The sequence below is a fragment of the Physeter macrocephalus genome, chromosome 18, assembly GCF_002837175.3.
Source record: "Physeter macrocephalus isolate SW-GA chromosome 18, ASM283717v5, whole genome shotgun sequence".
Classification (NCBI taxonomy): domain Eukaryota; kingdom Metazoa; phylum Chordata; class Mammalia; order Artiodactyla; family Physeteridae; genus Physeter; species Physeter macrocephalus.
In genome coordinates, this window is record NC_041231.1 from 97,401,988 (window position 1) to 97,473,927 (window position 71,940).

The window sequence follows — 71,940 nt, forward strand, 5'->3', positions numbered from 1 at the left end:
AGAATGCCGGCTGATGTCAACTCCCAGGGCCAGGGGATGGGACCCAGGTGTGGAAGAGCCCCTGCCGACCGTGTCCACGGTGGCTGTGTGAGCCGAGGTCTGACTCCTCTGCTCCCCCTGTGTGCCCTGCCCCCAGCCCACTAGTTCTACCACGGAGCTTATGTAAGAAAAATTCAACAGCTCAATATTTTGTTAAGCCTCTGAGAAATTGTAGCATGTTGGCTATGACAGAGAGTGTTAGCTGAACTCATACTCAGGGAATTTCTAGTCTTTCATGCGCTGCTGGCCGCCACTTCCACCTTGGGCATACCCCGCCGTGAGGAAAAGTCAGGAGACCTCTCATTGGTCTCAGCTGTTCATTCCTTTTCAAACTTGCTGAAGCTTGTGAGTAGAAATGCTTGATACCCTTGAGTTTCATTTCTGCCTCTCCCTGAACCAAAGGCTGGTTCTTTCCAACCCGGGCCTAAGATAAACTTGCTTTTTGACTGCCGTTTGCTGTTCTCTACGTAAGTGACGAACGTTAATTAAGTCCCTGTTGTCTGTCTAGCCCTGGGCCGGGACTAAGAGAAATAGCAAAGAATCCAGTTTTTCTTCTCAAATTTTATAAATTAAATAGAGAATCAAGAGATCCATATAGAAATCAACTAGAGGATAATATGATGCCATATGTAAACATATTCTCTAGGAATTCAGCAAAGGGAAAGATTCACGTGGACTGTGCTTGGTCGGAGAAGCTCTTAGCAGATGGAAGGATTCCATGTGGCCTAGAAGGGAGTCTGGGTACCAGAGTGACGTGAAGCCTCCTACGCCCTGCTTAGCACAAAAAGAACCCATCCTCTTCTCTCTGGAGCAAGGGACTTAGGTTTGGCCAAGCAAAGCTGAGGAATTTTTTTTTTTTTTTTTTTTTTTTTTTGCAGTACGCAGGCCTCTCACCGTCGTGGCCTCTCCCGTTGCGGAGCACAGGCTCCGGACGCGCAGGCTCAGCGGCCATGGCTCACGGGCCCAGCCGCTCCGCGGCACGTGGGATCTTCCCGGACCGGGGCACGAACCCGTTGCCCCCGCATCGGCAGGCGGACTCTCAACCACTGCGCCACCAGGGGAGCCCAAAGCTGAGGATTTGAGGTGACTGGAGAAGGCCAGAGGGGTGGGGAAAATGACAGGTATTTACACTCTGTTCTCACTGGGTTCCTCCTGGGAGAGGAATGCAGGATGGAGAGAGAAGAGCCTGAGGGTTGGTTTCCCTTGTTCTAGGCCTTGGAGGGGACATAACCCCTCTGGGGGTCTCTGTCCATAGCACACACTCCCCTCTACCAGTGGTGTGCTGCAGTCAACTCGTATTGGCTTGAGAGGGTTGATGGATAACATTTTCAGGAATGTTGTAGCCAGCTGTTAAGCCCATCTATCAGGATTATAAATTAAACAGTGTAAGTCTTATATAAACTTACAATTTAACAAACTATATTAAAACAAAGATAATCAAAACTGAAACTCATCACTTCCCTGGTATTTGCTACATTTTTCTATTATCTATGCTTTGCAGGTTACTTAAAACTGTTGTAGCTGTTTGGTGGTCTTATGGGCTGAATTATGTCCCCCCAAATTTGTATGTGATGTTCTAATCCCCCAGTCTCAGAATGTGACCTTATATGGAAGTAGGGTTTTGCAGATGTAATTAGTTAAGATGAGGTCATTAGGGTGGTCCCTTCATCCAATACGCCTGATGTCCTTATAAAAATGGAAAATTTGGACACAGGCATACGTACAGAGAGAACACCATGTGAATATGGAGAGATCAGGGCAATGCTGCAGAAGCCAAGAAATGCCAAAGATGGCCAGCAAATCCCCAGAAGGTAGGAAAGAGGCCTGGAACTGATTACCCTTCCCAGCCCTTGGAAGGGTCCAACCCTACCGACACCTTGGTCTGAGACTTCCAGCCTGCAGAACTCTGAGAGAATAAGTTTCTGTCATTGAAGGCGCCCCATCTGCGGTGCTCTGTGAGATAGCCCCAGGAAGCGAGTCCGGGTGGACACACTGTACTATGTAAGGATGTGCCACTCCCCCTCCCCCAGCTCCTCATTCTTTGACTTCATTTTGAGAGCTTGAAATCTACCAGAGTAGGCTGATTTGCAAACAAACCCCACAAATAAGGGTTTGATTCATCATTCCTTGGTTGTCTAGACGAGGGGTAGGTAAAGTACAGCCTGTGGGCCAAAGCTGGGCCCCCTCCTGTTTTTGTAAAAGTTTTATTGGAACGTGGCTGTGCTCGCTCCTTTTCGTATTGTCCGTGGCTGCTTTCACACTAAAAGGGCAAAGGGGCTCACGAAGTTGGCAATATTATCTGTCCCTTTAGAGGAAAAGTCTGCTGACCTTTGGCCTACAGTTAAGAAAGTGATGTGGACAATGTTAAAAACGCAGATAAAACTTTAACGTGTGCCTCTGTGTAGCCATTGCATTGTGATAGCACAGAAAATTGGAAAAAAATATGCTTCCAGTATTTGAAAACTATTCTCTGATTCTGCAGAGAAGTTGCTCCTATCATGGACAAATGAGTGAAGTTCTGACACAGATCTTTGTCGTTTTGCTCTCCTCTTGTCCAGCATATGCGTCAGAAATATCCTTGTTCGGCAGTGACAACTTTAGGGTTGGCAACAGACATGAGAGTTTGTGGAAAATCAGTGGAAGCATCTGTGAGAATCAGTTGGCTATAGGGAATTTGTTTGTGTGTGTTTATAACAGACCTATGTATGTATACATATGCACATACCTATGTCCCCTGGAAAGCCTGTTGTTGAACATGTACCAGCACGCCATGCCCCCAACCTCCACGCAACACTCACAGCTGAGTAGAGGCCACCCAGTTTGTGGGTTTGTTGGGGTATGACTTTGGCCTTGGCTTGGTTTCACTACTGTGTAGACTTGGCTGGTCTAGAAGAGCTCTGTTGGTGGGAGCGGTTGCGGTCGCAAAGCTCAGGGGCACCAAGGAGCTTGGCCAAAAAAAAGCTAAAATCTGCTCTGGGCGAGGGAACGGCGAGGGCCAAGCATTCCCGGCTGAAGTGGACCTGCTGGCCCACTGATGGAGGGGCTCAAAAGCAAATCCAAGTTCGGACTTGCTCCCACCAGCAGTAGAGGTCCTTATGCAAGGGAGTGACAGGGTGAACGTGCTGATTTAAGAAGACGTATCTGGTGACAACATGAGGGACACATGGGGCAGAAGACCAGCTGGGGGCTATTGCAATCCGTGCCTTAGAAAAAGCCTCGGAACATGATGGCTCTGCCCGAGGCATGTGTCCTGGCATTTGAAAGGAAGGCTGGCCAAAGGTTAAGAAATGGGATCCTTGCTTGTTTGTGGAAGTCTCAGTGGACCCCCAGAGCCTGCAAAACAGAAGACTAGAAAAGCAGTTCTGAAAAGCTTTTCCAAACGGCTGTCATGTGGCTTTCTACCATCCCTCTGTTGCTTTCTGGATGTTTAGTAGAAAGGAAGAAATCGTTTTGCAGTCACTTTTGCTCAACCAGAAACAGATATGCATGGAGGGTCTCACTTTAAAACCGAGACTGTGCATTTGCAGTAAGTTGGGAAGGCTAGGGGCTCCCTGGAGACTCTATGAGGGGGGTGCTCCCAAAGCACCTTGGGTTCACCCCTCGCAGAGCCCTGCAACCTCTGCCCGGCCCTCCTGTCCTGTGAGGGCAGATGCTGAGGCCGTTTCCCACAGCGTAGCAAAGACCCAGTAGCTGCCCGTGACTTTGGGAACCTGTCACCACCCCCCTCACCCCAGCAAGGAAGTGACTTCAACCCGCATCTGTTCAGAGCCCCTTCCCCATTGGAGCATCGATCCCTTGCCTCTTCCTTCTGGGCCCAGGTTGGCTGAAGGCAGGAAGGGTTTAAGGTGCTCTGCTTTGATGCTCTGGCACGAAGCCACCAGACCTCAGTTTGCTTCCTGCCTGCTGAGTTGGGTCTGGTACTGGTTACTGGGCTTGTGCTTCCTCCTGATGCCAGATGGAACAGGTCTGTCCCCGGCGGCCCTACTCCGTGCTCCAGACCCCGGAGAACTGGGGTTTGGGTTTGTTCATGCCGGTCTCTCTGTGGCTTGCAGAAACGGATTCCTGCCCCTGGTCCCTAGCCCACAGCCTTGGTTACCTGCTGACAGATGGTCAGATAAGGGCCTAGCTGCATGCCTTCCCACATCTCCCAGTGTGGCCTGTTGCTAGATTTTCCCTTTCTTCCCGCTGAATTGAACTTCAAGTAGGCGGTGGAAAAGACAATGACTTTGAAATCCACCAGATGGGGGCTCAAACATATGATTTGTCACAAAGTAGCTGTGTGGTCTTGGGCAAATTAGTTAACCTCTCTGAGCCACAGTTTCTTAATCTGTACAAAGGAGATAAGACACCAGCTTGTTCTAAGGATTAAAAGAGAGAGTTTAGGTGGAGGGTCTGTTATTGAATATTATGCTCTCAGGTCCACTCACCCAGATGTTCAAATGCAGATTCTGGTTCAGTCACTCTGGGGCTGGGCCTGAGATCCTGCCTGTTTAACCAACTCCCAGGTGATGCGGACACTGCTGGGCCCCAGACCACCCTTCGAAGAGCAGGACATGACACTGACTCCCTTCTAAGCACCTGCAGCCTCTCATACCTTCCTTATCCCAGAAGGAGGCCCTTACTTCAGGCCAGAGACCCCTGGTCTGCCCTGCCCGCCTCTCTGTCCTGCCCTGACAGGAGATCTGTCCCCAACTTTCATAGCCCAGGAGACTAACAACAAGGAGAAACCCTTTTGCAGAGGAAGAAAGGAAGCTCGGCTGTGTGTGGTAGTGAATTTAAAATAGGGACGGGGAACGGGACAGACGCAGGGACAGGTGTTGCCAGGAGCAGGTATGTGAGGGTTGCTACATCTATTTGGAATGACTAAAGAACTTTAACAGTCTTTTGAAATTTGTGATGAATGAGCCCTAGAGAGCTGGGCTGTGGAAAAATAAATTGGAGGGCCGTCAAGGCTCTGTCCCTGAGCTGATAAAAAGTATGGAAAATTGCAGGAAGGAAGGCAAAAAACAATGGGGGTGCGTATGTGTATTTGTCATCTAATTGGTTTTGATTCCCAGAAATGCCCCTTTTCTTCTCCTCCTTGGTTTTTTTCCTCGCTGAATGCTTTTGTGTGAAACCTTTGGTTGCATGCGTCTCCTTGATCCAGGCGTCCGAACGCCGTCCTTCCCCAGCCCTTCACGTAGGCTGTAGTTAACCCGCTGATTAAGGGGCAACCGGGGTTTCTCCAAGCCATCCAGCCGGACTGTGAGGCTCTCCCCGGGGGGCGGACACGCAGTGGCTGCCTGATTCACCCAGCAGCTCATACCTGGGACTCCAGTGCTGTGGGCGCTTCTGGTAGGAGGGGTGGGGACCAATGGGGAGTCCCTCAGCGTTTGTCAACGGCCTTGACAGTGATGCAGCTACCAAAACCAGCACCTCCACAGCGGATCTGGCTGCTCTAGGTGTATTCCGTCTCCTTCAAGGAGGCCTCGTGAATGCAGAGCCTGCGTGGTTTCCTCTTCATTCTGTTCGCTGAGGCTCTGGTTTAGAGCGGGCGGGCGAGTGGGTGGGGAATTACCAATCTCCCATCTCCCCGTACCAGGACACACCCTGCCAGGACAGTGACAGAGCTTTTCGACTGTTCTTTAGTTCCTGTTCTCCTTTTAGGAAGCTGGCAGTGGTCCAAAGGGAGCTGGACCAGAAGAGTTTATTTCCCGTTCTCTGTGTGGCCCTGTTTTGCCTTAAGAGGGTCTTCGTACAGGGATTGGTGCTTTGGTGTCCAAATGGACAGACTTTGCCCTTCCCCAGAGGCTTCTCCTGTCCTCAGCTTAGGCCTGCCTGCTGGAAACTCCCTGACGTAGAGCAGCTTCCTGCCGTTCCACATCCTGAAGCACGTCTGTCTCCTGAATGTCTGTTACTAACTACACTTCTCTCTGCTTTCCAGCCTAGTCCCTCATACACGTGTAAGATCTCAAAGACTAGGATAAATTGTCCTTGAGGGCAGGAACCATGACTGATCTATCTTTATATGATTTTCTTCGATAGTGTTCGAAAATACCTACTCTTTGGGTGATTGGAAAATTGGTGTACTTTAAAGCCATATCTGTCTATTAAGCCAGTCTCACTTAGACCTGGAATTGATACTCTTGCGCTTCTTTGTCCTGTCCCAGCTACTATGGACTACTGAATCTTTCTGTGCAGTTGTGATGAGCAGATACACCACTTGCTGTACCACACAGATCCTGAGGAAAATAATGCCAGGCCGTTTTAAAGTCAAAAGCCCAATAGTGTAGTATTTGGAAATACATGGTTTTTTGCAAACGCTGAGACTAGAAAAGTAAGCTGGAATGCTAAACACTTGCTTTCAAATTCTTTAGACATTATAATGGATATTTCTTATTCTTCTTGCTTTGGAAACAGTTCTCTGCAGATCTTGAAAAGAGCCCTCTCTGATCCTGGCAGTGGACTCGGGCCACTGTGGCCTTTGAATGTGGGGAGAGTCATCCTGCCTGGGTCTGGGACCTGTTCTGTTCCTGGTCATCGGTAGCGGGGGGAGGGGACCAGGGGCCGGAAGTGTGGGCCTCCTGTAGAGCGGTGAAAAAAAAAAATCAATGACTGGCAGAGAAAAAAAAAATGTGTGGGGGGCTTCCCTGGTGGCGCAGTGGTTGAGAGTCCGCCTGCCGATGCAGGGGACGCGGGTTCGCGCCCCGGTCCGGGAAGATCCCACGTGCCGCGGAGCGGCTGGGCCCGTGAGCCATTGGCCGCTGGGCCTGCGCGTCCGGAGCCTGTGCTCCGCAACGGGAGAGGCCACGACAGCGAGAGGTCCGCGTGCCGCAAAAAAAAAAAAATGTGTGGGGAGGGAGAGCAGTATGAATCAGAAATGCAAAAGCATCTCTAATTCACTGCTTCTTCCTCCCTCCCGTTCCCAGGCCAGCTCCCACACAGCATCGTCACCAAGAGTGGGTCTGAATCGCTTTAACTGGTGAGACCCCAGCTCCGGCGCGGCCGTAAATCGTGGGGCCGGAGGTGCAGCCCTGGGGCTTAAAGGGATTCCCCTGTGTCGCGAGCCTGCCAAGCAAACCAGCGGGGCAGCGGTCTCTGCAGCCTGTGCCGGGGACCCTGACGTTGTCCTGCGCTCTGTCGGCTACAAAGGTTTCATATCACGTGATGGCTTTTGTGACGCCAGGAATCCCTAACTCAGGGCAGTTGGCTGACCTTCTGGAGGAAAGAATGGCTTCTCCGGCCTGCCCGCTCCTCCTCCCCGTCCTGGCAAACTTTGCTTCTCCTCGTGGAGTTTAGGCAGCGGATTGAATCGGTGGCTCTGTTTGCTTCCATGTGACCTTTCTGTCGCAGTGCTTCCTTCCTTAGCTCCTCCCTCAGTGCCTCTCAGACCCTCATTTTAAACAAATCTCTGGTCCAAGCGACTCTGGACAGGGCGACCCCTTGGATCAGCTGGCTCCGTCGCCACATCTCCCAGTGTGGGCTACTGCTGGATTTCCTTTTTCTCGGGGTGGACGTATGTGCAAGCATGGCTGTTGTTTAAATTGTTGGACTCCAAAATCGTTAATTAACATGTTCCCCACCCCCGTCCCTGAAAGGAAAAGAATTGTTTTTTCCTCTTTGAATTTGCCGGCTCTTGGCCGCGCAGCCCATTTTACTAAGTTTAAATGCATCTGTTTTGTGAGGAACAGAGGACGCGGAGGCATTTTGCTGGTGGTAACTGAAAGGCGCAGCCCCTTTGTGGGCCCCGGCGTCGTCCTGGGGTTCGTGGCTCCCGTTGCAGGAGTGTGGATTTTTGTTTCTCATGCTGGGGTTTTGCAGTAATGCTGCTTTAGGGTCAGGGGTCTGCGTTCCACGGGTGTGTGACAGTGAGAGCCCTCTAGGCTCATGTAGACCCAGCACCTACTCTGCTCATGTGCTCTGTGCTGAGAACAGAAACATGAATGGCATGCTATGTTTGAGAAGCTCTCGGAGCAGGGAGGCAGAAACTTATGTAAACTGCGGAGTGTCATGTAAGGTGATAAGTAGGGGCGGGCCTGGGTCTGTTTGTAACATGAATGTTTCCAGGCCCTGCCAGCCTGTGGGTACAGATGAGGTCAAAGTCACTGGCGGAACTCGAATTTCACTGGCCTCTGCCCCTCCCCCAGAGCGTAGACCCTCACCAGTTACGTCTGGGAGTCCCTCCTCCTCTCCTCCTTTTTATTTGGGGCCCTCGTGACCTCACCTACACCTCTGCCAGAGTTTCCTAACTGGCTTCACTGCCTCTGGCCTCTGCCCCGCTCCATTCTGTACCCAGAGTTACTTCAATAAATGACCCTCCTTGGATGGGGACCTGCCGGAATTGGCGTTCTACAGGATTCCTCCTGCTGGTTAGCAAGGTCCCAGGATATCATTAAAATCACATTGCTAGTTATTGGTCTATTAAATGTTTTTACAAATATGGTTTTTACTTTACCCATTTTCAGACAGAATTTGAAACAGTTTCCATTCATCTTTCAAGTTAGTCCCAACCCCTCAGTCTCAAGGGAAATGGCCGTTTAGAAGCAACGTCTTTATTTGTTCCACCTGGATATCTATGAAATTGGAAAGGATTAGAACTCTTATGGAGATATTGATCCTTTACCAAATTTCAGAAAGAAAGATTGGAATTAGGCCAACAGCCATAACTTTATTCACCATGGGCTTTAAGGACTCTATCTGAAACGGATTTTCTGAAGAAGGTACCCTGCCCTGGTGCATGGTGTGTAGGTATAGATGGAAGCCACTAGACAAACAGAGCAGTGAGTACAGGACATCAGGGTGTTAATTAGGCAGAGTATGAATCAGACTGTGACGTAAGAAATCAGGAAGCTGAGACTTCCTCAAAGGGTTGGCTTTTAGCATTGACCAGTGCAAAAAACTACAATAAGAACATTTAAAAAATGTTTTGCTAAGACCAGAAAAGAGCCGTAAGGACTTCTTATGCATTAAATTAACACTTAGGAAGATTTTATCAGAATGCGTTGTTTTCATTCTGAAGGGAAGAATGAACTTCAGGAGGCTCTTTTTTAGTATATGTTCCACAAGATATGGGGATTCAGGTGGGAGATACTGGTGGCCTAGGTCTGGAGGGGACTTTGCCTGAGGACCGGGAAGATATTTCTCCTGAGTCGATTACTGTCAAACCAAGAGGACACTGATGTAGGGGAGGAAAATGTTTTCCTCGACCCTCTTAGGGTCCCTGGCTGGGTCTGAATATTAAACTGACAAAGAGAAATTAATAAGGGAGAAGCATACAAATTTATTTACGTAAGTTTTATGCGATACAGGAGTCTTTGTAAGGAAATGAAGACTCGAAGAAACAATTAGAACCGTGTGTTCTTATGCCAGGTTTGATGACAAGTGGACAGTCGTGGAGAAGTGTTATAGGACAAAGGGTATGAGGTAAGGGTAGTAAACTGGGGAAATTCAGCCAGGCCTATGTTTTCAGAGTCTTCTCGGTGTCCCTCTGTTTTAGAGATAAGGATGCTCCTCTCCTCCAGGTATGGGGGGCGGGCACCTCTCGCATGAGGGTTTTATGACCTGCTTCAGGGGAGAAAGGCAGGGGGGTGTCAGAGTAATCTCCCTGCTTCTGCTGTTTTCTCAAACTCCTTCAGCTTAAAATATTCACTCTGCCGAGGTGCCATATTTTGGGGTAGCGCATTCTGAACCCCACCACTGAGGAGGTTACGCAGAGAGGGAAGCCAGGATCTGGGTAAGGGAGGCAGGCACCTCCATTCTCATTATCAGAAAATGTCATCGTTTTATCCCTACAGCACTTTGTTGTAAGGTCAAGACATTGTAGAAAGAGATCCAGGCAGGCTGGATTAGACAAGGAAATCTCCACAAGGGGAAAAGAAATTGCCCTTGTGTTTGAAGGATGGGCAGGTGTCAGCCAGCCAGGGGCAAAGCACATTCTCGGTGGGAATGAGTGAAGTGGGGTGGACATGGAACAGCGGGGTCGGGGCCTTGCTCTTGGAGAAGGGATGTGTTGGGAACAGGAGCCTACGTTTCTAGGAGGGTAGGGCTTTATCACTAGGGCCATGAGAGCCAGGGAAAGAAGCTTAAGTTTAACGCTTCAGGGAGCTGGAAGCCATGGAAACAAGAATGAGACAGATTTGGAGAGGAAACCCCGGGTTTGAGGGTGTTGTAATTTGAGACGTGAGGGCTTAGGCCTAAGCGAATGTGGTCCCGGTGGGAAGGACGACATGCAAAGGACAATTTACAGAGAAAAAGTACTGAGACTTGGAGACTGATTGTTATGGGAAGGGAAAGAAAGTGTTAAACATGACAGCAGGGTTGGGGCCCATGGAGACCCAGGTACCAACGATGAGAGGAGGAGCTGGATGCGAAGAAGGCTGATGAGTTTTGCTTTGGCTGTTTGAGTTTAAGAAAATGTTGAGAAACCCACGTGGGACTCAACAGCAGGCTGCTTCCTGAAGCCTTGGAGACAGAGATCTACTCCGAGGAGAAGACTGAACCTGTGAGCGTGGAAAAATGTTCTCTTAAAGGAGTGTGAGGAAAGAAGAGCAGGAGTCCGAGTTGGGGCCTGGGACTGGACGTTGAAGAGGAACCTACGAAGCCAACAAATGTTCCCAGGCAACGCTCGTCCTGTGCGATGCCTTGCTGCCTGTTGCTCGGGGTGTGGCATCCCCCCCTACCGGGAAGGACAGTGGCAGCCCCAGTGCCACTGAGACAAGCCATGCAGGACTGGAAGCCGAAGAGATGAGGGTGATTTGCTGCATTATTTGACCTACACATTTTGGTGTCTAGTTCAGGGCGTGATTTTAAACATGGCGCCCTCTGTCAAGCTTAAGGTCCATATTATCAATTGCCTAAGCCGGTGCTTAGAAAAGGACTCTGTAATTAGGGTTGCCAGATCTAGCAAATAAAAATAGAGGATGCCCCAGTTACGTTTGAATTTCAGATAAACAATAGAAAAAGTTTTAGTATAAGTATGTTCCCAACGTTGTATGGTATGTACATACGTACAAGAAAATGGTCGCTGTTGATCTGAAATTCAGATTTAACTAGGTATCCTGTATTTTTTTTAAAAACTTTTTATTTATTTATTTTTTAAGTTTTTGGCTGTGTTGGGTCTTCGTTGCTGCACGCGGGCTTTCTCTAGTTGTGTCGAGCGGGGGCTGCTCTTCGTCGCGGTGCGTGGGCTTCTCGGTGTGGTGACTTCCCTTGTTGCGGGGCACGTGCTCTAGGTGTGCAGGCTTCAGTAGTTGTGGCGCAGGGGCTTAGTTGCTCCGTGGCATGTGGGATCTTCCCGGACCAGGGCTTGAACCCGTAGGTATCCTGTATTTTATCTGGCAGTTCTGTCCTCTGAGGAATTGTCTGACTTCAGCACCAAGGGGACCATCTTCACTCCTTTTCTTAGCTGAGAGGCTCCATCCTCAAAACACAGTTCATTCTCTTTCCTCCTTCCCTCCCATTGAATCAGACGATGGATGTAATTCAGAGCCAACCAGGGGTTGTTCCACACTCATCACGTCCCTGACAGGACACAAGGCATTTTCACACATACGGTATTGGCAACTTTTTCCGGGGATACAGCACTTGGAAATCTGGTGTTTTTGGAAAAATATCCTGAACTTGAAATCGTTTTACCAGCAAGCTAGATGAGATGATGGTATTTGCAGGTGTGCAATGAAATACTGCCATAGAAAAACACACGTATCCAAAACAGAGCCATTATGTTTTCAGGTCATTCCACTGATAATTTATTGAGAGATTAATTTTTGTTCTCCCTGTTGTATTTTCACCTCCCCCATACTGCAAAACCAAGCCTTTGTGTTATGAGGCCGAAGCACGTTTTATTGGTACCCAGAAGACAATCCTACCCAATGCTTTGTTTTAAAGACCCTTTGAGAAGTGCTGAACTGGGTAGTCCAGGAGAAGAAGGGGGTGAAGGAAGGTATTTGCATTTGAGGAGTTGCAGTGGCTCAGTGTTGGTGCGTGGGGAGTGGGAAGTTCCATAAAACTAAGAGGAAACTTTGGGGGTTTCCAAGCATGGAAGGGCCTGGGCCCCTCTCATGCCCAGTGCCTCCTAAGGACTGTGGCTGATTGCTATAGAGCAATGGTTAGGGGTGGGTCTCACCTAGCCATGGGTAAGTCTGTGGACACAGTGACTGTAAGAGGGCATCTCCCAAGTCCTTTCAGAATAGATTCTCCAGACCTTGTCAGGCAACCAGTGGTAGTCTCTCTTCTTGACTAAACTATAGTCAAGCTCCTCTAAGCCAGCTAGACTTTGACCTTGGGCTTTAGTGTCTATCCTTGTTGGGCCTGCATTGCCCAGTTCTAGCAAGAATCCTGTTAGGACAGTTTAGAGAGAACCCTCACCCTTAATACCTGATCATCTTCCATATCTCATCAAACGCCTCATCCTCCATCCTTGGTATCTGATCATCCTGGTTTGTCTTCAGCAAGAATCCTATCAAGTTGGTTTAGCCAGAATCCCCTCTTATACCTGATGTCTCCTCTTAGTAAGTTTCCATCTGCCTCCACACCCCTCCTTCTTCTTGGCTATAACCGCCCCCCCCCCACTTTTCCTTATTGAATGCAGTTGTCTCCTGAATAAAGTTTTCCTTGTCGTTTTCAACAAGTGTCAGAATAAGTTTGGACACCAGTTCGTGACAGCAGCAGGAAGAGAAGGTCTGTTGGTCGTGATGGCAGCCGCCCCAGCTCAGCTTCCTGGCACCTCCCTCCCTCCCCTTCCTCCCTCCTCCCGGTCCTGGTACCACGCGGAACTCATGATGCTACAGAGGCGGCGAAGAAGCCCCAGTAACAACTGAGACTGCATTTCCCACCAGCCAGGCAGGTGGGAACCAGAAACAGTAAATTTGATTCAGAAGGAGAAAAAAAATCCGATTATTCTTGCTTCTTGAATTGCAGAGTAACATTAATTTTCCCTTCCTGCTTGTTCTTTTAGTCTAAGAGGTCACAAAAACTACAAGTTTAAGTAAAATCTGAAGAAAACCCTGAAGAATAGTCTACCCATTACCTTAATGCTGCTCTCCCTACTCCTATATCAGAGTTATGAAAATATCACCATTTAAACAGTTTTTAGCAGCTGAACGTCTCAGTTAGCTCAGGGTCACAGGGATGCAGTTAGAAAAACTGGATGTTATCTCATCATGGAAGGCTGTGCACAGGATGCTGACATTTAAAAACCCCATGTCCAGTGTAACACAATGACATTATTTATAGACCATCAGGGATCTCAGACAAAAGTGATACATAGGGAGAAATACAAAGAAGGAAGGGGCAAGCCATAGAAATCTGAGGCTGAATGGAGAAGGAAACCCCCAGCCAAATCTGAGACACATCAAGCTTTTGTCAGTTCCTGTGATTAGCAGGAAGTTGAGATGACTCACTGCATCCTGTCACCCTTGCTCTGTGCTCCCATTTATACCCTCCCAGGGTTTTAAAGCCCTGATTTGTGTAGAAAATGACACAATTTGTCGAAGAATGACTGTGGTCTGTTTTTCATAAGCACAAAATGGTTGTACATCTCAACATCTAAAGCTGACTGAGTCACCCCAGAATGGCCTTGCCTTGGAGGCTGGTGCCACGTGGCAGGAGGGCACCCAGGGCGACCTTTGAAGGGCTTCTTCATGTCTCCTTGGGGACACCTGGATGGGGAGGGAGTGGGGGGACCTCGACCTCCAAGTCTTGCCCTGCATGTGGAGAGAGAGAGAGAGAGAGAGAGAGCGCGAGGGAGAGAGCGAGAATCCCCCAACAGAATACGGATAAGATCAGCAAGGGAAATTCTACTTTGTTTTCTCTTTTGCTCTCCTAATTGCCACGTCCTGGGGTTATTCCTTTCTTAGATGGGCCTCTGCTTCACTCTCACCACAAACTATTATGATTTAAAAATTAAAGTGAGTTATCTTGGCTCATCCATTTCCTTTTAATAGGATGGCCTATGGTAATCAATAGAGGAAATGTGGGAAAGTTAACGAATGTATGGTCCTGTTTGAGAGTATTGAATTAAGTGATATGTGTGCAAGGTGGAAAGATGAGATCATTTAGAAATGAGTTCTTTTTTTTTTAAAGTCTTTGGTCATTATCACTTGCATTTAGAAAACCAATTTGAAAAAAAATCAATCTGAACTGGATTTTTTTCCCCTTAAATCTTTATCACTCCGTAGGTGACAGGATGCTATGGAGATAAAACTCAGAACTGGCTTTTAAAAGGAAAAGAAAAGGAAGGTATGATCTGTTGGCTAAATTTATGGAAACAACCACACAAAAAAACCATTATTCACCTGGCATGGAACGTAGCTTTATATATTTTCTCTTTTCTGTCCACCTGACATTTGTCTAATGGCTAGAAACGTTTAATGATGACGAGTTCTGGTGAAATACCACAGGTGAATAAAGAGAGAATTTTGGCTGAGTTTAAGGGGCTTTCCTGGGAGATGATGTATTTTGTGGCCCAACACTTAGCCCGCAGATCTGATTTCTTTGAAAACAAGCCCTAAGTTTGGAACTTTCCATGCTTAGAGTCCACATCACTTTCAAGAAAGCCTAGAGGATGTAGCTGAGTGAAAACAGTACTCATTATGAATGGTTACTGCTGTTCTTTCTCACTAGGAAGACTGGGCACGTCAAGGATCAAATGACCTTTTTATGCAGTGGTGATGTTTCTCCGCGTCTCAGCCTTTTCATCAGAATGACTGTGGCTGAACCAGGGGGAGGAAAGCTTTTGTGGAAAACATTGGCAGCATCGTGATTGGCGTCCAGTCATCTCGGAAGTCTTTACGTAACTTCCCGCAGTCATGTCAGAGGGCGTGGGGGTAGACGTGCCTCTAACTCTTCTCTTTGGATTGTGCAAGGAAGCAAGTCAGCTTTAGCAGTTTCCAAAGAGCTGGAATTCATATCCCCGAGTATGGTCCCCGAGTCTACTTTCCCCATCCTTGACTGCACCCCTACAAAGAAAGTGCCTTCTGTCCTGTATTAGAGCTAACTCTCAGATATGCACGTGAAATGACGCAGAGGTGTCACCGCAAACCTCAGAGATGGATGCTCAAGAGACAGGCGTGCGATCGGTTCCTTCAAACGTCTGTTTGCCCCCAAAGTGTTCTAGGCCTTGCTGTACAGAAGTCCTTTGGTTTTCTAATTTAGATGTGGTAAATGGTGGCAACAAGGAAGAGCTTCTCCCCTCTCAGTTTCCTAGGTGGTTTTAACCGTGAGACTCCCTGGAGTTTTACATCAGTGCTCGTTGAATCCTAAAAGCAGTTGCCTCAGGCATGGCAATTTTGCCTGCTTTGTTCCTATTGTCTCTGGTAGCCTGCAGAAGGAAGAAAAACCTCCCAGATCTACTGTATTTTATTGATTTGTACCTGGTCTTGTTCCAGAATTGTTGTGAGAGGCACACATGATTAACTGTGTCACTGACTGCTGCGTTACTTACTCTAAGTCTTTTTTTTTACTGCAATTTCATTGACGACCTTGGCATAGCCAAAGATTAATGAAGATGGATCCAAGTCCTTACTACTAAGCAAAGAGCCTCCAAGCACAAGATAATGGACTGGCGAGTTATCTTCATAACCACAGGAAGTCCATTTCAAATAAGAGATGTCAAATGAGGCAGTTGTATGCTAGATAGAGCAGATCACTAGTGCTCTCTAAAGGTGCTGGACTTCCTTGCCGTGTTATTTATTGATGAATATTGGGGAACTAGACATGACAAGAAGAAAAGAAGGGTGTGAAGCCAATCACATGGCCAGTGCATTTGGCCAGCTGAGCTGGCCAACTTCAAGCTATCCCAGGCCTTGAGAATGGTATAAAGGGGGTATAAAGGGACGGGCAATTCCAGGGCTGCACCCACTCATTGGGGGCTCTGCCGGCGGTCCTCTGAGGACGACCCTCACCCCAGATCACACCAAGCTATTCTAGTCTTGATGGCCAGTTTTCTAGGTATCCACAAAGATGGCTGCAACCTGTGACTACAAAGGCTGTGTGACTATCAGGGAAGTTTAAGGCTGGGTGGTACTTTTCTTTTTTTTTCTTTTTTCCCATATTGTGACTCAACCTCCCTTTTTCTAAACACTTACTTCATTTTCCTTTCATAATTTATCCAATCTCTTTCACAAAAATTGATTTGGGTTGCAAGAGAGGAGTATTTTGGAATTTTCCTGCTCTGCCTTGTAGTTCTCTTTAATCATTTGTGCCTAAAAGATGGGTTTTTTTTTTTTGTTTTTTTTTTTTTCTTTGAAGAGTACAGAGTGAAGAAGCAGTAACTGGTCAAGAGGAAATGTCACTGAAACACAAAGATCCCTAATTGTTTGTTTGTTTTTTTGCCAACACTCTAAGAAGAATTTTCCCACAGAGCTACAGTACCATAAATAGACAGAGAGCAGATAAGGGTCCTCAGCAGTTTCTGTCACTAGACAGCCTTGGTGGTCACTGTATTTCTTTCTCCAGAATGCTTGACTCATTTACCAACCTCATTCCTGGTGACGTGTGTGCTGGAAAAAGCTGCCAAGTGTTAGTACTAGTTGGGGTGATGGGCCAGCTCCCTGTGGGCGGCAGTTATTTACAGTACAGGGGACACCATTGAACTAACATGAACAAGGTCCACAGAAGGATCCCAGGAAGGAGCCAGTCAGCAGATGGCAAAATAGACTCAGGGTCCCACTTTCCATAGGGTTCTCCCAATAGCCAGAGGAGCTGTGCCCAGGGCATCATACACACACATGCACACACGTCACCTTCTGTTACCTTCACCTCTGTCTGCCCAGCGGTAACTTTTGACTGTGATTTTCTTCCCCTCCCTGGCTTCTGCAGGAAGCAGCTTAGTTTTTAGAAAAACCCGGAAAAGCACCATCACATTGGGCTTCAACTAGCCTCTTGCTTTTTCTTGATTCTCTCTGTTCTTGCCCACAAGCCACACATCTCAGGCCTCAATCCAGGGTGGTAAATGTATTTTGCAGGAGTTTCTGTGTATCTAGGGTACAGCTCTTCTTTTATCATTCTTCACCTTTTCTTTCATCATTTTTCGCTTTTTCTTTGGTCTGCTTTCGTGTCCATAGTGGTGTCTCAGCTGACAAGGTGGACTCTTCAAGTAAGAAGTTGCATTTCTCCCTTCTCCTCTTAGATGTGTGGAGGTCTGGACTAATTAGACTATTGAGGAAGTGATGGGTAAAATTCTCCCACATCTTTCTTCCCGGAGAGGTAGCTTTAGAGGAGGCAGGTTTGTTGTGTTTTAAACAGTATCTTTACACATGTGTAAGAAAACATATTTTGCTGACTATTTTTCACCATATGAACAGGTGGTCTTGCTGTGCAGGCACTTCCTCAAATCTTTAATTGTTGATTACACATGAAAATGTCTTCGTTTTCATGTGTAATTGATGCAGACAGAGTGGCAGCACTTGTAAGGTGGGATGGCAAGAGAGAACTGAGATGTTCTGGGATGAAAAAGTGTGCTGAGAGCTTGGGGGAAGGAGAAGAGAATGAAGGCTCAGAAGTGGTTTTGAGCCAGATCTGGAAGGGCTTAAAGCCAGCAAGGAGTGTGGGCTTTTTCTTGCAGGCTAAAGGGGAGCCCCTGAAAGATTTTAAACAGGGCACAGGTTCACATTTAAGAAAGATAGTTATGGCAATGCTGTGAAGAATGGCTGTGAGGGGCACAGATGGTGGGCAAGGAGTCTAATTAGGAGGCTATTGAAGAAATTTACCGGAGAAGTGATGAGGGTCTGAACCAAGTATATTAGGAGATGAATTTGAAAGATGTTAAGAAAGTAGAAAAGGTGGCACGGATTTCTGTCTTGCCTTACTAATAGCCATTCTACCCTTCTCTTTATGGCTAATGAGATATGAACCAAATGAAGTGCCTTAATTCTCTTCCTTCTTCATCTTTCTTTCTGCCTAGAACTTGGGAATAGCCATCTTGTAACCACGATGTGCTCTTAAAGATGGGAGCCTTGTGAAAAGTATGGCAGAGAAGAAAGACAGGAGTCCAGGGCCCTGATGACATGGTGGACCCAACGTACCAGCTTTGGATGGTCTGAATCTCATGCTATATAAGAAAAATAAATAAATCTTTTCTTGTTTAAGCCACCGTGGTTTCCATCCATTTCCATCCAGTGGCCAAAAGCAATTCCTAACTGAGACAAATGTTGATAAATTGGGGGTAGGGGGTGAGCGGAGGGGTTGGAGGACGAACTCTAATTTGTTGCTGGCAGATGGGGTAGATGATGGCGCTAGTTGCAAAGGTAAGGAATGGAAGGGGAATTTAGGGACCAGCATGCATTTCTCTTTGTGTGCATTGAGTTTGAGGGATCTCTACGATGGCCAGTCTATGTCCAGGAAATAATGGGATGTAGACCTTGACTAGTAGAGACATATATATCTGGAAGTCATCACTTTACAGATAACAGTTGATGTCATGGAAGTGTTTTAGGTCACCCAGGGAGAGCATAAGAGAAAAGGGCCAAGGACAGGGCCCAAGGAGCCCACCTCTTGAGATTAATATGCCCATGAGCTGGACAGTGAAGGAGCATACAGAAACTAAGGGAAGGGGCCAGGAGAGAGTGGTACCATGGAAATCAAGAATGTTCAGAGGACAGAGTGGTTACTAAAGACACACTACTTCGAAAAACAGAGGAGAGGGAATTCCCCGGTGGTCCAGTGGTTAGGACTCTGGACTTTCACTGCCGAGGGCCCAAGTTCAATCCCTGATCGGGGAACTAAGATCCTGCAAGCCGCGCAGTGCAGCCAAAAAAAAAAAAGAAAAAAGAAAGAAAGAAAACAGACAAGAGGGTTCAGGAAGGAAAATGGCCAGAGGATTCCTTCCTTCTACAAAAAGGCTGTTCTCAGAATGATCTTTCCACAGAAGGTGGCCACAGGGGCCATTTGTGTCATGACACCACAGCACTTGTGATTCTTTTGTAGTCTTGCACTACCCTATTTATTTCATTAAAAAAAAAACCACAAAAAACACCATTCCGTCCTCCACCAATTGATCTATCTCCCCAGATATGTCAAATGATGTATTTTATTTAAGATCAAAGTGAATCCCAAATATTCATTTTAAGTTATTTCTTCATAAAGAGTTTTGGGGGATCCCCTGTAGCACACCGAGGTGAAACACAACTGAGATTGGATTCTGTACTCTGTTAATTAAATATATCACTAGAGAGTCTCTATGAAGGGTTCTGCTGTAAGAGAAAAAATTGGTTTTTAAAGAAGGTTAAAAATAAAGGAAGACAAGGCAGAGGGCAAGAATGCTTTGGTTTGCCCTGCACGTGTGGCAATGGCACCGAAAGAACATACCTACCCTCCACTGGTGGCATCCAGACTCTCATGGATGCTTTGGTCTTTGCTGGATTCTGAGCTGAAGTACCATGGGCTAGTTCAGTCTTTGGTCTCTTAAGTCAATTAGTGCAATGTATAAGGTGGTTTTCCTGAACTTTTAATTTATTTTCTTAAACTGAGAAGTGAGGAGTATGTCTTCTGGGGAATGGCCTCAGATTGCATCAGCCAAGAGCTCTGAGGACCAGCTCTCTCCCTGGTCCAGGTCTCTCAAGATTGCTCAGAGAACTTGTGCAGCTTCTTGCTCCGAATGACCAAAATAGTTGTTTTCACCTTTAAAGGGCAGTTGTGAGGTGAACTCATTGCTTTTAGCTTTTCTAATAGTGCTTTCCCTAAGGAAGGAGTCATAGTGCTCATCTGGAATATTTTAATTGGAAAGATATCTTACTTGATCTCCCCGAGAAGGACCCCAGACACCACTTTGGAAAGGAGTGCCTTGTCACTTAAGAGTTGTGGCTCTTCCTTGGCCCATTAGCCAGCTCTGGGAGAACCAGCAGCAACAAGAGTGTTAAAGATCACTCTGGGGCTTCCCTGGTGGCGCAGTGGTTGCGAGTCCGCCTGCCGGTGCACGGGACACGGGTTCGTGCCCCGGTCCGGGTGGATGCCACGTGCCGCGGAGCGGCTGGGCCCGTGAGCCATGGCCGCTGAGCCTGCGCGTCCGGAGCCTGTGCTCCGCAACGGGAGAGGCCACAGCAGTGAGAGGCCTGCGTAGTGCAAAAAAAAAAAAAAAAAAAAAAAGATCACTCTGGACATTTACTGGGAACTTCTTGAGTGTAAAGTTTCTCTTCAAGATGCCACACAGTGACTCAGTAACGATATGACACCTGCTCTCAAACTGCCTAAACAATCAGGGAAGCCACTGTAGTTTGAACTCATCACTCTTAGGCTAAATAGCTATAAGCATATGCATATATAAGTACATAACGCATCATATGTATAGAGATACTATAAAACTTTGCTTATCTGGCGGTCACTTCTTCAGCCAGCTCAGCTCTCCTGAAAAAAGCTGAGGTTCTCTGAGTAGACACATTGATGCTTAAAAAAAAAAAAGTTATGATTCTACAGTTCATGCATGTTACTTGCATTGTTCCAAATTCGTTTCTCCTTATTTTGGATATATTCTAGATAGCATTTCCAGAGCATGCAGGATTAGAATTGTGGAGATGGGCTGTCCCAAGCAATGGCTATAGACCACCTACAAGGAGAAGTGATATTCCAGGACCTGACGTTAAAGCAGTAGATCTCAAACTTGTCTGACACACATCTGCATCACCTGGGCATCTTTAGTAATTTCTAAACCCAGGCCACACCCAAGATGGAAAAATCACAATCTTCAGAGGTGGGTACACGGGCATTGGTACTTTCGGAAGCTACCTAGGTGATTCCAACGTGCAGACAAGGTTGGGAGTCACTGCACTGATGGTTAAGGAAGAGCAATGGGAGTTTAATTTTGTGGCATCCTGGGGCTGTTTCATGTAGGAGTAGTTGTCCTTCACATTTCTATAAGCTGCCTGTGTCTTCCTTGGGGCGCATGGCAGTGAGACAGTGTCCTGGGCAGGGAGCAGGGATATGCTTTTCTTTCCTGGTTAGCGGCAGTCCTGAGAGGTGTCACTGTATTACAAACATGACCGACATGAAAGGTGCCTTTTATGTCTTGTGGGGTTTGTCCCCAAGGATGGTCTGGAAATGGGAAAGATGGGAACTTGAGGGCCTTCAAGATGGGGCACGTTGTAGTCACCACTTGGATGACAGCCTTCAGAGGTGTTCCCTCTCGGCTAGTACAGCCTCGTCTCCAAGAGGCTATCACCACTTTCTGCCAGTGATTCTGGAGGACAGTGGACACTCCCACTAGCCAGAGGGTATCCCACACGGATGCCCCCCATCTCTTTGGGGCATCCTTTTTCACTTTCCCCAACTTCTCCCTTTTATGTTTTCCTGTCTCCTTGTCTAGGATTTCCTGGTTCCAGACTCTGCTCCCTGGGACTTGGAATCCTTCTTTATGGAACTGGGGAGGACTCTGTCTCAATTTTTCAATTCTTGGGTCCTACGTATTTTACACCTTAAGGCATTTGTTAAGTGGCCACCACTTATCTGCTCTTTCAAGCTTCTGCTGTCATAGCAGAGGGTGGGGTGAGCCCTTGCTCCCCTGCACAGAGGTGGGAGGGGCAGAGAAGTGGGGGAAACAGTAAGGGCCGGGACTTCTCTCCTGGTGGCAGGCCTTTTTTTTGCAACAAAATATTTAATATTTTTAATATGTGTTAGACGCGTAAAGTTACATTTTTATACAAAAATCAGTATAATGAAGGAGAAAATACCGTACGAAAACCTTGTCAGCTCCCCCAACCTTTATACAACAAAGACTGGAGTCACTATCTACAGAACCATAAGGTCTTTCCATTTAGGGTTTCTGTCTGTAAACTCTGTTTCCTTAAACGCTTTTTTAAAAAAATCACTTTTATTTTATTTATTTTTTGGCTGCGTTGGGTCTTTGTTGCTGTGCATGGGCTTTCTCTAGTTGTGGCGAATGGCGGCTACTCTTTGTTGCAGTGCACGAGCTTCTCGTCGCGGTGGCTTCTCTTGTTGCGGAGCACGGGCTCTAGGTGCGCGGGCTTCAGTAGTTGCAGCACAGAGGCTCAGCAGTTGTGGCTCGCGGGCTCTAGAGCGCAGGCTCAGTAGTTGTGATGCACGGGCTTAGTTGCTCCGCGGCATGTGGGGTCTTCCCGGACCAGGGATCAAACCCGTGTCCCCTGCGTTGGCAGGTGGATTCTTAACCACTGTGCCACCGGGGAAGTCCCCCTCAAACGCTTTTTAAAAGCACTGTGTAGTAGTTCTGATCTAGAACTCCTGTGTTGGGAGAATGAAGAAGGCAAATGGGAGGGGAGGAGTCTTAGTTTGCTCTGCCACAAGACACTGCTCAACAAATGATCTTACTAGAAACTGTCTATACTGTAACGCGAACTTGTAAGACAGCAAGCTATGAATTTTATGTTCCATATATTGCATTGTTATTAAGGCAAAACTCCCTACAAATGGATTGGATAACAGCCTGGAAAGAGATACACAAAAATGTTAGCAGCAGTTGCCTTTTGGATGGTTTGACCATGGGTGATTAGAAAAATCATTTTCAGTGTTCACAGGGAACATATTATTTTTCTAATAAAAAAAGAAAAGCTATTCTTTTAAAACAGGGTGTCCAATATGATGCACCCAAAACGACATAAAATATTTCAGATTTTATTCATTCCTTACTGTTTAAAAAGGCAGGGAAGAGGATCATCTACTTCAGCAAGATCTATCAAACAAGGCAGTGGGGGTAGTTAAGATGTAAATTTTCCACCCCCTAAAAGAGGCCCAGGTTTGTTTCTTGGCCTGTGTAATGAATGCTTTCTCTTTGTCTACTTTCCTTTATTTAAAATCTCCGTTATGGAGCACAGTGCTTGGCACATAAAAAGTAAGAGCTCAGTAAATATTGGTTCAGTTGAATGAATGGAATAAAATCTTGATACTTACAGGTAGAGTTGTTTTTTTTTTTTTTTTTCCTGGCTGCGCTGCGCAGCTTGTGGGATCTTAGTTCCCTGACAAGGGATTAAACCCAGGCTCTGGCAGTGAAAGTGTGGAGTCCTAACTACTGGACCACCAGGGAATTCCCCAGGCAGAGCTTTTGGTTAACTTTGGTTATTTTGGTCCCCCCTAAATAATTATGACAAATGAAATGATTTCTGTAACAACACCAACAAAATTAACAGACCAATTCTCTAGCCAAAGGACGTACGTTGAGTTCATACTCAGAAAATAAAGGGAAGCTTCATGGACTGATTAGGATTGAGCATGGTTTTGAAGAAATCAGTAGAAATTTTATAGAAGGAACAGGGATGTTCCAGGCACGTGGATGAGCTTTTGCCAAGATCTGATGACTGGAGAAAGGTGAGCCTAGAGGGTGGCCAGGTTGTTGACTGGAGCAGATGGTGTGGGCAGGAAGGAGCCTGGCAGGGATCACTGTCAGATAGAATGGGCTTAGCTGGTGAGAAACCGTAAACAAGGATATTAGATTTCCTTCTGATGTTTGTAAATGCAGTTGAATGAATGGAATAAAAATCTTGATACTTACAGGTAGAGTTGTTTTTTTTTTTTTTTTCCTGGCTGCGCTGCGCAGCTTGTGGGATCTTAGTTCCCTGACAAGGGATTAAACCCAGGCTCTGGCAGTGAAAGTGTGGAGTCCTAACTACTGGACCACCAGGGAATTCCCCAGGCAGAGCTTTTGGTTAACTTTGGTTATTTTGGTCCCCCCTAAATAATTATGACAAATGAAATGATTTCTGTAACAACACCAACAAAATTAACAGACCAATTCTCTAGCCAAAGGACGTACGTTGAGTTCATACTCAGAAAATAAAGGGAAGCTTCATGGACTGATTAGGATTGAGCATGGTTTTGAAGAAATCAGTAGAAATTTTATAGAAGGAACAGGGATGTTCCAGGCACGTGGATGAGCTTTTGCCAAGATCTGATGACTGGAGAAAGGTGAGCCTAGAGGGTGGCCAGGTTGTTGACTGGAGCAGATGGTGTGAGCAGGAAGGAGCCTGGCAGGGATCACTGTCAGATAGAATGGGCTTAGCTGGTGAGAAACCGTAAACAAGGATATTAGATTTCCTTCTGATGTTTGTAAATGCAGAGCTTTTGCAAGGTTTTGTCGGAAGGTGTTCCTGCAGACACGCCGGCTCTCTCGTCCTTCACTCTACGGCAAAGGAGGAGACACTTCCTGCAGAGAGGGATGTGGGGGGAAGCTGGTCCTCTGCTGAGCAATCGTCCCCATCCTTCTCTCTGTCACCCAGTTTTCCAGGGAGCCTTAGAAGAGTGAATGTTATAGGACAAGCACAGATGAGAAAACTGCTCCCTCTGAATGTGCAGCATGGCCTTGAGCATCTAGGAGGAGGAAGAATGTGATCCTCTCCATGATACACTGAAGGGGGTCTCCCTCCTCCTTATCTCCCAGCCCCCTCACTCCCCACTGTAATGTCCTCCATTGACCTCTTCTTTGTTCCAGATGCCCGTTGCCTGTCTGGCTCTCCTGCACTGTCCCATTTCTCTCTCATGCCTCACTGATTTCTCAGCTGACTGCTCTTACAGTGTTCCCACAGCTTCCTCTACGGCTCATGTAGCAATAGACTTGGCAGCCCTGCTTTCTCTCCTGAGCTCAGGCTTTTATTTCCAGGCACTTGCTGGATACATCCTACAAGATATCTTTCAGGCAGCTCTACCATAACGTATCCCAGACTAAACTCATTTCCTTCTCCCCCCAGACCTGTTCCTCTTTTGTTTCCAGTCTCAGTTATGGCCTCACCATTCAAATAGAACACCTATTTGCTCTGGACTCCCTACCACCCACCTCCTGTGTCTAGTCAATCACCACATCTTGATCATTCTACCTGTGAAATGTCTGCTGAATCTCTTTACTTTTCTTTATCATCCGTGTGCTAATTTTGTTCTATCGCCTCTTTCTACTGGACCAGTTGGTTAACTCTTAACTGGCCCTCTCGCCTTCGATCTCTCTCTCTCTCCACCCCCCCCCCCCCACCGCTCACATATATCCTCCTTATTTTCAGCCAGAGTGATCTTTCTGAAACAAATTGGATCATGGCAGTTTTGCTCAAAAAGCATTAAAGGCTCTCCATGGCCTAAAAATCAAGCATGAGCTCCTGAGTGTGGCTGGCAAAAACTTCTCAATCTAACCCAGGGCACCTTCTCAGCCTCATCTTACAGCACCTGTGACCCTGTCTCCCTCCTTGCCCAGATCTCTAGACACACAGAAATATTTTCCAGGCCCCAAATACAACCTGATTCCATTCTCTACTTTTGCAACTGTTTTTTTTTGTTTGTTTTTGTTTTTTTCCTGATACAGCCTTCCCTTGTGCCGATCTAAAGACACCTTATGCAGAATAACATTCTGTACAGGCTGATGTGCCCTACCCATCCTTCCTGGCCCGGCTCAAGGCACCTTCCCTGTGAAGGTCCTTTTTCCACGCTTCAATTAGAGTTTGTATAAGGATGATTTATTTATGTGGTTATCTCTCTTGTACAATATCAACTGTATAGAAGGTAGGATCTGAGTTGTATTTACCTCATAATCCCAGATCCTAGCACAGAGGCTGGCACAAGGTAAATTCTCAATCAATATTTGTTGAATGAAATAATGAATACATTATTCATTCTTCTCACATTAAAAAACTTCCCCCCCCCTAGAAAGATTCCATTTTCTTGATAATTTCATCCCTGAAGGTTAAATACAGTTGGTGGAGAATTCTTATCCCCATCTCCTTACACTTGCATGGGTGTGAGAAGTTCCTTGTCTCAGGAGAAGAGATACAGGGGAGGCACACTTGTGTGGCTACGGGTAACACGTGTGGCTGCTCTGGTTGGGTGGCCCATGTGGCCAAGCCTTCTGTAGGCTGTCCTCGGGAAACCCGCTCTCCTCCAAGGCCCTGTAATAAGTGTCCATTACTGCCGAAGAGCCTGCCCTTGTCCAGGCCTGCCTGTGACTGGGTAGGTGGGTTTAATTATGGGTTTTTTTGGTTCAGGGAAGATATTAGAAAACCCATCTGTTTCTGGGACTAAGCTTTAGACTCCAATCGGCTTTATCAGACATAAAGCAGATATTTTCATCTCCATCTGTCTGACTCCTGTGACTGTCTCTTGATTGGTCCCAACTTGAAGCTGGGTAGGATGGGGGTTGGGGAGAGAATTGGGGCAGGACTGTTTGTTATTTGCTCCTCCAAAACCCCAATAATCATTCTACTATTCTATGTTTAAGATATCAGGAGTTACTCAAATCCCAGTCATCTGGAAGAATCTTAAGCCACATATGATTTTGGAGAGAGATTCTGCTTTATAGGGCAAAGGAATGACTAGGATAGAGCCCTATGTGTGGTAAACGCCTTATACTATTTAAATGAATGAATGGAGGGGTTTGTGGGCAGCAAGTTATAGTTTAAACTCAAGTAACCGGAGGCAAAAGAAGAAATGGATTTTCCATTTTCATCTATCAGATGGGCAAAGACCAGAAAGTTTAATACTCCACTGTGCTGGAGAGGGTAAGGGAAAATAAACAATCTCACACATTGCTGGTAGGCATGTACTTTGTTAAAAAAAATCTCTGTAGGGCAATTTGGGAGTATCTATTAAAATACATATGCACATGGCTTTTGACCCAATGATTCTGTTTCTGGGAATTTATACTATGCCTGTACTAACATGCAGGATGACATTACGTACGATACAAGTGTATTCATTGTCACATCATTTACAATAGTACACACTTAGAAATATTCTAATGTCCAGCAGTTAGAGAATTGTTAGTAAATGATGGTGCATCCTAACACTATTATTAGCTGTAAAGAAAAATGCGGACACACCTTCTAGACCAATATGGAATTGTCTCCAAGATATATTGATAAATAGAAACAAAGTGCTCAACAGTGAATATGTTGTGGTATCATTTTAAAAAGAGAGAGAAATGTATCTGCTTGTAATGCTTTTACCTGAAAATAAACAATAGAAGCTGACAACATTGTTTGCCTCTGGGAGGGGAAACCAGATGGCTGGGGAACAAGGTTAGAAGGGATACATTGTGTTATCTCATTTATACCTTTTGAATTTTAAACAATGTAAATATTTAATTAAATCAAATGTACCTGTGCCCACGTGCACGCACCGACACTTCGGCTTTTGTTTTTAATTGAACAGAAACATTATGTATTGGGAAGAAACCTGGACTTATTTTTCTTTGACAACAATCTCAGGAGGACAACTGAGGAAGCATGACAATGCAGGCTAAAAGGGGTAATCGATTAGTTAGTGTAGCACAATGGTCAGTGTGTACGCTCTGAGGTCAAACTATGTAGATTCAAATTCAAGCTCTGGTGCTTTCTTTGTGACTGTGAGTTATCCCTTTACGCTTTGGTGTTCTCTCCCAACAAAGCGTAATAATAGTATCCAACTCACGGGTTTGCTGTGAGGATAAAATGAAAGAGAGGGTGTATAACCTGCATAAAGGTGGCTTCTTACGTGGTCCTGTCTTTGCATAGAATCACATTAAAAAACAAAACAAGTTAACAGAGAAGCTTAATCAAAAGCAATTCAAGTGCTTACTGCAGTTTCTTAAGAAAATTCCAAGAGGGTAGTATATGCCTAAGAAATAGCTAAACTTAAAAAAAAAAATTCTCTGCTTTCAACTTGTCCACGTCTCACTTTCAACAGAGAGTAGTTGTACTTGAAAATCTCTCTTTATTCCACTCTCAACTGCCAACTAAAATTTCTCCTGCTCTCCCTGCCATACTTTCTGAGAGTTAGTCTTTTTTTTGCCAGGGTTTCTCTTCATTTCAAATATGAATCTCCTTGCCCTACAGTATTTTCTCCCAATCTGTGGATTAAAGCCCACAAGCTGAGGATATGGGGAAATGGCAAGTGAACCAAATCAGAATTTTACTAGTGGAAGCGGGGGTGGACAGACGTTGGAAGGGATGGAAAAAAGGCTTTACAAATACTCTTATAATAATAATGTTTTAGCCCCTGTTACACATGTGTGGAATTTATAACATTACCTGGCATATTATAAGCACTCAATAAATTTTAGCTATTAATATTATTCATAATGACCACTTTCCTACAACCTGATAGTTTCCCACAACGAGCATTTACTGAGAGTCCACTATGTGTCAGTACGGTTCCAGCATTTTACTTCCATTAACTCCCGTAAGCTTCACAACAACACTATACCAGATGAGGAAACCGATAGGGATTTAGTAACTTCGTTGGAATGACCAAGGTAGAAAGGTGGTGAGTCAGGACACGAAGCCAAGCAGTCTGATTCTAGTTCGCGTGTTACCCACCATGTTGCATTGCCTCTACGTCAGATTTTCTGTCTTAATGTCATTGTCAGGGATCCAGCCAATCCGATCCTTCTGTACTGGAAGTTTTCCGAGGCTTTTCTTCTGCCAGTTTCCATAGCCCTTAGTGGTCCCAAACGAGATAAGGGCAAATAGCAAGGAGAGTGGTTACCTTCCTGTTCCTGGGAAGACAATTGCTATAAGTGTTGTTGCCTTAGCTCTTTGGGTGCCAAAGGTTTCTATCTATGGACCAGAGAAAGCCCCTGCCAATGAATTCTAAATGAACAAATTCGATGGTTCTTTGCATTACTTCCCTAGTTGTCTATCTACTAAGGAAAATAACAGTGTTCACCAGATCAATAAATGCCCTGAACAAATCAGCTTGTTCTGGAGGATGTACTAGAATATTTGTGTCACAGTCTCTAGTGCAACAGGAACTGTATTCCCGACATATCAATGTATTTTCTTTCCTTGCTATGGGGATGTCATGAGATTGAATCTATCAATTCAGGGGAAAGTGGGAGGCAGACCACCCAGAATAAAGAGTCTTGGCTCAGCTTTGGGTTTCACGTTAGAATTGTTACGTGAAAAGTGAGAGAGTCTGAAATCCATGTTTTGCTGAGAGAGAGAAGTGTTTTCCAAATTCCGAAAAGCTTCCTTCTGTATGTCCAGAGTAAACCTTGGACGCCTGAGATAGAGTGTTATTATTTCGAACCATGATGTTGAGAAGAGAGATTGTGACATAAGTGAAGTTCCCATTCAACTGGAAATGGAAAGTCCTTCCAGTCTGGGGAAGTAGCGCTGAGGAGAGAGGGAACAAGAAGGGGAATAACAGGAGATACGTTCTTGTTTCTTCCTTTGAGTTCAAGCCTCTTGGTGAGGGCAGCTGTGTGAGGTTAGGGGTGGCAGGTAGAACACACACTCCAGATAAGCTGAGGGGGAGTCAGCGTGGAGGGCCTGGACTTCCACTCCACGCTCAGAGCTCGAAAGATCCCCTCTTGTGCTGCTGCCGGCCCTACGGAGAAGAAAAAGGGCGTGTGGTGTGTTAGTCCAGGGAGCCTCGGGCCCTGGCCTCCTGCTGCTGAAACGGGGCATTTCAGCGGGAGACGGGGACAGTGGCAGAGGGGCTGGCTCGGTGAGCTTGCTGAGGGCGTCACCATGGGGCAGAAGAGGGCTGGGAGATTGACTGATGAAGCTGCGGATCTCCTGGTAGCTGTAGCCAGACCTCGGTGCAGGGAGCGCTGAGGTGGGCCCAGTCAGCAGAGCGGGAAGGCCCAGGGCCCCGGGGCAGTGACAGGGTGGCACCCCGCCAGGAGAACAGACATTGGGTCACGCTGGCCTGGGGCACTGCAGCAACAACAGCAGCGATGACGGTGGCCCAGCTGGAGGAGAGCACGACCCCCAAGCCCTCCTTCCCTCCAGGCCTGGCTCAAGGGGGTGGGTGAGTCCTTAGGGAAGGGGAGACACTCTGGAAAGCTGAGCAGTTACTGGAAGAGACTGGTTTACTCCAATGAGACTGCTTTGAGCCACAAGAAGCTGAGTTCTTCCCTCACCCCTCCATACTAGTTGGAGTAGGAATTTCTGAGCAAGTTACAGAAAAATATAAAGTGTGTGTGTGTGTGTGTGTGTGTGTGTGTGTGTGTGTGTGTGTACACACATGTAAATGCTGACCTTGGTGATGCTAGGGGAAAAACGGTGTTATGGGCTGCGCTGTGTCCACCCCCAAATTTATACGTTGAAGTCCTACCCCTCCAGTTCCTTGAAGTGTGAGTTTACTTGGAAATAGGGTCTTTAAAGAGGTGATTAAGATAAAACGGAGTCATGTGGGTGGACCCTTATCCAATACGACTGGAGTCCTTCTAAGAAGAGATGAGGACACAGATAAGACACCCCGTGGATGACACAGGGCGAAGACAGCTTGCACACGGCTGTCTGCAAGCCAAGGAGAGAGGTCTCAGAAGAAACCAACTCTGGCCGGCATCGTCATTTTGGACTTCCAGCCTCCAGAACTGGAAATAAATGATGAGACAGTAATTTCTGTTGTGTAGGCCACACAGTCAGTGGTGTTTTGTTACAGCAGCCCTAGCAAACTAATATAGTAGACAAACCTTGTCTGGATTATTAAGCATTAGGCTGAAGCCAACAGTTGCAGAGGTCCAGAAGTGAGTGATTGGTGTGAGGTAGATGAGAAACAAAGGAAGCAACATGGTAGGACAGAGTGGCTGGGTGTGCTAAATAATGGTCCCTGTAGGGCTATGAGATAGCTCAAATACATGCTACTTGATTAGCTTAGTGAACTTGGACTTTCTTCTCCCCGATTTCCCCAAACCAGTACAGTGCCAGGAGGCAGTATAAATCAGTCCTCCCTTCACAACTTTTCCTGCTATCTTTGGAGAGTAATAATTCATGCTAGGCAAAAGCAGAGTGATGTTGATTTTATAAGGGGTGCTATCTGTGTCCCTATCAAGGGAGGATGCGATGAGTGGTGCCGCTGTTTGGCTGGGGAGGGTGGATCTCAAGATGGTGGAGGAAGACCAGTGACAGCCCCCTACCCACACCCCAGTGGAGAAGGATGTTGAAAGATTTTTGTGGCTAGGACCATTTCCTCCAGCTCCTGGTAAGCCGTTTCCTCCAAAATATCTTTATAAGCTGTCTTGTTTTTATCTCTTCCAAAGATGCCGGTTGCTGTGGTCTCCTAGCACTGTGGCAGACACCACTAGACTGAAAACACAGTGTGATTTATGATATCCATCAGTCACAGAGCCAAACGTTATGATTATTTCTCGTACTTACAACTAGGAAGTCAAAAGGGGTTGGTAATCATTTTTAACGTAGGGCTGTGATTCCTGTGTTAAAACACACGCAATTTTTCACAGCCTGAGGCCAGTGTGAATGCGTTAGTAAAATTGCTGCGTCCGCCCATCACCCTGCAAGGCCCCACCTGGGCTCTGTGTCCCTGGGTCTGCAGAGATGGTATGTGATAAAGCTCAGAGAATGTTCCTGTCACCTTAGCAATGTTTTCCACTTTTCCCCTTCAAGCTGGGAACCACCTGGATAAAGCAAGTTATCTAAAGCAGATGTGCAGTGAATGTGGCATTGGATCAGTTACCTGTCGAGGTCATTCTTACTTTGTTCCAGGAGAAGTGACATCTCAAGACACCATTAATGAAAACTTCTTCTGTTTTCTGATAATCCTTCTCTTTTTTCTTCCCAATCTCTGTCATATCAGCAGTTAGTTAAACTATGCCACAACGGTGATGCTGCCACTAATTAACTTTTCCTCACATCTGTGGAGACCTTTGGCCGGTGGGGCATATTCAAAATGAAAAAGACCCCAAACGCAAGCGTTCCATCTGTCCCTGATGCTCTGAGATTTTCTTCAGTCATATTTTCTTTTCACTCTTCATTGGAAGTTGGGCTGACAGGCTTGTAAAATGACATCTTTTCTCTTTGAATGAGATACAGCATGTGATTTTTTTTTTTTTGGCGCTGCGCGGGCCTGTCACTGCTGTGGCCCCTCCCGTTGCGGAGCACAGGCTCTGGACGCGCAGGCTCAGCGGCCATGGCTCACGGGCCCAGCCGCTCCGCGGCATGTGGGATCCTCCCGGACCAGGGCACGAACCCGCGTCCCCTGCATCGGCAGGCGGACTCTCAACCACTGCGCCACCAGGGAAGCCCTATAGCACGTGATGTTTTTTCTTTAATAATGGAATCTCAGTTTGGTTCCTGAGGGTCATGCTCTACTCTGCTCCCATTTCTAACCTGTGTGTCTCTTTGGTTGGGTTTAGTCTGTCAGTTGATGGACAGTGGCCAGCAGGAGCCTAAAGACACTGCATTAGGTGCTTGTGAGGAAGGGACCAGGATCACACCCTTAAGTGACTTTTTCCTCTAAAGGGATCGGCTCAAATGGGCAACTCTTTATTAAGCGGTGCTGAGCTATGCTGGTGCTAGGCTAGGTCATAAGGGGGTTACAAGAGAGGAACCAAGGGGTGGGGGGGAGTCCCTGCTTTCCTAGAACCCTGGAAATCAGTACTTGAAACAGGGTGTTAAGTAATTTTGGGTTGGTTTGTCTGATGGACTATGTGAACAAAGAAGATTCAGAGAAAGGCAGACGCTCTTGGAGCCCCTGTTAGCCACGAAGGCGTATGGAATGGATATCAACAGTGAACTTGGTAACCAAGTCATAAAATCCATGCAGTTGAATTCATTCATGAGAATGAATATTCGGATCTATTTTTTCACCCTAAGTCTGAACTATTTGGTAAGGTTCATATTTCCTTAGGGAATAAGCAACTGAATTAGGCATATCTTTTGGCTAAATGGCAGAGAGATATTATTTAATCTCCTATGTAGAGTGACACAATTGTATTCCTAGTTCTGAGGGAAGCATCGTAATGTTTTGTGTCTTATGAACATATTTTTTTTCCCTGAATGCAAATGTCTTTAGATGAACATTTATACTTTTTGTTTAGCTCTCTTCTGGGTAGAAGACGAGCAAGTAATATCATTCCCATTTTACAGATGGAGCTGAGACTGAAGGAATTTGCTGAGCTAGGGAAAAGAAAAATTTGTTTTCCGAAGGCAAGAAAATAGAGGATAGCCTGAGTAATACTGAAGCACAAAATTTTTTTCCCCTAGTAATTAATGTGTTCTTTATAGAAAATCTGGAAAATTCAAACATGTTTAAAGAGGAAAATCAGAACCATCTATAATTTCATAACCTAGGTCCCTGTTTTATTATAAGGATCTTCTTCATTTATACATGCAAATATGAAAGTATCATAAATATTTCTCTAAAATGAGATAGTGTTAAATATGCAATTTTGTATTCCATTTTTCTTACTATTATATCATAAGTATAATGGTAGCAACGTTCAGTGCTGCCCCGTATCTGGCTCACTCCTCTTCCCGGGCACATAGTAGGATTACATTTTTTCACCCATTTTGCAGGTAGCTGGGCTGCCAGCAAAAGTGAGGGTGTCTCTTCTGGACTGAACATGTACTTCCTGTTTGGGACCATCTGGGGGTCTCCTTCCCTGCTGAGAGGGTGGTCGTATGGTCCTCTGAGCACTGGGGACCTGGCTGACTGTACTGAGAACAGCTCTCCCCGCAACCTCACCTGCCTCATCTCGTTTGGACGTGAAACGTGATCAAGAAGAACATTATCTGCTGTGTTTAGTTACTGAGAGTTTGAAGTTGTTACTGCAGCATAACCTAGCCTATTCCAATTAATACAGTGCTTTCTGATGTCAGGAATATGCTTGAGAACTCGGTTTCCAATGACAGCAATAATTTTTCATTATACGTGTATTCTAGGTTGTATTGAGTCATCTCCTTGTTGTTAGGCATTTATTTGTTTCACACTTTTTTTTTTCTTTTTAAAAAAGCGCAGCTGTGAAAACTCAAGTGCTTATCTGTTGTGTTCTCACGGGAAATTTTTATAAATGGAGTCTGGTCAGAAACTATGAATATTTTCAAAGCTCTGGATACGAATTGACAAAGTTCTCTCCGGAGACGTTTTTCAAGTTTACACTTCCTTTGGCAGCACACGAGAGTGCCCGTTTCAATGCACTCTTGCCAAAGCCGCGTCTTAAACATTTAAATTATTTTTCTGCCATTTTAAAGGAAAAGTAATTGCCATTTATTTGAATAATGAGTTTGAACTTTCTTCAAGTGCCCTTTTGCCTCTTTGTACGTTTTGTGAATGATATGAAGTATGGCCTGACCTACCGGGGAATTTTTGTCTTTTTCTTATAGATTTGTAACTACTCCAACTTGCCAGCTCTTACGGTTCTTGCTGATTTAAATAGTTTGGTTTTTGATATCATTTCAGAAAGAAAAATGAGACAGATTTTTATGGGACAGATGTTCCCCGATGAGAGTTAAGGATCCTTCAGAACAAGGGGAAGAGAGGCAAGGGGAGCCTCTCTGTGGTGTGACCGCTTCCCTCAGTGATGCTCTGGAAAGCCTTCCTACTCGGGGACAGGATGGAGACAGAGGGGGGAGGCCCCCGGGGCTCCCAGTGACTCCCCGCCACCGAGGGGCACGGCGTCCCATGCACGGACCTCGCTCCGGCTTGCCATGAACCCCAGCATGTGAGGAAGGCAGACGAGGCTCAAACACCTTAGTGGACGAATGTGTGATCTTCTAAGACAGGGCTCTGTCAGTGAAGAGCTTTTGTTTAGTAGAGCAGGTGAGAGTGGACAGGAGGGTCAGTCCTGTGCTGTGGGGTAGAAAAGTACAGATAAATCCAGCGGGTGTTCAGAGGAGGCAGTGATTGCTTCCACCTGTGGGCAGGGCTGGGCGGGAACGAGCGGGAATGAGGGCATCTGGCTCAGTCATGAAAGCTGTAGAAATCTGCTCTTCTGAGACATGCATATACGAAGTGCGGGACGTTATTAACAATGTTTCCCTGTTTACCTGAAATGCAAATGTAACGGGGCATCCTGTGTGTGCTACATCTGGCCACCATGTGGGTGCGGATGTGGGGGAGGGCTCTGGGTGGCACCTTGCTTTGGCCTCTCACCCCACGGGAAGGGCGTGGCTGGAGGAGAGCAGGAATGGGACCTCCAGGGTGTGGGTCCCAGAACAGGGGCCCCGGTTGCCAGGTCTAAGGACTGTAATCCTTAGAGGTGTTAGAGGGATTAAATTAGGTAACAAACGTAAAGTGACTTGATGAAGGGTGACTGTTTTTATTGTGAATCTCTCCTGGGTGTGGGAAATGGTACATTTACCTTAGAACCTGACAGTCAGTTGGCCCAGAAAGAGATTTTTTTAAATTTGTTTTTTCTTGAATAGACATTTGGATACACAATATATACATGCCTTTTAGAATTCTTTCCTCTCTTGTTAACTTGATTTTTTTGGGGGGTGGGTGGTGGTCACATACTGCATGGTCTATTAGCTTACTTGGACCTCTGGGCCTCAGATTCCCTAGTTCCATTGTCTGCATTCAACTGTTATACAATAGAGGAAGGAACAGGTTTCTGCAGCATCCTACATTCAAATTCTGGGTCCCCTTAAGGGCCTCTGCCAGCTTTTGTTTTATGGTACTCCACACACTTAATCTTTCTCGAATTGTTTCACAGCTGTCTACAGAGTTTGCATTATTCACTCCAGAAGGGCAGGAACCTTGTTTTGTTCTGCGTTCCCCCAGCATTCAGCTCTGAGGCTGGCGAGTTGCTGGTGTTTGTCGTTCAACAGATACTTGATTCATTAAGCGGATCACCAAAGGAGCTTGGTTTTCTCTTTGGGACTTCTGCTTCTGTTATCAGTGCAGGTACTGTATGTGGAATTTGTATAACAGATGTCTGAAATTTTGCATGTGCCAAGGCCTCCCCCACCATCATGTATTCACTTAGTTAACAGACAGTTACTGAGCATGTCTCAGGTACCAGCCGTTGGGCTAGACCCTGGGATACAAAGGTAGTCCCTGCCTTCAAGGAGCTTATTGTCAAGTGGGAAGGTGGAAGTCAAAATAATTAAGTTGAGATGAAACCATGCAATGATGGACGAATGGGTAAAGTAAGAGGAAGCCAGAAGCTTGGACTGGCTGAAAACACATGGGTATCCCAGACACACTAATAATTTGACATTCTTCAAACTGATATTCCTTTAATATACATTCAACCTATAATCAGTGTGGATGTGGAGAGGATTCTCTAGTAATAAAAACTGTTTACCTTTTTGTTCTTGTTCAAAGTATGGGATTCAGGACAGACACTGAATGTACCAGAAGAGCTAACCTTTTTTGGAACTACAATTTTTGAAAGCAGGCAACTTTGGGGGAGGCATGTTAAAGTGTTTAAGTTTTATACAGTGATATGACCCACCCATTTCCGGTAAATACCGCCCTACCTTGCATTGTTTTGTTTCAGAGTTTTTGCGAGCTCCAACTATGACTTCAGGCAAGTGTCTCAGAAATGGCCTGTGTTTGTTTGGGGTGACTCCTCTGTCCAGGGCAAACACTCTTAGAGGGGCAGAGGCCGGTGTGGAGGCTGAGGGGCTCCATTTTGGATCACCATGTGCTTCATCTGTCATTACTAATTTATATTTCACCTGTTCCATAAAGAGTTGCCTGTGGCAACCTGAGTTAACTAGCATCATTTGTCTAATTTATTCCAGTGATGTTTATCTGACCATGTTTGTGAGTGTCCTGGGCAGATGCCCGGCTGCTCTGCCCTTTAATCTGACTCTGGGAGTAGAAAGAAACCCCGAAGTCATTCTTCCTTGGGGAGGGAAGCTCCTCAAGGGAGGAAGTACTGGAGCCAACATTTGAAGGCTAAATTAAATTTTTCCTGGAGCACAAGGAGGGATGGATGGGGGAGAACATTGCATTCTGGCTCAAGGAGTCGCATGTGAAAAGACGTGGGGGTGGGAAAGGCCGTGGTGTGCGTGGATGACTCCAAGCTGTCCGGTGTTTGCACGTCATCGGGTGGCCGGAGTGGTTAGAGGATGTGATGGGGCCAGACAGGGAGCCCTGAGCCAGGGCACAGCAGGCCAGGGCTAGTCGCCTCACCCTTCGGTTGTGGCAACGGGAAGCGAGCTAACAATTTTTTAACTTTTTTTGCAGGTACACAAAACTCCCCTCCCCACCCCAGCACCATCTCATTACAAAAATGAAAAAAGGAAAAATTTAAGGATGAGTACAGTGATTGCCACTACCACCTATGCTTTACAATTAGTCCCTTGCTAAATTTGCTTCAGCAGTTCACGAATGTTGACCACAGGCCAGGAGGGGCCGCTTTCAGGGCAACCTGGCAGTCAAAACAAGTTTCATAATAATGCTACAATGTTATTTGTCTTCTCTTTTTTTTTTCTTTTTTCTCTGTTGATCTTGCACTGATTGGGCAAAAGTAAGAGTAGGTAAAACTCTCGTGCCTTGGCATGAACTAAGGCAGTGACACCCGCTATGCCAGCAGTATGGTATTCTTGACCGCCACACACCTGTAGTATAAAAAATGCCAGCTTCAGTTAAGAGCATCCTTGATGAAGCATTACAAATTACTAGTTTTGTTAAATCTCAGTTCTTGAGTACGTATCTTTTTAATATCTGGAGTGATAAAATGAGAAGTGTGTGGAAAGCACTGAGGTCCGTGTTGAAATATCATGACTGTCTGGAGGAAGAGCACCTGTGTGATTGTTTGAGTTGCCAGCTGAACTATCAGCCTTCTTCACGGAACACCAGTTTTTACTTGCAAGATGACTAGAATCGTTTGCTAGGGCTGCCTTAACGAATTGCCATAGCCTTGGTGGCTTAAAACGACAGAAATGTATTCTTTCACAGTTCTGGAGGCCAGAAGTCCAAAGGTGTTGTCAGGGCCACATTCTTTCTGGAGGCTCTGGAGGAGAATCTGTCCCCTGCCTCTTCTAGCTTCTGGTGGCATGCCTTGACTGATGCCTTGGAGTTCCTTGGCTTGTGGCCGCATCACTCCAGTCTCCCCCTCCATCTTCACACTCCTTTCTCCTCTTTGTGTCTCTATGTCTTCTCCTCTCCTGCCTCCAATCTCTCTCTCCCTCTCTCTTTTAAGAGACCTGTCCTTGGTGTATGTGCTCCCCGGATAACCCGGGATGAGCCCTGTTTCTCAAGAGCCTTAACTTATTCACATCCTTTGCTTGTAGAAGGTAAATAATCACAGGTTCCAGAGATTGGGAAGTGAATATACCTTTGGTGTGGGGAGGGCATTATTTCTGCCTATGGCAATGACTGACAGATAAACTATGGTTATTCAGACTTGGGTATTTGCCCAACATTTTCTAGGAAATGAACAACACGAACCTATGGCTTTAAAGGAAGCAACTGGCATTTTTGTTACCAATTAGAAAAGTTGAGCTTTCAAGTAAAAAGTAGAATTCTGGAAAACTTGTATTCACCGTCATGAGCTTGACAGTTTCTAAATACTTGAAGCTTTTCTGATGAGATTGGTGGTGATGTGAATGCATGGGAATTTAAAAACATATTCTTTAATGAAATGTGTCAACATTTGGAAGTTCTGCGTAAGTTCAAGAACCAATATTTTCCAAATGGTCAATGCTTGATGCTATTAATAATGAGTAGATAAAAGATCCATTCAAAGTGCAAGATAAACAAATACATTTTAATATAACAGAGTAGGAAAAGTTTACTGATAAGGTTTCAGACTCCACACTGCGAGTTAACTTTTAAGAAACTCAGTTTTCCAGTTTTGGTTACTATGAAAAAGGAATGTCCACAATTATCTGCAAAGGCTATTAAAATTCCCCTCCCTTACCCCAGTACAATCTCGGTGAGGCTGGATTTTTTTCTTCATATGCTTCAACCAAAACAACATATCCTAAAAGATTGAATGTGGAAGCAGATATGAGAAACCTTCTTTTCAGTAAAGCCAGACATTAAAGATATTTGCAAACATACAAAGCATTTTTGCCACTATTCTCGCTATTTTTTTTCATTTGGGAAGATAGTTATTTCATAAAATATATTTTTTATGATAATACGTAATGGTTTTTTAGGAACAATTGCTAAATATTTTTAAACGTTCTCAGTTTAATTTATATAATGGTAAGTTGATAATCCATAAAGTAAAAACTCTTTGAGGTCCTTCATACTTTTTAAGTATGTAAAAGTGTCCTGAAACCAGAAAGTCTAAGAGCTGCCGTTCTGGGAGTTTGGACAGAGCAGTGGAAGGTTAAGGATATGGGACTTGATGGACCGTGGATACAGGGAGGGAATTCCAAACATACTAAATGGCAGGAACAAGAATGATGGATTGTAAGAGCATAGTGTATTTGGGGAAGGTCAAGGCAGTCTAGTGTGGCTGGAGCAGAGGATTACGGTTGTGATGCGGTGGGAAATCCAAGTTTCAGGGCTGTGAATCTGGCACGTGGGAGTCATCCTGACGTGGTGGGAAAGCACTGATGATTTTGGGAATGGAGTGTCCCACCTTATGGTGATGCTCAGGATGGGAGAGGTGAGGTAGAGTGCCTGTCCTGAGGCTGTTGCATGCTTCAGGCCCAAGTCATGGGGGAGAACTGTGAGAATACAAAGGATTGAACACATGGGACAGACATTTTACAGAAAAAAAATCAAATGTACCTGATATATAATGATTATGGCGATGAATGAAAGCAATGAGACAGAGTCAGAGTTATGTCCTACATCAAAGCAGTAATATGACATTTGAAGCTATCTTTTCAACTCCCAGACCAGAAAAAAAATTTCCATTTATTCCTCACTCTTCCTTCTTCTTTAATTCTGCAGACTAATTTTGATAAATGCACACAGATTTGCAAAATTCTTAGATAGGATGAGAGTCCATCTCTTTGGAATAACCAGCAAAATATTATCCTTGATCAATAAGCAGTATTTGTACCAGAATTCAAAATTTATGCTCTTGTCCAGAGAGATGGAAAAGTCAGATGTGTTTATTGAGGGAAAGAGTTTCTTAGGAAAGAATGCACACCAAGGGGAGAAAAGAGGGTCCCAATGCTTTCAGAAAAGTAGAGGTCATGGGCTTGGGTGAGGGACATGGTTACAGGTCCAAGGGGTCATGACTGAGTACCATAGGGTGTGCACTAGCCCACGTTCTCCAATTCTCCATCAGTGATTTGTGCCAAAGACTTCTTGGTGACGAGTCACCTCCTAATTATATTTCTTCTTGAAGACTGGACTTTTCTGAAACTCTCTTCTCTTTTGGTTTCTGTGTCATTACTTCTCTTGGTTCTCTTGCGACCTCTCAGAATATTTTTGATCTCCCTCCAGGGTTTCTTTTCTGTTTACCCCTTAATCTTTTGATGTTTCTTAGAATTCTGCCCTTAGTTTTCATTATTACTTGCTCTATATTCTCTTCCTAAGTGATTCCACCCACTTAATGTTTTAATTACTGTAACATAAAGTCCATATGGGTTGGAATTTATCTCCATCACAGCTTTATTCCCAGCCCCTAGAAGAGTACCTGGAGTACCATGGGTGCTCCATAAATAGTTCATCAGTGAATGAATCAATTGGCAGTCATAGGCAAAATGTAAATGTAACTCTAATAAAACCTGGCTGGGGGGCTACCCTGGTGGCGCAGTGGTTGAGAGTCCGCCTGCCGATGCAGGGGACACGGGCTCGTGCCCCGGTCCGGGAAGATCCCACGTGCCGCGGAGCGGCTGGGCCCGTGAGCCATGGCCGCTGAGCCTGCGCGTCTGGAGCCTGTGCTCCGCAACGGGAGAGGCCACAACAGTGAGAGGCCCGCGTGCCCCAAAAAAAAAAAAAAAAAAAAACCTGGCTGGGAATCCCCTGGTGGTCCAGTGACTAGGACTCTGTGCCTTCACTGCCGAGGGCATGGGTTCAATCCCTGGTAGGGGAACTAACATCCCACAAGCCGTGCGGCCAAAAAAAAAAAAAGAAAACCTGGCTGCCTTGAGTCCGGTTTAACACAATGAACATTCACAAGAAATATAAATTTGACTCTAGAAAAAAGTATTTGTACGTGCAGATTGGTGGAGCCATTTTGGGAGGCAATGTGGCAACTTTTAGTTAGAATAGGTATGTATACACAACAAGACTCAGTAATCACTTTTCTGGTTATATATCCCAGAAAAGAAAATCACATCTGGGTCCATAAGAGAACACAAATAAGGATGTTTGTCCTAGCATTATTTGTGGCAAATCTAGATGTCCTTCATTGGGGAATGTTAAATAAAATGTGGCAGATGCACAAAGAGGATGCTCTGAAGTAGTCAGAAGCAAATATGTAAACACAGACACATACATCAACCTTGAAAATACTGTGCTGTGGAATGAGGTACCAAACACAATGATATCTGTTAGACAATGGCACTTATGTAAATTAAAAATATGTGCACAGAGCTGCAGAAAATATTCTGTCTTGATCTTGGTGCTGGTTATGTAGACGTGTACATGTGTGTAACTTCAACAAGCTGTATAATTAAGGTCATTTCACGTCACTGTATGCAGTTATACCTCAATTTAAAAATGCACACAAAATGAGATACATTATATAAGAAGACTTATCAAAATAAAAGGCTACACATCAAACACATTAGAACACTGCTTTGGTGGGGAGGATGAATGAATGAAATAATTTTAAAAATCAAACAAAAATGGGGCTTTGCATGAGCCAATGATGATACTGTGCTATGAACTGAGAAGTTTGAGGTCCTCCATATATTTCATTTATTTATCAGTCTATCATCTATCGATGGAATTATCATGGCATCAATTGACACGGATGGTTCTCGAAACATCCACAGACCTACTCTCTTCCTAAACTCCAATTCTACATCTCCAGTGGCCTTCAAGGCACTCCTACGTGGATGTTTTAATTTTTGTATCTTGTATTTTGTATCCTTCAGAGATGGTCTTTTCCAGCATGTTGAAATCCTAGTGACTAAAAGAACCTATGGACCTCTCCAAATGTTTCGACTGGAGCAGCGTTTTGGACAAGCAGCACGGGCATCACCTAGAAGCTTATTTGAAATGCGGAATCTCAGGTCCCACCCCAGACTTACTGTATCACAACTTTCATTTTAATAAGATTCCAGGTGATCTGTTTGTTCATTAGAGCTTGAGAAGCACTGCTCTATTTCTTGTTTACTTTGTTAACCTCACCCAGGATATTGGGTAGAAATAAGTGGCGATCCCTCTGGGGAGTACCCAAGTGGGGTTAAAAACATACTCTATTCAGGTTTGTATGCCAGCATCTTACTCTGTATGAAGAGTAAGGCATCCAGAGTTCTAGCCTCTTCTCCAGTGCGTGACCTTGAAGGGGGCCACTCCTCATTATGCATTTCAATAGCACTCTATATTAACAAAGCACTTCACCATCAATTTATTAGTGATTCTCTCTCAAACTCCCTGCATCATCTTTCTAAGCAATACATTGTGGTGAATTTTCTTTGTAACCTATAAGTGGTTGATAAATTATAAACAAATGGGTTGAAAAGGTAACCGTAGTGGAAAAGTGTTTCAATTTTCCTCCATCCGTCCTCCATGCATCACTTGGGGAGAAAGCAAGTGCTCACAGTGTTGACTGTGTATCGCGAATATCATTATAAACAGAGGGAAAGAGAGAAAAACTTCATATTCCATGATATACACCATTAATTAGTTCACTAACTGGGTAGGTTCCATGAGGTGGTCTGTCTGTCCAATGACACTGGCTGAACCGAAGTCCAATGTCAACAGAATTAAGCTAATGTCTTGCATTTTGACTGTGTGCATATAGTGATAAGGAGCTACTGCGTTCTCACAGAGATTAAGTATATCCTATATTAGCTGATGGGCTGCCTCCGTTTGAGTTGGACATAAAATAAAACACTGAATATGTGGTCCAATTTTTTTCCTGTATAAATTGATTCTTGAAACAAGGTCCTCTTTGCCCAGAGTCAGGGCAAAGAGCAACTATAAAATGCCCTCTCCCTCTGCATGCATTTGTCTCCAGGAATCCCTTCCTTTCTCTGTCTTGCCTCTCAGAGCTCAGTTCTCTGCCACACACATGTGGCTTGATGTTTTGGACTTGGTTCTAAAGCCTTCCTGTTTCAGAGACACAGGCTTCAGTTCCCTATTGCTTCCTTCCCACAGCCTCATGCCAGCCTCACCCACGCCCATCCACAAGCCAGACTCCCCTCCACTCCCTGCCCCAGAAGAACAGCCCAGGTAGGCAGCACGGCCAGTCCTGACTCCAGTCCCCTCCCAGCAGGGGCTGGATGCTCCCTATTCATGCAGCACATCCCCACACTTCTTAGGTTCACCCAAGATAAGCATCAGAATATGAAGACCTATGACTCTGTGGCCAACCCATCAATTTCTGGGATGGTGATGCGCTCAAAATCAATGTTTGTTTGACTCCCAGAATAAAAAGATTTCCATCAAGACAACATAAAGCAGCAGCAACTGCTGGCCCATTGAGAAAGCTACCTATTTACCATTTTTTTAAAAAAAAGGAAGGGGCTGTGATACAAGAACAGAAACAAGTTTCAATAGTGAAATAAAACTGGGGTGAGTGTGGATGAGGAAGAAGAGAGAGGGGGTCAGCAAGAGACAGTCTTCTGGTGGCAACATCAAAGAACCTGCTGACCCTGGCAGAATGTCGCTAGCACCGTGCCAGCACTCAGTGGGGGAAAGCAATTATTTTAAGAAAATCTATTTGAGGGTAACATTGTCATTATCCTTTTAATTGTGCTGCTTCAACAATCCAGTGAAAGTAGGCTTTAAAAAATAAGAAATGCTTTTTTGCCAATACAGTTAAGGCATTTTGGAAAGGCAGATGTTATTAGTTTAGCTTGTAGAGGCTTTTTCTAGAAAAGAACATTTTTGCAAGTGTAGTACAGTGCAGTAACCAAGCCCAATATAGCTGTGCACAGCCAAATGATTGTAGTGGTCTACTAGGAAAAAAGACACACACACACACACACACACACACACACACACACACACACACACCAGTGTAAAATAGAGCTTCCTCTAAGAGTCAGACAAATCTGTTTTACATCAGTAAAGAATAAGTGGAAAATTACTGTGCTTTCCAAATAACAAGAGAAAAGATAACTTTTGGGAAGCTAACAAGAAGTTTCTCTGCGTGTAATAAATCAGTTGCCCCGAAAGTGGGTTACCTCATACTTCTCTTTCTCTGCACAGGGCAACTACATTTGCCTGACATTAGGTGATTCTAAAGGTCTTAAAGCTGAGCTAATTAAAGGAAGTTGAAGAGGGAGCTGGAGAAGCAGGAGTAGAAAATTGAAAAGGTTAAAAGGTTTGGCCCATATCCATCCATCACTTGAAATCCAAAATGAACCCAGAGAATACTCTTCCTGGACATATGTGGGGTTCTGAAGGCAAGTGTTCTTTCGGAAGCTCTGCTCTGCGTCTGCTACTGACAGGCCAGGAAAATCAGACATTGTCTCCCTGAAGCAACGTGAAATACTCCCACAGGCAGATGTGAGCAAAGTAGAGAGGTGATAGGAATTGAAAAATTACATTGCCTGGAAATTTTATACCAACAAATCAATTCCAATCTGGGGGCACAGGTGGAAATTGGCTTTATTGTAGCCAGCTAGAGATGAACACATTGCTAGGAGACTCATGAAGGAAATCCACTTGATCAAGGCTATCCCTTTGAGATGGTTCCCAGACTGGAATTTTCACACAACTGTGTCGGACAACGAAACCTTTCTCCTTACTGCAAAACACCATGTAAAGGGCCTGGGTGGTTCCTTACCAACTAGGCTGTGCATGTCCTTCTATGACTCACTGTCTTTTGGCCTGGGGGTCTTCAACCATAGATCAGGGGCTGTAGTAAATGATCTCTGGAATGGTCATGCTTTTACGTTCCATTAGATTACAAGTGCAGTGCATGGTCCACTTGTTCATGGACGTTTATGACTGACCAAGGAGGTATTGATAATACATACGTACAATAACAGTTGTCAACATAAGGCCATGTATTTTAAGCGTCAGCTAAATACTACCAGCATTCATTTATGTGCGGCCAAGGTGCTCTGTGTGTAAGGCTAATCCTTCCATGACCCTCATCCTCTCCTGTAAATGTGTGTGTCTTGCCTCTCTCCTTCCCCTCATGGCCAAATGTCTAGAATAATGAGTCTTCGTGTACTACTTCCATGACTCCATCTTCCATTCAATTCTCAACCCACTGAAATTTGGCTTCCATTTCCCCAGCTTCATGACTTTTCTGCAAATCGCTATCAACTCCCAAGTTGCTAAATCCCATAGACTCTGCAATGCCCTCATCTTTCTTGATTTTTCAGCATTCTATACCATTGACAAGGTCATCTCCTTGAAACTGTCTTCTTTCCTTATTTTCAAGACCTTATTCTCCCTGGTTCTTCTCTTTCCTCACCAGCTACTTCTCCGTTTTTTTTATGGGCATCCCTCCCCTGCCTGCCCTTTAAATCTACATGCTGCCTTAAGCTCTGTTCTTGGCCCTGGCTGCACAGTCTCCTTTTCACACCACACAAACACTGCTGACTCTCCAATCTGTGTCTCTAACTGAGATCTCTCTATCCCGTTTACTGGGCTAATTTACCTGGGTGTCTAATAGGTATTTAAAAATTACATCCAGGGAATTCCCTGGTGGTTCAGTGGTTAGGACTCCATGTTTCCACTGCTGGGGCCCGGGTTCCATCCCTGGTTGGGAAACTAAGATCCCACAGACTGCGAGGTGTGGGGAAAAAAAAAAATTACATCCAAAATTCAACCTACAACTTTTTCCCCCAAATATATTTCAGATGCCTCAAGTCAGTTCCTAATGGCTGCTCACGGTGGAAATTTGGAAGTGACCTTGGATTCCTCCCATTTCCTCATGCTGCCCCCCATGTCTTACCAGTTGTCAAGAGCTGTCAATTCTACTGTCTCCTCTCTGCCCCCTCCATCCGTGCCCTGGTCCAGGCCCTCATCATCTCTCTCTGGAAATTTGGGAATGGCCCCCGTGACTATCTCCAGCCTCTGAGCATTTCACTTGCATGTTATACTTCCCACTGACACCAGTGAGTTTTTCTCATCCCCAAATTTGATCACTTTCAACATTTTTTGTTTTCTTGAACTCTAGTTGATGATATACATGCTGATGTGTTTAGGGATAAGTCTGTAACTTACATTGAAATCCAGAAAAAAACCAATAAGATGGATTGATGATGGATGGATCAAGAGACTGACAGATGGATAGATGTGTGATACACTAGAGTACTCACTGTCTTTTTTTTTTTTTTGGTCTGCATTGTTAATAATCATTAAGCAAATGCATATGTCATCTTAAATGGTATTTAAGCTTCTCAAGGGCTGGACCATCATAATGCACGTCTCTATCTCTCATTGCTCCTAACACAGGTATAGGTCAAAGAGCTTCTCTGCCAATATTTTGGCAGAAACAAATGGAGGACATCATTTCTAATTGGTCTTTTGTCTAAGCTCAAAATAATGACAAGGAATACTAGAGAATGAATCAGGATATAGAAACTGAACATATCAATACCTTCAATTACACATGTTTTAAAAAATCATCGATTGAAATATGCTTTTTGAGGCATTAAGAGTTCATCTATATACCAGAAAGTAGGTATCCCCTCTCAGTTGTTTTTCCTACATGAGATTAAAACAGAAGTAAACTTGAGGCAATTTTCATTTGGGTGGAGAGTAAAATGACAGATTATTTTGTCAATAGTAAGCTGTTAACATTGAATTCAGTAGATATTTAAAAGGAATTCACTAGAGTCTCACTATGAAACACTACCTGGGTTTCATGCTTTGGAATCAACTAAGAGACCATTTCATAGTAAGCCCTTTTTGCAGCCTCAGTAAGTAAACACCTTTGGGTGATGTCCAAGATACCCTTTTATAGAAAATTCTGCCCTTTAGGGAACAGTAATATAGTGAAGACTGAGCAAAGTTAAGAATTTCTTTTGCAAATTACACAGTGCTAGGGATATTTATAATATCCAAAAATAAGAAAGGATTTATTCCACATTGTACACTTTGGTTGTAATCTGGAACTCTTTTGTCACAAGAAATCGGAAACAAGCATATCCTAGTTCCAAGCATAATTTGGCATTATTTTATCATATGTGGTTCCAATTTCTTGGCGTGAAATAAGCCCAGTTTCTTTCCCATGAATCCATTCAGAGTAATCTTTCCAGAGGAGTTTGGCATCAGGGAGAACGTTGAGGAACACACGTGGCTGGAGGTGTTGCAAAGGGGAGCTTGGTCATTAGTACTGACTTCATGATAGTGAATATGCTGTAGGAGTTGCAAATCATTTTCATCACAACCTTACTTGCAGGTATTTTTTTAACTTTGAGAAAACTCCCTCTTCAGATGTCTAAAAAACATAAATCAAAAAGCAAGACCAAAAATAAGATAACTTCCCCCCCCATTTTTTTTTTTTTTTTTTTTTTTTTTTTTTTTTGTGGTACGCGGGCCTCTCACTGTTGTGGCCTCTCCCGTTGCGGAGCACAGGCTCCGGACGCGCAGGCTCAGCGGCCATGGCTCACGGGACCAGCCGCTCCGCGAAATGTGGGATCTTCCCAGACCGGGACACGAACCCGTGTCCCCTGCATCGGCAGGCGGATTCTCAACCACTGCGCCACCAGGGAAGCCCCCCCCCCATTTTTTGATGTCAGCGTAAAATATGTACGGTAGGAATATTTGGGAAAAATACTATTAGGCAAGCCTTCTTATGAGGATGTAGACAAAGATGCACTTTTACCAAATGTCAAAATTACGTTGTCAAATTTGATATGCAGTGCCACAAAAATGAATCTATTGTATAGATTTCCATGGTAGCGGTTCTCTGTGGGAAGGAGTATATTTGGTTAGGGAAGCAGTTTGCAATCAAAGTATTATTGCTTTGGGGGCAAGGAGGATGTCATTCAGAATAATACAGTAGCAAAACATGCTGATAAATTTTTAGTTACTTACTTCGTTGTTAATAGGAAGTTATGTGTGTTAGAGTATCAACCCTAGTTAGCATCCTGTTAGAAACTTCAGCATTGGACTCACGGAACTGGAAGAAAATGGGAGTTGGGCAGGACCAAAGCAAAACCAAGGATTCATGGATCTTCTGGAAAATTAGCGCTACCCATAGTGTCTGAGTTTTAGTTACCAGAGATGAACCAGCAACAATGAAAACTACTTTCCCACTCTGGTTAAAACTGCTGGTCTTTAACCTTGGGCAGACTACCTGAGCTAGAGTAACTCACCATCCGCTGGTTAGCACATCTATTTGCTTCCATAATTTTGTGCCAAGAACATGGACTTTGAATTGAACAGAGCTGGGTTTAAATCCCAGCTCTCCCACTTACTACCTGGATCATGTTGGATAAGCTACCTGATTTTTTGAAGTCTCGGTTTTTTTATCTGGAGGAGAGGGATACTCACTCTTATCCTTTACATGTTATTATTGAAGGTTTCATGACACATTGTTCAGCAGGTTCTCAATAAATAGGAGTTGTTGTTATGATGATAGTAAATTTGCTTTTCCTCTTAGGGTGATGGTGGCCATTTCCCCCAAATGGCCTGGGAGTGAGTTGAATTTGGGGAGCTGAATTTTGTCATGAAGACCAGATGTTTTGACATTCCATCCTTCACTGTAGAGCAGCCTCTCCTCGAAACTGCTCCTGGAGCCCATATGGGGCTGCCCCATTTCTTTCTGCTTTCCTCACCAGGAACTCTTGTGAGGCTGCATGCACAGAACCAGTTGAAAAAGTTGTAGCTACAACTACAAAAGGGCGATGAGCTTCTATAGAAACTCCATTTAGGGAGGACACCAGGGCTACTATTTAAAATATTAAAATACTCCTCGGGCTTCCCTGGTGGCGCAGTGGTTGAGAGTCCACCTGCCGATGCAGGGGACGCGGGTTCGTGCCCCGGTCCGGGAAGATCCCACATGCCGCGGAGCGGCTGGGCCCATGAGCCATGGCCGCTGAGCCTGTGCGTCCGGAGCCTGTGCTCCGCAACGGGAGAGGCCACAGCAGTGAGAGGCCCGCGTACCGCAAAAAAAAAAAAAAAAAAAAAAAAAAATACTCCTCTGTGGGGTGGTGAATAGCAGCTACCTCAAATCCCCTGAGTGACCCCCTTTCCTACTGCCCCCAACCCCGCTGGTTAGTCTCACATGTCACCTTAGCTAGACTCTTGTTAGTATCAGTTATTCGATCAAACATTCCTCTGGGTGTTGCTGTGGGGTGTTTTGTAGATGTGGCTCACATCTACTCTCAGTTGACTTTAGGAAAAGGAGATTTCCCTTGATAATGTGAGTGGGCTCATCTAATCAGTTGACAGCCTTAAGAGTGAAAACAGACTTTCTGGAGAAGAAATTCTGCCTCAAGCCTGCAGCACCAAATCCTGCACAGCCTGCTGGCCTGTCCTACAGATTTTGGACAAGTCAGCCCCTATAATTGCATGAGCCAGTTCCTTGAAGTCTCAGTCTCTTTGTCTGTCTCACCATCTCTCTCCTTCTTTCTGTCTGTCTCTCTGTGTCTTTCTCTGTCTGTGTCTGTCTGTCTGCATGTCTGTCTCTCTCTATATACACAGACACACCTTGGAAATATTGTGGGTTTTGCTCCAGACCACTGCAATGAAGCAAATATTGCAATAAATCAAGTCACACGAATTTTTTGGTATCCCAGTGCATATGAAAGTTATGTTTAAACTATAGTCTATTAAGTGTGCAATAGCATTATGTCTAAAAAAAATGTACAAACCTTAATTAAAAAATACTTTAGGGCTTCCCTGGTGGCGCAGTGGTTGAGAGTCCGCCTGCCGATGCAGGGGACACGGGTTCGTGCCCCGGTCCGGGAAGATCCCACGTGCCGCGGAGCGGCTGGGCCCGTGAGCCATGGCCGCTGAGCCTGCGCGTCCGGAGCCTGTGCTCCGCAACGGGAGAGGCCACAGCGGTGAGAGGCCCGCGTACCACAAAAAAAACCCCAAAAAACAACTTTATTGCTAACCATCATCTGACACTGCAGGGTTGCCACAAACCTTCAGTTTGTAAAAAAACACGCTATCCACGAAGTGCAGTAAAGCGAAGCACAATAAAACGAGGTATACCTGTATATATATCAAATATATATATATTATATACATATATTACACATATATATCTCCTATTGGTTCTGTTTTTCTGGAGCACCGTGCATAATATACCACCTGCTGTGCTTTCCTAGAAATCCCCTCTCCCCCATCCAGAAGTGAAAGGAATCCAGCCAGGGACCCTTTTCTGTTCTGATTGGTCAGCCTGCAGGCTGCACTGGCTGTTACACATTTCGAAAGCGTTCTTGGCTAGACTCTGCGAGCGCATTGCCCAGAGAGGCACACAGAGGGCAGAGCTTCTGGAAAGGTGGACTTCCCTTTCCCTTAAGGTTTTTTTGGTGTCTGTCTATCATCCCAGCTCTGGTGTCCTTTTCCTTTCTATGTCAAGGGGGTTTCAATTTCTTGCAAAAGAAATGGCACTGCTGATAAACATTAGTTATGGAAAGGTTTTCTTTCAAACCCAAGGGAAGGAACAAGATGATTTCCTCTGGTTCAGGAAAGTCAGAGAAGAATAAAGCTTCTTGAAATATGAACTTGATAAAAATAATATTGTCAGTATGAAAGAAAAATGAGGACTTGGAGACAGTTTCATTCAAACTCACTTGATCATATATAATAAAGCCAAGAGGAGTTGGGAATTGAGTGAGGGAGGGACTTTTAACATGCTGAATTGAACCAAGCCGAGCTCTTAGCTTGTAAGTTGAGCTTTCTCTGGCAGAAAGTTGGAAGAGTCACTTGGGCAAGCCCTGTTTTGTTGATCTCAGGGGTCTGGGTGGACAAAGGGATCTGTTGGGTTCCCCAGTTGGAAATATTTCTCTGAGTTCAGGTTAACTTTGCTTTCTCCCATCCCCCAAACAAAACATTTCTAATCTGTTTTAGTAGAGTTGGTCCCTGCAACATAGGACATTTATACAGATAAAGCCTGTAGTAGCCAGAATGGCCTACCTCACCAGTTTAGAGAATAAAGTAAGGTCACATTTCTTGTAATGGTCTATCCACAATCACTCTGAGACCCCCATTACATCCAGAGGCAAGAAGTTCAGTGACTCTTTCAGGATTCTGCTTATAGACTGTGGGTATCCCCAGTGACTGCCAGCTTGTTCCACACATTCTCCTGGTGGGATCCTGTCTTTTAAACCTGACACATGAATCAACACTTGTTGGTTTTGCTGCTCTTCTCTGTTGGTCTCTTTTTCTCTCTATCATGAAATTTTCTATGCTTATGCTCACTTTTCCACGTTCATGTTTTCCTTTCACCCCAGCAGTGGATTCTCTCAGGGTTCAGAGGCCCTGAACCTGGCTTCAGGTCCTTGCTTAGTTTCCAGCAGATTCCCACCTACCTCTTCCCTGCTGCCTCTGCATATCTGTGGAGTCATCTTGGGGCCCTTTCAGTGGGCCTTCTGCCCTGTGGAGCAGAGCACTTTGACCAAACTCTAGTCAGGCTCCTCTGAACACTCTCCTGGACTAAGCCTCATCATTGGCCTGCTGAGCCCCGTTTAGCGAGAATCCCCCCACCCTTGATATCTAATCAAGTTCCTCTTAGTGATTTTCCAACCACCGACTCCCTCATTCTACCCACTGGCTATAAATCCCCAGCTGTCTTTGCCATATTTAGAGTCGAGCTCAGTTCTACACTGAAGTCTCTCTCCCCTACTGCAGTAGCTCGAATAAAATCTGTCTTGCTGTTTTAAACAGATGTTGGGTGCAGTTTCTCTTTGATACCTTCCCCAAGTCTAAAGTCTTTCATCTTCTCTTTATGGCCCAACGTGGTTGATAGTGGGGACATTCGCTTGCTTAGGAAGAAAGTGCCACTTTTTACCCACAAGGTGAGTCTGGCTTCCAAGGTCAACCAACCAACTTAATGACGGCATTTGGATCCACAGCAACTCAGTGAGGCCCCTCCCCAGAGCCCAAAGGGAGGGACTGTGTGATCCACTGTACTGTCCCCTGCAGTGCCTAGTCCAGTGCCACACAACCTTCTCTCCCCTCCCCCTCCTCCCTTATACTGCAGGGCCCAGCTCAGGCTCTCATCAGCCCTCGCCTGTCCTATTACAGTGGCCTCCAGGCTGGTTGCCCTCCATCTGCCCTCTGCAGAATCATCTCTCTGAGCTAAAGGACTCAGGACTCCTTCCCTGATGCTCTTTAATGACTCCCCATTTCTTATAGAGTTAAGACAAAGCCTCTTAAGTGGCCTGTATGGCCCTTCTCCATCCAACTCCTATATGCTTTCAGCTTTACACTCAGAATAATAGTCCTGAATTGCTTATCTGCCCCGTCCTCATTGTGCCTTGGTCACGTGGCCTGGAATACCTACTATAAGCCTACCCTTTATTAAGAAGCAGGGAAGTTTGCAAAAGATACATGAGACATTCTTTCCTTACCCTGGAGGTTCAAAACGTGTATATTTTTGTGTGGATGGAACAACAACTGAATAAAGAGGAAGATGGCTTTTTGGCCACTGGGTCTGCGCTTGAGATCTCCAAAGCAGTCCTAGAGGAGTCTTCCTAGGAGAAGAAAGGTTGACCAGTATGCAGCTTGGAATTTAGTCCTTTGTATCTATAGTTTTACTTTGAATTCTGATGTCTCTTCAGAACAACTCGTTTCCTTTTCTCTCGATTGTGGGTATTACCTGAACACTCTTCAAGCTATTTTCTTTAGAGAGGAAAAAGATGAGCTGGTTGATTCATGTCAGTATTTCCCCCCCACTATTTCAGGTTTCTTTACAAGGTGGATTTGATGAGAAATCGACTGGTAAACAGTTAGTTACAATTTTAGACATCTCGGCGCTAGGGCCAAAGCATTTGGGGCTAGATGAGGCTGTGAATGTTTCATGATTTTTGATTCCTGACAGTCTTATGAGCCTCTGTTTCCTGGTGTTGGGAAACTTTGATCCTATAAGAAGAGATAGGCACCTTGTCTTTTTATTTCAGCTTCATTCCCCAGCCCAGTGCTTGCAATTCCAGGCTCCCAGTTCCCCTGGAATATTTCTGGAGGTCTTTCCCATTATCATGATGCTCTTTCCTTCTGAGCTTGCAGCTTTAGGATGTGTGCATTTTGTTTAACCCCGAGTCCTCCCTCTTTTCTGGTGTATCCCCATCTCTGGTTAGTTACCATATTTAGAACCTCACTCTGTCTTTTCATTCCTTTACCTACAGACAATTTTATTAAGCTTTCATTATCCTGCATGGTGGGAAAGATAAATGAGACAAAGTTCTTATTCCTGAGTCAAGCAATGGCCAAAAAAAAAAAAATCCGTAAAATGAGATGATAGAAATTTGAACAAAATGCACAAAGGAAGAAGCAATTCCCTCCACCTGCACTTTAGGGGAGCCTTCTCAGGGGAGGCAACTTTCAGCCTGTTTTATGATTTAGGATCATCCTGATAGAGGCACCAAGAGGCTAGTCCACCCTCATCCCCCCATCCCAACTTAGATTCTAGCAGCATCCATGCCAAATTGTTGGCACTGCCTGGGTGAGTCCAAGAAGCATCTCTCCTCCCCTGTTCACACTGTTTCTACATCTGAGGGTGGGGATGTAAGATGAGGAAACTCAGACTCAGCTGGTGTTGGGGTTTTCTTTCTTGCATGTGATCTCAGGGCAGAGCAAGAGGTTCAGCTTCAAGTTCCAAGCATGCTGATCCTTAGGGCCTCATGGCCTCTCCTTCCCCCAGGACCCCTCCTGGACTGACCCTGGCCCGTGCTCATTGGATGGGACCCCTCTCCTTTCCTTGGCTCTTGGCATCCATGTCCCTTTGTGCTTCTCGGCGTGGAGACCCCGTGTCTGTCTATTTGGCCTGAAGGGGTTGGTCAGGAAAAGTTTCCAAGGAGCCATTCCATTCTGCTCCTACCACGACCTATAAAATGCAACCAATGCCTCGTTAATTTTAAATGAAGCTCCCCGTGTAACCACTCATCTCTGACGGCCACAATTAACCTCTCCTCCACGCTCCTCTCCCTTTGTATTTGGCTGGCTGGTTCCTTGCCCGTTTGCCTTTTCTTAACTTGTGCCCCAGGAGATTGCAGGCCGTTCAGTAAAACTCCAGGAGGTACTCTCAAGTTTCTGGCGCCTTCTCTTTCCACAGCCCTTCGGATGCCCTTTCATTCTGCTCCTAATCCTTCCGGACCGTCTAAGAATGGTTTAAACGTGTCAAGTCATCAGACTTCCCCAGGTGGTCACTTTGACCTTGCAAGTTCCTCCCCGTACCTTCCTCCTCTGACTCTCAGACTGGCGGCTTCCGCTCTGTGATGTGTGTGGGTCGTGCGTGATGGGATGGGCTTCATCAACGATGTATTCCCACAGCAGGAAGGAGGAAATTCAAGAGTTGGTCTTTTCTTCACAGCTAACAAACCACTGTTTTGCTTGCTGCTGGGGCCCCTGGGTTTCTTTGTCCTGCACTAGTCCTGGGTTCAGCTCCCCAGGACTATGTTTATTGAGTGGGGGAGGTCCGAACATGTCACAAACAGTGGGACATTCCCCGTGGCCCAGAGGACCGAAGGCTGAGTTTTTTCAAATCGACTTTGTCTACGGTGTATTCATTTGCACTTTGCCCTTGCAGCGTTCCAAGGCCTTCTCCTGTGTGTCCATTCAGCCCGTGACTGCGGACCCTCGATGGAAGGCCTCATTGCTCCGATGTGATTTTCTTCACCTCTCACACCCTCCTCAGCTGAGCCTGAAGGACAGGCCTTGGGGAGAGGGGACTTGCTACTGACAACTTGCAGATGTGGTTTGTATCTTGGGTGATGGGAGGACCAGCCTAGGACCCGATGAGGTTTGGCGGGGAGGGGGTGTTAACTTATATCCTCAGGTGGGAAGAGACATAGCAATTAGGGTAAATGCAATAAGTTGTCTAGAGAAAAGCAATCACCTGAGTGCAGAAAGCCCAGGTTCTTGCTGTGGAACGTGAACTGTGTCCCGGGTCCCTGGGAGGCTTAGTGATGCTGCAGTGATGATGAAACCTGTGTCCTTAACTCCCTGCCTGCTGGAAATGACTAGTGGAAGACAGACTCTCCATTCCTCAGACACTTGATACTGCCTAGGAATGGGGGGGCGACATCCTGGACTCAATGTGTGCAAAGTGGATGGTGGGCCGCCTGAGATTCTCTTTCTCTGACTTTCCAAACAATTTTCTGGATCTCCTTCCAAATTGCTTTGGTGGACCAGTGCACGGGGTGCTCTGGGTTGCCGGATTTAGCAAATAAAAATGCAGGGTGCCCAGGAACGTTTGAATGTCAGATAAACAGCAAATAAAATTTTAGCATATGTATATTTGGGATGTACTTACACTAAACAATTATTCCTTGTTGACCTGTAATTCAGAGGTAACTGGGCATCCTGTACTTTGGGTGGCAGTCCTGTGCATGGTCAGGGCCCATGGTTGGTGTGCTGATGGGCTGTCAGCTATCTCCCTCTCCCTTTATATAATCTAGTCTTCTTGACAGGGGACGATGTATTTCTTTTCCTTAGATATATATATATTTTTTTTCTTCTCATTCTTAGCCTCAGAACAGTCAGCACAGCCAGTGGATACTCAGCCCTATTGACCCCACGTCTGGGTTTAGGGGGATCAACTCGGGCGATTCAGCACGGGAGGCACCCCCCACGCATTGAGTCCCAACTCAGTGGCGCCTTGTGCCAGGCACTTGGGATAAAGAGCCTCCTGGCAGATCCACAGCAAGTCCTTGATACAGTTATTCCAACCCCATTTAACAAATAAGACCCAGAGTTTAAGTTACTTGCTTAAAGACAGACTGCATTGGAACCCCTCCTTTCATTTTGTTCTGGATTCCATACCTTTTCACTCTGTGGTTATACACACTCACGTCTGCTAAAGAAACTCTGTGAAGAAAATTGTCATCTACACCCATTTTTCTCTTAATATCCAGCCATGTCCCAGTAGTCCTAAAATGGACTAATTCCCAAAGATGAATCCTATTTGGAGACCATGTCTGTCTTAGGAGGGAGAGGAGTCCTATGCTCCTGCATCCGGGGCATCTGTGCTGATTGGAAGAACTAAGGCAAACATGTTAGAAGCTCTCCAGGTTTGGGGAGAAGGCTCGGTGGGCTCCCGCTCCAGTGCGCTCCAGGAATCTGTGACCTGGGGTGGGGACTGTAGGAAAGAAGGGTAGAGTTTCTTACTAGGCAGTTCCTCTGAAGGTCTGGTCACTAGGCGAGTTTCTCTCTCCTCCAGACGCCTTTTCTGTCCTTCCACCCTTTTGATTTCCCAGATCCTCCCGCAATCTCTTTGAACTAACCTCTCTCCGGGTGATGTCAGGAAAGAATCCTCTTAGACGCCTGCTTATCTTACAGTGTTGTTTTAGCTGTAATGCTCGACAGGTCCCTCAGATACAAGAATTTAATGCTATTTTACATCATCTATCTCTGGCAACGTTAGGTCATGTCATTCTGTGGCTTAAAATTGTATTAGCATTTTCCTCATTTGTGCAAAGGCTATCTTCCTGTAAGCCGTAAGTGCCGGGCAGGAGATTTCAATGGATATGAAACTACTTAAGAGGGAAAAAAAGAAAAAAAAAAAAAAAAAAAGAAAGTGTTCCGTTTTTGTCTTTATCATGGTGAAAGTTTGTTTTCCTAATGAGAAATTTTCCAAGAGCTCTTAGTGCTGTGACCTTATGGAATAAGTGTGGTGGAAAAGGGCACACTTCCCATGCCGAGTATCCTTTTTACTCTCTTCTGTTCCTCTAAGCTTTGCTTCTGAATGCACAAAACCTGTATTTGTGGCTGCCAAGAGGCCTTCTACTGTGAGGGAAAATGCATTGTAAATCACTCTTTCACAGCCAGTTAACAGGCAGTGTCTTTCTCACCAATACTTACGGTTTTGCTTTGAGTTGAGAAGGTTGTTTTTGGGGCAATAAATTGTGATGTCAGTTATCCTTCACTCTCTTTGCATGTGATTCCTCAGTCGGAAATTGGTGTTCTTAACAGTTGAACCTCAGGGGTCTCCAAGGCTTTGCAGCTGAAAATCTTGGAGTCCTCTGTTTTGGAAAGAAAAGAGAGAGAGAGAACGAGAGAGAGAGATTGAATCAGAGAAGGCCTTTTTGTCTTTGATAGGAAATTTGAAATCGGGGGAAGGGGTCTTGGTTTCTTTAATGAAAACTATTTTATGTTAGAGGATTTTTAACAAGACTTTCATAAGAAAAGGTTTTTGTTTTTCTAATTTCAAAACGGAGTGCATCAAGGTCATGACGATCCGATTACTTACAGTGATGTGTTCTTTTGTGTCAGGGCCTTTGTATATACACATTTCTTCTAAGAAGCACCCGCACAAACACATTTGGATCATCACTGAATCACAATGTAAACTTTGATGAGCAAGAAAATTCCAAGTAGAGCAAGAGGGTGAAAACTCTCCAATTCATGGAAATGGTTAGTGGAAACCTTCTTTCCCAGCCTCACTTTTTAACTTACCGAGTGGCAGGTGATGAGAAAATTATTTGAACGCTTAAAAACATATGGTTTCGTAAGTCTCCTCTAGGACTGTTTTGTGACGTTGTCATTCTGATCTCTTTAGGTCATCAGTTGTGAGGAATTGTTTGGCCGCCTCCTCAACAGAGAAGAGCCATTCACCCAGAGTTTAGGGAATCCTGGGGAATTAGTCACGCCTGCCGTGGCTGGGGCCAAGAGCTTGTCCACGTCCAAGAGCGCGGCTTTGAGTCTCGTTTCACATAAAGGGGAGGGGTTATTTAAGGCACGAGGGCACTGTGCTCCTTCAACAGTCTGCTGAGCTGATACTGGGCTGGGGCTTGGCCTATTTCTATTTTATGTGTAGATGGATCAGGGTAGAGTTGGGACAGTTTGACCTGTGAAATTTCTGACTCATGAAGCTGAGAGATTTTAAAAGTCAGGCAGTAGGGCAGTGAGGTGAAGAGGATGTGCTCTGGAGTCAAACCCTGCGTTGAGTTCTGGTTCCGAGGGTACGAGCTATATCATCTTGGGCAGGTTACTCTACCTTTAGTTTCCTCGTTTGTGAAACAGGCGTAATAATGCTAACAGTAATAGGGCTCTCTCTGCTTCCCAAGTTATTTCTGGACGCTTGCTGTTTCTTATCATGTCCTCAGCTGCCACCATGGTCCAAGTCATCATCGTCATGTTATGATTACCTTAGCCTCCTAACCAGTCCCTCCTCCCCACACCATATAATAGACAGAGTGGGTCTTTGAAAAGGTGAGCTCAAAACTCTCCTGTGCCTTCCCAGCTCATAATGGCAACGTCCTTGCCATGGATTAGAAGGCCCCACTTGCTTTGTCTCCTCGCTACTTCTCAGGCCTCACCTCTAAATATTCTCTTCTTGATCCAGCTGCTCAGACCTCTTTGCTATTCTTAGAGCACAATAAGTGTATTCCTAGCTCAGGGAGTTGTACTGGCCTGAAATGTTCTTCCTTCATATCCATCTCCAGGGCTAACATCCTCATTTCCTGCTCAAATATCACCTGATCAGGAAGGCTCACATTCTGCTTCATGTTTTCCCACAGTTTGCATTTCTCACCATCCTATACTTGCTTATTGTCTCTCTCCAACCCTGGAATGCAAGTTCCATGAGGGCAGTGTCTTTGTCTATGTTGTTTATTTCTGTATCCCCCTGTACCTGGAACAGTAGCTGGTTGATTAACCTTTGATACATAAGCGAATAGAATCTGCCTCATAGAGTTGTTTAAAAAAAGAAATGTTATCCTACTTCTGAAGCTTGGCACAGTGCCTTACACGTGGTAAGAACACAATAAATGTTAGCTATCATTATTTTACTCTAGAGTTTAGTAACAAGAAATTCACTTAGGATTAGAGAATGGGAATTTAACTGTAGTGCTTTGGCACAGCCAGTTGGTGGGGAGAAACTTCATTGTTGGATCCTGGGTTATCTTCACAAGTCTTCCCTTATGTTGTTTCTTATTTGCCATTTTAATGGTAATACACAAGAGATAGAGGATAATAAAAGGACATACTAAAGCAGTTACCTCAAACAGTATGGGTATGCAGGGCTCAGTAAGTGCCTTTAAGCTGGGATGGCTGAGACTGCAGCTTCTCTGATTGAGGTCACAGGCTTGGGGGTTTACTGGAAGGAGGCATTGAGGTGGTGGGTCCTGTGTCCTGTGTTCTAAGCACCATAGGGGATAATGCTCCTCTTTTGTATCGATTACTTATTGCTGTGTAACAAACCATCCCAAAATGCAGTGACTTAAAGCAACAACGACTTATTATTCCTCACAATTCTGTGGGTCAGAGAGGCAGTTCTACTCCCGCTGATGTTAGCTGGGGCCACTTGTGGTGCATTCCTCTGGAGTTGGCTGGGGTTGGGACATCCAGGAGGGGGGTTGTCTGGGGTCTTAACGCTGGTGGTCAGTTGGGAGGCCTTGGTTCTCTTCTACATGACCTCCCTTCAGGAGTCCCTCATCATTCAATAAGTAGTCTAGCCTAAGCTTCTTTACTTGGTGGCTGGCTTCCAAGAGAGCAAACAGAAGCAGCAATGCCTCTTAAGGTCTAGGCCTGTAATTCACCAGATGCTACTCTGGTGCATTCTATCGGTCAAAGCAAGTCACAGGGAGGGGAAAATTGTCTGCCTCTTGCTGTGTGGAGTGGGGCGCACATGTGTGTATGGAGTTGAGAAGGGTGATTGGCTGCCATCTTTGCAGATGACCTACTGTACCTTTCGACTCACACCAAATGATGGCTTTTGTTTTGGACTCCCCATGAATCGTTACTTTCCGTGGGGGAGCTGGACTTCACAGCTCTAACCTTGCAAGGTAAGCAGCCTCAGCATCCAGCCGTGTACAGAAGATCCTGACACCTGTTGTGAGGAGCACCGTTTTTCTCTCTGCTTAAAAGAGGAATTTGTTAATTATTGATTAACAGTCAATTTCTTGGGAGCTGTTTGCTCTGTGGTTGAATTTTTTTTTTTTTTTTAGATTTCGTAAGCATTTGTCAAACCCCTCCGACACGTCAGACACTTGCCAGGCTCTTTAATGTATTTATATCATTAAATACAGCAACCCCAGTGGGGATTTTGAATGATTCGAATGGAAATTATTCACTCCGCTTCTTGAATACAGGATGTCATTTATTCAGGGTCACGTGGCTGAAAAAAGGCAGAGGTGAGAGCTAACTTCTCACATTGCACGTTGCATGCACGTTCTATGATACCACTCAGCTTCTCTTTTATTCGGTGAAGAAGGTCACAAAGGAACGAGGATGGGGAAAGACAGTAATACTATTTTGGCCTATTTTGTTGAAATGAGCCATGGACCCATTTAATATACAAAAAAAAAAAAAAGAAGAAAGGAATTGGTATTGGACTTTGGAAGCAAAGCTGTGTACATGTATATTGGGCAGAATTTTGTTTTGCACTTTCTGGAAATTACAAATTGAGTTATAAGTTTTGATTCTCAGTTTGGTATATCAGTTAGGATTAGGTCTAGTGGAGCATAACGGAAAACCCCAAATAACAGTGACTTAAATAGAGAAGGTATCTGTTTCTCTCTCATGAAGTGAACCCTGGAGCTACGTAGGTGTTGCAGGGCTAGTGTGTCTGTTCTGTAAAAATTAAGGACCAGCCTCCTTCTGTTGGGTTACTCCCCCATCACCCACACGTGCTTCCCCTCAGCGGCCAATAGGTTTGTAGGGTCCAAGTTATTCATCTGCATTTAATTATCAGGAAGGAAGAAAAGAAAAAGAAAGGAACAATCCTTCCCTTTAGATACTTCGCAGAAGATGCACATGACATTTCTCCTCGATCCTATTGGCCAGACATGGTCATGGCCATATCTAGCTGAAAGGCAGGCTGGGCAATAGCCAGCTAAACGTTGGGGGTTCACCTGTTAAAGAAGGGAATGCACACTGGGGGATAATTAGCTGTTTCTGATACAGCAGATGTGGTTTGTAGAATGATATTTCAATCAGTGTGTGAAATAAGAATAAAAATTTGGATTAAGTTATAAACAAAGATGAATAAAAAAAGATATTGTTTTCTCTAATAGTAAGCTACACCAGTGTTGTCTTCTCTCTTTTTTTTTTTTTTAATTTTTTTTTTTTTTTTTTTGCAGTACGCGGGCCTCTCACTGTTGTGGCCTCTCCCGTTGCAGAGCACAGGCTCCGGACGCGCAGGCTCAGCGGCCATGGCTCACGGGCCCAGCCGCTCCGCGGCATGTGGGATCTTCCCGGACCGGGGCACGAACCCGCGTCCCCTGCATCGGCAGGCGGACTTTCAACCACTGCGCCACCAGGGAAGCCCACCAGTGTTGTCGTTTAAACACAGTGTTTGGTGTGATGTTACTGGGTGTTTACAATTAGATGCTTTAACAAAGAGCTCTATTTTGTAAAATAGGAAAAGTCTGCTTATCACCATTTCAGATAAACTACATCGATGGCAAAGCCATCCATTTAGGCCACATAGTCAAGTGTGAAACACTGCCACTAGCTAATGACCACTTACCCTAATCCCAAGAAGTAGGGGGAACAAATTCGTCTATTTAGTACTGAATTTGTCAACCTAAACCTATGAAATGAAAACTGTAATATATAATGATAGACTTTATGATCACTAATGTTTGCAAAGTAAGCAATATTTGAAGAAAAACTATGTCCCACATTTTGCTTGTTGCTGTGATGGTCAAGACAAAAGGATGCATAGATTAAGTATATTTATTAAATGTATAGATTAAGTATATTTATTAAATAAATTGTTTAATACCTTTTTTGCTTGGCTTTGTTTGGCTTCCATATGTCTACCATAGGCTTTGAGGAGATTTACAAGAGTAAAGATACCTTCCCGGTTTTCTTTGTGTTAATAATACAAGTGAGACAAGATGAGAGTGTAGCTAGACTTTGAAATAGGAGTAAAATTTGGGTAGAGAGGAGGAATGTAGAAGGAATGTGGTCCAGGTAGAGCCTTGGACTTGATCAAAGCCTGTGGTCCAGGGATGAGGCCAGCAGCCTGGTTGGAGATAAGGTGGGCTGGGTAGGGTCATGTGGAAGACCTCAAAGGCTAGGATAATGAATTGGTACTTTGTCCTGTTAGCAGTGAGGATCAATGGGCTGCTTCAGAGAAGGCGAATGATGAGAAAAGTACAAGGATGTGGAATAATAAGAGCCTTGGGGATGGCTCATCCTCCTCCCACCTTTGGAAGAGGACCTATAAACGAGACAGAAGGGAAACACCCAGGGGGTTAAACCCAGGAGGGCAGAGTGCCATAGAAATCAAAATGGGGGACACCTGGTGGGGGGTGGTTGTTACCAAAGTGTGAAATGTTTCAGAGAGTTAAAGGTGAATGAGAAATGAGAAAAGGTTGTTGTTGGATGTGGTTGAGAATTACTGCTGACATTTGAGAGAGCGTGGTTTCAGGGCCGCTGTGTGGTGTAGGCCACACTGCCTAGGGTAAGGAAGAAATGAGTGCTAAGGAAATGTAAGGTAGGGGAGATTAGAAGTTCGGCTGAGAAGGAGGGGGGTGAAGCAGTTCAAAGGGAACTCCCCATGCCTATACCCTAGGAGGGGAAGAATGACATGGTTCAGGGCAGAAAGGCAACTGCTGTAGAAAGGGCCAGAATAAAGGTGTGGAGAAAGAATGCTCGTGGATGTGAAGTCTGTTGGGTGTTAGGGGGCTAAAGGAGGGGTGGCTGTCTTAAGAGTGGAGGAAGTCTTCTGTACTTCTTGGGCTGGAGGGACACAAGACAAAATGGGTATGGTCAGCAGAGAGAAGCAGGCTGGAGCTGGAGGCAAGGGTGGAAGGTGTGGAGGGAGCTTTGGAGCCCCCGGGGGGTGTGGGGTGGAGGGGAGATGGGCAGGAATCAAAGGATTGCAAGGCAGCAGGGAGGTGTCTGTTGGATGGGCATCTCGCATTGGGAGCAGAGCTGCACGTGACTCTTTCTTCCTCAGGGCTCTTGGGCCTCCGTAGGAGCCGAGCAGGTAAGCCGTGGTGATGGCCTCCGGTGGTGACTGGATGCTGGACTTGGCAGGAGCCTGAAGCAGGCAAAGAGCTCTCTTGGTGATGTGCACGTTCCCACCCCCATCTTTTCTTTAGAAAGGACCTCATGAAGCAAGTTTAGCCATCCTTTCGTAGATGTCTCATTTTATTTCACAAGAACAGATGGTGAAAGAAGGGTTCCCTTTGGCCACTGGACTCTTGGATTCCATGACACGTGTTAACAACTAAAGAAGTTCTGAAGTACTAAATGTGGAGTAAGGAGGGGCCGGTAGATCACTTGCTCCAACTTGAACGGTGTCCCTCACGATCTGTGTGTTTGCGGGGTAGCCAGAGCCTCTGTTTGTTCTTTCTTCTCATTCCATGTGAGGCCTTGACCTGCAGTACCTCCAGGGCATTTTCACTCGGTCAAGGTGTTTTCGGCTTCAGGCAAAAGCAAAACTCGCAGATACAGGGGACGCCTCTTAAAAGCAGCGCGGTTCTTAGCACTTCCGGGAAGGAGCGCGGGGTGCGCAGGCGCCGGCGGCGTGCGGGGCGGGGCTCCGGGTACCAGGCCTCTGGTTGACCGAGCGGGGGAAGCTCGCCGCGGAGCCGGAGGGGAGAAAACGCTAGAAGGTGGGCCCCCGAGGTGAGTGCAGACACCTGCCCCCACCCAGGGCCCTTCCCGTCCTCTCTCAGCTGCGCTCGTGACAGGAGAGAATCAGACTGTTTGTGGGCCCGCATCTTATAGTTACTGGGCAGCGCCCAGGGCAAACTTGGCGGCGGGCAGGTAGGTCAGAGTTCAGGGCTCGCTCACCGGGAACCCTCTGGCCTGGAAACCAGTGACCGTGCCGAGCCTGGGAGAGTTCCTCCCGCGGCCCCGCCGGGTAGCAGGCTGGCCCGGCTCCGTTTCCCCGCGCCTAGAGCCACACTCTTCGGGGCAGAAGCTTCACTTGGTTTGGGTTTTTTGCAGAGCACCCTGATCAGAAATGGAGCAGAGAGTGCTGGAGGGCGCTCATTAATCTCCCCGGTGAGCTGCCACGGTTCCGAGGGGCTCTTTGGCGCAAAGCACAGCTGCTCTACGCTGGGGACTTGCTCCCCGAGATCTGGAGTTACCCCAAAGCTGGTGGTTGACGGAGTCTCATACTCCTTAGAAGCGTGCAACTCTCTGGTTTCTATATCGTGTGTTAAATTCATCTTGTCTCCAGGAATCCAGAGTTAGTTTATTCCATGCAGCTAGAAGGTGGGGTGTTAGATCCCTAAGCACTTAGGTTTGGAAAATATGATCTTTTCCCCTTAAACCCTGTGTTAGCTTCTCGGAGACCTCCAGGTTGGTCCCACAGAGGACGACCTTGAACGCTCTTGGAAAAGCACTGTTTTTAATGCTATTTCCCTGGCTGCAGGTTGAGATAAATAGTGCTGTGACCGATAAGACCCAAGGTTAGGGGTGAGTGTTACCCGAGGCTTGGCCTCCACCTGCTGGGTGACCTTGAATATATTCCTTTTCCCCCCTCACTCTGGGGTTGGAACGTGGGCTGATGAGACAGTCTGGCTGCCGGCTGGGGGGGCTCACGGAGGTGTGGGTGAGGCTAATGGAGGTCACTTCTGGAAAGGGCTTTGGGCTCTCTGCACAGGGAGGCATAATAAACGATGTCCAGGGAGGAATACAGGGGGGTGCAATTGTTCTTTCAGTCTCATGTCTAGCAGCACCTGAGCTCCAGTCACGGTACAGAGCTGCACACCCATAGAAGCTGTATAGTCGCTCCCTGTCACACAGGCTCTGGGTTTTGTGTCAGTGGACATTTAATTTGATTTATCTTGATCTGGCTTAGGCCGGATGAAGTCAACTAGCCAACAAATCCACGATTGTTCGTTAGGAGCAGAGGCTCAAAGGCAGCTCTCTAACCACTTAATTACCCTCAGTTGCAGGAAAAGCGAAGCTTGGGTTTGAATAGGGTATTTGCATATCTGCACAGCTTTCCTTCTGTTCACTTTCTCCCCAAACTCTCCGAAGGCTCCTACTGTACAGCTCATCGGATTTCAGGAGCCTTTTTTGTTTTTTTCCTTTGGCTCAAAAAGGGTGGTTATTAAGAAACCCAAACTTTCTCTATTTTTGTTTTAGTTATGTTCTGTGTTTAGTAACTGTTGGGTCTGTCCTGCCATTTTCTTGAATTTTGTTTCTGTCTCTCATGTACACATTCTTTTAGCATCTGATGCCTCAGACATTAACTGCTATTGAAAGTATTCAATCTTGACCCAGAAAAAGATTAGGTTAAATAACTTTTGTTGCCCTGAGACCAATTCACATCTGTACAAGTAAAGCTGTATCTGGAGCAGGTTTCTGGGAGACTCTGTCTTCCCCATAGACTAGAAGAATTCTTTTTATGGTCCTTTCTATAATCAGCAGTACATGGAGAGTGGAAATCACAGACTAACTCCAAACTCAGCCCATTATCTGTTTTATTCCAAACAATGATAGCTGTTTTTCAGAGAAAAAGAATCCCCTGGCATTGACTGTCTCTTCTCTGCAATTCTGCTTCTAAGCCTGTGCAGATCTTCACCATCTCCCTACACTAGTAAAAACAGTGCTGATAACTCCGTGTCCTGATTTATTGCCCTTTATTCACAATGTGGGAACTACTTCCAACAGTGATTTAGCCTTGTTCCTGACATGACTTTTTGGGTCCCAAGGAGAGGGCCTGTTCTGTTGCTGTGTCCCCTGGACATTCTTCTCCTTCAAGCTACTGCAAGCCTTTTCATTCTTTTGGCCACAAAAACATCTGGAAAGAGGAGCCTGTAACCATGTCCTCCCTCTTCTCGCCTCTCATTCGTTTGTCACTTAATTTTCACTCTGGCTTTTGCCCCTTCCACTTGCCTGAAACTGCTCGGGCAAAGGTCAGCTAGGACCTCATTGCCGATACGGTGACTTGGTTGGGGTCTGTGAATTTTGGTGGGGAAAGTACTAACCATTAACTGAAATTTAGCATTTCTTTCAGCTATGAGTATAGGGAATAAACCACAGTAGTATTAATAATATCCCTAGGTATTTCAATTTCACATTACAGTTATGGTAGATATCATGAAGTGTTGTATCTTTCATTGCTCTTGAGAAATTGCAATGGTTTCTGGACCTACTGCTGGATCTTGTTATTTAATGCATTAATAAAGAAGCACATACATGACCATAATATAATGTTTCAATATTTCAATAACTGTGTTGCAATATAAGTAATTTATCATATATATTGTATTTTATATGTTTAACAGTATTATTTTGAGAAGGGGCCCACTGGTTTCACCATACTGCCAAAGAGGCCGTGGCACAAAAAAAGGGCAAAGAACCCAGTTTTAATCATTAGCTACCTGATTTCTCTAGAGTGTTTCTTTTACAATAAGAAGAGACTCCAACTGAAAGTTCTCTTCTCCTTTGTTCCCATGATACCATTCTTTCCCCACATCGTTCTCATTACTTTTTCCTTGACTCCTAGTTCTTCTTTAGTTTATTTCTTACATTTGAGATTTTTCCAGGATTCTATTCTACTTTCCTCTTACCCTCCCTCCCTCCTTTCTTCCTTCTACAAGTACTTATTGAGTGCTTAACCTTAAGTAGCTGACAGTCCTGTGGGGGACACAGACATTACAATACAACAGTCTGATGTTGTGCTACAGGATACTCAGGGATACTTAAGAGAAAAACCTAAACCAGCCTTGGGAGTCAAGAAAGACTTCTTATTGGAGGCACCCTTAAGCGAAGTCATCCTGGAAGAGCAAGTGGAGTTGGCTAGGCTCCGTGGTGGGAACAGAGGACTGGTTGGGTGATTAAGTTGAGGCTGGAGAGGTAAGGAGTGGTCAGATTATGGAGTGCATTTCAAACCATGCTAAGAGTAGCTACCAAGGGGTTTTAAGAGAATTGCATTTTAGGAAGATGGCTCTGACTTGGAGTGAAGAATGGATTGGAGGGGGAAGTCCAGAGTTGGGAGATAAGAGGCTGAGAAGGGCTAACCTTTGCTTTTACTTGAATGCATCGCACGTGTCTATCCCATGTGCATGCTTCCCTTCTTCCCGAGATGCTCTTCCTTGGTACCCGATGCTCCAGGAGAACTGTGCTTCCTCTTCCAGGCAACATCTTCTCCTTAGAGCTCCTTGACTCCCTTGCCCTGTTCTTGGAGGACATTTAGAGTTATTTTTCATGCATCTGTTTCCTTCCTCTTCTTTGAGTTACTTGAGGACAAGGACTGGGCCTTACTCATCTTTATATCTCTAGCACCTAACATATTTCTGGGCCCATAGTAGATTTCTAAATTGAGCCAAATCAAGGAAAAGAAATTTATAGAATTTGTCCACCATCATGTAGCAAAGAGAGCCTATGAAATCCTTCAGAACTGTCCACAGAATCATGAAATTTCAGAGTGAGAAGGTCATCTAGCTTTCCTTTAGCTTTTTAAATATAAGCACTTTGTTTTTGTAGAGAAGGAATCTGCTGGGTTTATACCTCCCCTGACACTCTCTGCCACCACCAGCCCATCAGTGGGTTTTGCCAAAATTCAGAAGTGTTTTAATAGGCCTTGAGTTTTTTACTTTTGGTAAAATGGATCTTATGATCTTCTTTTGTTTTCAGTGGCAAAGAGAGATTTTGCCCCAGGATGAAAGCGTAGAGAGTAACTGAGTAAAGTGGGCTGAATTTCAACCAAGGGAAATTGTAGGTTGAAAGCCAGAATATCCGAAAACCTGACCCCATGGTGAAAGGTTTTGTGTGTGGCCCACTCTCTTGGGTGGGGGGTGGAATGCAACGGCAGCCCTAGTTGTAGGCATTTCCCCACGAAACTGGACAAAGCCCTTGAGCTGCCTCAGTAGTCGGCAGAGGTGACCCCTCACATGGCTCGAACCTTGGATTTCAGGTTCTTGATGAAGGTTCTAGAGACAAACAGGGCACAGACTGTATATATTTTTTTCCTGTAGGCCCTTGCTCTGTATCCCAGTTTTCCCCCATAGTCAACGTAGAAAAAATGTTAATGGTTTAGGTTCATTGCCTTTTATGCAGGCAGCAGCCAGACACCAGGGAAACCCGGGAGTTGGAAAGAACATCATAAAGATCGCAGGTCACTTTTTTAACTTACTGTGTCTGCAGGTCAAGTGGAGAAAGGGCAGCTCGCCGGCAGGGAGGATCATGTAATGGGCTCTTATTCCCTGGCAGGGAGAATGTAGATCAGTATCAGAACCAGGCTTCTCTCCATTCCTTCCAAAAGCAGGAATAAATGCTGGGTTAACCATTGAAGAGGCAAACAAAATAAGAGCTTCTCCTAAAGCCTCTAAAAATAAAACAAACAGATGCTCCTGATGACGAGCTAAGGGACCCCAGTTTACATTTGTCAATTACTTCAATAGAGTTTTCTCATAAGCCTTAGGCAAAATGTGCCTTAGCCAGATTTTGGCAGAGAAAGTTCATCTAGTTCTTGTCAGGACTCACCGGTAGTGGGAATTTTGCCAAGTAAGTTGCTGAGCTTTGTGAATCAGAAAAATTGAGAGGCACAGCTTTTGAGGTAGAGAGAAAGAAAGGGATAAAAGAAGTTGTACTTTAAGGAAATCTTGGAATCAGATTGGGCACCTGCAATGGGCTGAAGGTTTATGTCCTCTCTCCCCCTCTCGGCCCAAGTTTTTATGTTGAAACCCTAATCCCCCGTGTGATGGTATTTGGAGGTGGGCCTTCGGGAGATAATTAGGTCATGAAGGTGGAGCCCTCATAAGTGGGATTAGTGCCCTTATAAAAAGAGACTGCAGAGAGCTCTCTCACTCCACCATGTGAAGACAGTAGAAGTTGGCTGTCCGTAACCTGGAAGAGAGCTCTCACCAGAACCCAGCCATGCTAGCACTCTGATTTCAAACTTCCAGCCTCCAAAACTGTGAGAAGTACATTTCTGTTGCTTGTAAGTCACCCAGGCTATAGGACTTTGTTATAGCAGTGCAAGAGAACTAAGGCGGCACTGCCTGCCTTGCTTTTGATCACTGTTGAAAACCCAACTTTGCAAAGATATGACTTCATCGAAAGGAATGTAGCTCTATCTAATGATGAAGTTACAAACTAGTCACTGTGTGTGAACTATTGGATAGATGTTGAGCTAGTAGTCATTTGCACTAGTACAGATAGATAAATGTTGAGTATGGCGTGGTTTCTTCAAATCTAAAATATTCCGTGGCATCCCTTGAGTTTGTTGGGGCACCTTGTGGTACCTCCCTGCCCAGTTTGGAATTTAGCATTAGAATGGATATGGCAGACTAGAGACATGGTCGAAAACTAGAGAGGAGAAAGTCAGTGCAGGCCAAAGTAATCAGCGAGGGCAAAATCTTCAAAGCTTGTCCGCATCTGCCAACTTCATAAAACAGAAGCTCTTGAAGGCAGCGATCTGTGGAACCGTGAAGTATTAGGGCCTGAGGAAGTGGAGGAAAGGTCTGAGGCTGTGCTTAGCCACTAGCTCTGTGCGCCTATTTCAATTTAAATTAATTGAAATGGAATAAGACTAAAAATTCACTCCCCCTCTCACCCTATAGCCACATTGCAGTGTTCAGTAGCCATGGTACAGGTAGGGAACATCTCCATCATCACAGAAAGTTCCGCTGCGCAGCACTGACGGGACCTAAAGAAGGGTCAGCAAACTACACCCCAGTGACCAGATCCAGTCCGCTGCCTGTTTGTGTACAGCCCATGAGCTAAGAATGGTTTTTATGTTTTAAAATGGTTGAAAAAAAATTGTGGGGCTTCCCCGGTGGCGCAGCGGTTGAGAGTCCGCCCGCCGATGCGGGGGACGCGGGTTCGCGCCCCGGTCCGGGAGGATCCCACGTGCCGCGGAGCGGCTGGGCCCGTGAGCCACGGCCGCCGAGCCTGCGCGTCCGGAGCCTGTGCTCCGCAACGGGAGAGGCCACGGCAGTGAGAGGCCCGCGTCCCGCAAAAAAAAAAAAAAAATTGTGGACGTTAATTTTCTTTCTTGTTATAACCATTACCTACAAATATCCTTGGTTTTGCCTCTTGACCCATAAAGGCTAAAATATTTACTATCTGAATCTTTCCAGAAAATGTTTGCCAACCACTGATCTAAAACATCTTCCAATTCCAGTTGAGGAAACTGAAGCCTGGAGACAGAAAGGGACTTGGGGCAGATCACACAGCCTGGAAGGACCGTCTGAACTGTGGCTTTTGTTTAACCTGCTCCTTTCCTGTGTCCTGGCCTCGTTCCTTCCTAGGGCCTCTGTTGCTAGTCACCCAGAAGATAGAATAATAGGTTCCTTTAATTGCATTGTGAGCTAGAAAGGGAGTGACCGACTCCTTGAAGAGACCTGGATCATATTCACTTATGAGCCCATCACAGGGAGGGTCAGGAAAATCATCTGCTGGAGCCACATGTTCTCAAAGGAGTTCAAATATAGACATTGGGATTCCCTCCAAATGAGGTCACAGACACAGAAAGATCCAGGTAAAGTAAAAGATGATTGACATATAACTGAAAACTTGTGTTTCTCCTCCAGACCATACTGCTTGTGATGATCTGTGAATTAATATTAAAAAATTATCTTATGGTCAGCGCCAGTTGCATTGCATTATATCAGTGTTGGGAGTTAAAGGCATCAATTTGTCAGACATAACCATTTAAAATAGACTGCATTTTAAAAATAACCCTGTCGATCATTTCTTCATTTTAATTTTTGTTGTAAGAATATACTAAAATCCCCTCCCCCAAGTGAAAGTGGCTTGAATGACCTTGAACTTAAATGATGACATGTTTAAACATCTAGCCAAAATTCCCTGCAGAAGAGCTGGGTTACAGGAAAGAGTTACAGTACAACCTACAGTTGATCCTCGTTATTCATAGCTCTGTATTTGCGAATTCACCACTGGCTAAAATTTATTTATAACCCCCACATCAATAATTACAGTACTTTCACAGTCATTTGTGGACATGCACAGAGTGGTGAAAAATTTGAGTCACCCAACGCACAGGTTTCTAGCTGAGGCTGAACAAGGCCACACTCTGCCTTCTGGTTTCACCTCTCGTACTGTGAACAGGTTTCCTTCTCGTGGTCTATTTAGTGCCACATTTCCCACATTTTGGTGCTTTCTCTTGGTGATTTTACTATTTAAAATGGTCCCCCAGTATAGTGTTGAAGTGACGTCTAGTGTTGCTAAGTGCAAGAAGGCTGTGATTGTGACTTAAATACTTGTGTTAGAGAATCTTCATTCAGGCATGAGCTATAGGGCTGTTGGCCGTGAGTTCAGTGTTAACAAATCGACAATATTTATTGAATGAGGCGTCTTTAAGCAGAAACACACATAAAACCAGGTTCTGTATTGATTAGTGGATGACCGGTTGATGCTGTGATCGGAGGCTCTCAGGAACCTAACTTTGCATTTCCCCTAGGAGCAATGGTCCCGTAATTATTATAGACTCTAACTACCACAAATAATGAGTATCAGCTAACGTGTAACACACAAGATCTTGTAAACCCTTCACTGTGCCTCTTTCTGGGCATCTCACCTGGTCTGGCCTTAGAGTCCAGTAATCCCTATACAGACTGCCCTCTTCACAGGGATGCCTAGAACTCACTTCTCACAATGACAGGCATTCCTGGCCATTGTAATTGGGAATTCTTATCTTAAAGCCAATTTGCTGTATCATCTCATGGAAGTTGCTTATTCTCTCTGAGCCCCAGTCAGGTACTAAAATGAGACTAATAGGATGCACTTAGTTTACAGGCAGATCTGGTGGAAGATCAGGGTGATCATGAAGATCCCTTTGGCTATGCTACAACCATATAGGTTTGGATCTTTTCCTGGGTTTTATTCTCCACCTGGAAATTCCAGTGTGCTCCAGATAGGAGTGGATTTGTTGAATCTGTGGTAGGTTAATTGATGTGAAGTTTTAGTAAGACTTGCTTGGTTCTTGGGGAAACCAGGATTATAAGAAAAAAATATCGAAAGGGAAGGAGATCATAAGGTAGTCCATCCATTGATTGTTCAGGGTTTCCTTAGAGTTCAACAGGTAGATGCCTGGTGGCACCCTCACTGTGTGCTTCAGATTGATTGAGCAACTGAGCAGAGACTGAGGCTTTGATGATGTGTGCTAAGAGGATTTCTTTCTTTCTTTTTAAAATTATTATTTCTTTTCTTTTTTAAAGGGAGAAAAGGTTCCTTGAGGTTACTGAGAGCACTGAGGTTTCTTTCTGAGCTCTTTGGAACATATACGAGAAATGGAGCTTGAACATTTCTCCCTATTTGGAA

At 45.3% G+C, this 71,940-nt stretch overlaps 1 long non-coding RNA gene across 1 annotated transcript; it reads left to right on the forward strand.

Moving 5' to 3' along the window:
• The first annotated feature begins 35,267 nt into the window (after window positions 1–35,267).
• On the forward strand, window positions 35,268–59,540 carry LOC114484312 (uncharacterized). The gene is made up of 3 exons (XR_003677034.2): window positions 35,268–35,523; window positions 54,326–54,493; window positions 59,412–59,540. It is a non-coding gene; the product is annotated as an uncharacterized lncRNA (long non-coding RNA).
• The last annotated feature ends 12,400 nt before the right edge of the window (window positions 59,541–71,940 follow it).